This window comes from Ambystoma mexicanum, chromosome 3p, assembly GCF_040938575.1.
Source record: "Ambystoma mexicanum isolate Mex_15411 chromosome 3p, UKY_AmexF1_1, whole genome shotgun sequence".
In the NCBI taxonomy this organism is placed as follows: Eukaryota; Metazoa; Chordata; class Amphibia; order Caudata; family Ambystomatidae; genus Ambystoma; species Ambystoma mexicanum.
This window is the reverse complement of record NC_090925.1, coordinates 1,197,420,676-1,197,492,764: the sequence shown is the minus strand read 5'-3', so window position 1 is coordinate 1,197,492,764 and position 72,089 is coordinate 1,197,420,676.

Here is a 72,089-nt window from a genome sequence, read left to right as displayed (position 1 = left end):
TCTACTTCTGTAGTCCTATGTTATCTCTGGCTATCAATAACGGAATCACTCCTCTATCGCTATTACCAGTACTGCTGTCCCTGCTCTGCTCAGTGCTATCTTGAATCCTCCTTTGTCTGTCTGTCCTTTGGTTTACATTTTTAGATTGGTAATATTCCTGCCAGTTGTACACCATATTGTGCAGGTAAGTCAAGAGTGTCGCAACAAAATGTATGCACTTTTCGTTGTTCTATCTCATATTTATATTTATCAACTTTTTTGTTGATTAACCTCAGATTCCAAAAGTAATGCAAACAATTGTGTCAGTAATGTCAGTGTCAATATATGAGAGTGATTTCAAAAGCTCCTCTAAATGATATTAACAGGGTAATTCATAGAATTTCGCAGAAAAGTGTCGCAAGCGGCTGGCGCAGAGTGTCCGCGTGCGATTGTCTGCGCCAGGCACGTGCGCTAAAACCGATTTCCGCGCACAGCGTATTCATGGATTTTAGGCTCCCAAACCAGCCGTGGCGCAGAGTATCGCAGCGACCCTGCAGCAGCGCCAGTAACGCCCCCAAGAACGCCCTTGCGCAAGGAAAAGCCATCAAAATCGCTAAATCATCGCAAAGGGCTGCGCTAACCCTGGACCAGTTTACAGGGCTGCCAAACAAGGAACGCAAAGCGGGTAACGTGCATATCAGGGGTAGGCGTGAAGTAATACACGCGATTAGGCAGGGTACGTGTATTACAGGGGTACGCGGGAAGTTTAACACGCGATTGGCCAGGGTACGTGTATTACAGGGGTAGGCGTGAAGTTTTACACGCGATTAGCCAGGGCACGTGTATCACAGGGGTACGCGGGAATGATCACACGGGATTTGGCTGGGTACGTGTATTACAGGGGTACACGGGAAGTTTTACACGCGATTTGGCTGTGTACGTGTATTACAGGGGTGCGTGGGAATCATCACACGCGATTTGGCTGGGTACGTGTATTACAGGGGTGCGTGGGAATCATCACACGCGATTTGGCTGGGTACGTGTATTACAGGGGTGCGTGGGAATAATCACACGCGATTTGGCTGGGTACGTGTATTACAGGGGTGCGTGGGAAGTCACACACGCGATTAGGCTGGGTGGGTCCTGTACACCCTCCACGGCCCCTGCAGGCAGCCTACAAAACAGGGGACTACCCTGCACACCTGCTCATGTCCCCCTGCACCCCCACCCCCCAGCAGTGCAGGGGCAGCCTCCACCAGGCCCCCACTCATGTCCCCAATCACCCCCACCCCCCAGCAGTGCAGGGGCACCCTCCACCAGGCCCCCACCCATGTCTCCCACCACCCCCACCCTCCCGCCACCAGGGGTACCCTCCACCAGGCCCCCACCCATGTCTCCCACCACCCCCACCCCCCAGCAGTGCAGGGGCACCCACTACCAGGCCCCCACCCATGTCTCCCACCACCCCCACCCTCCCGCCACCAGGGGCAGCCTCCACCAGGCCCCCACTCATGTCCCCAATCACCCCCACCCCCCAGCAGTGCAGGGGCAGCCTCCACCAGGCCCCCACCCATGTCTCCCACCACCCCCACACCCCCGCCACCAGGGGCAGCCTCCACCAGGCCCCCACCCATGTCTCCCACCACCCCCACCCCCCAGCAGTGCAGGGGCACCCACTACCAGTCCCCCACCCATGTCTCCCACCACCCCCACCCTCCCGCCACCAGGGGCAGCCTCCACCAGGCCCCCACTCATGTCCCCTATCACCCCCACCCCCCAGCAGTGCAGGGGCACCCTCCACCAGGCCCCCACCCATGTCTCCCACCACCCCCACCCCCCCCGCCACCAGGGGCAGCCTCCACCAGGCCCCCACCCATGTCTCCCACCACCCCCACCCTCCCGCCACCAGGGGCAGCCTCCACCAGGCCCCCACTCATGTCCCCAATCACCCCCACCCCCCAGCAGTGCAGGGGCAGCCTCCACCAGGCCCCCACCCATGTCTCCCACCACCCCCCAGCAGTGCAGGGGCAGCCTCCACCAGGCCCCCACCCATGTCTCCCACCACCCCCACCCCCCCACCACCAGGGGCAGCCTCCACCAGGCCCCACCCATGTCTCCCACCACCCCCACCCTCCCGCCACCAGGGGCAGCCGCCACCAGGCCCCCACTCATGTCCCCTATCACCCCCACCCCCCAGCAGTGCAGGGGCACCCTCCACCAGGCCCCCACCCATGTCTCCCACCACCCCCACCCCCCCCGCCACCAGGGGCAGCCTCCACCAGGCCCCCACCCATGTCTCCCACCACCCCCACCCTCCCGCCACCAGGGGCAGCCTCCACCAGGCCCCCACTCATGTCCCCAATCACCCCCACCCCCCAGCAGTGCAGGGGCAGCCTCCACCAGGCCCCCACCCATGTCTCCCACCACCCCCACCCCCCAGCAGTGCAGGGGCAGCCTCCACCAGGCCCCCACCCATGTCTCCCACCACCCCCACCCCCCCACCACCAGGGGCAGCCTCCACCAGGCCCCCACCCATGTCTCCCACCACCCCCACCCTCCCGCCACCAGGGGCAGCCTCCACCAGGCCCCCACTCATGTCCCCAATCACCCCCACCCCCCAGCAGTGCAGGGGCAGCCTCCACCAGGCCCCCACCCATGTCTCCCACCACCCCCAACCCCCAGCACTGTGGGGAACCTGCCAGCAGGCCCCCACCCATGTCCAACCCATGTCTCCCACCACCCCCACCCCCCAGCAGTGCAGGGGCAGCCTCCACCAGGCCCCCACTCATGTCCCCAATCACCCCCACCCCCCAGCAGTGCAGGGGCAGCCTCCACCAGGCCCCAACTCATGTCCCCAATCACCCCCACCCCCCAGCAGTGCAGGGGCACCCTCCACCAGGCCCCCACCCATGTCTCCCACCACCCCCACCCCCCAGCAGTGCAGGGGCACCCACTACCAGGCCCCCACCCATGTCTTCCACCACCCCCACCCCCCCGCCACCAGGGGCAGCCTCCACCAGGCCCCCACCCATGTCTCCCACCACCCCCACCCCCCCACCACCAAGGGCAGCCTCCACCAGGCCCCCACCCATGTCTCCCACCACCCCCACCCTCCCGCCACCAGGGGCAGCCTCCACCAGGCCCCCACTCATGTCCCCAATCACCCCCACCCCCCAGCAGTGCAGAGGCAGCCTCCACCAGGCCCCCACCCATGTCTCCCACCACCCCCAACCCCCAGCACTGTGGGGAACCTGCCAGCAGGCCCCCACCCATGTCCAACCCATGTCTCCCACCACCCCCACCCCCCCACCACCAGGGGCAGCCTCCACCAGGCCCCCACCCATGTCTCCCACCACCCCCACCCTCCCGCCACCAGGGGAAGCCTCCACCAGGCCCCCACTCATGTCTCCCACCACCCCCACCCACCAGCACTGTGGGGCACGTGGCCAGCAGGCAGTCAGGCAGCCGCAGATGGCAGGTGGGAGCGTGCTCAGGGCTCTGGGGGGCAGTAATTTGGCCTCCTGTCCAGGAGCGTGGTCTTTCGTGTGTGAACGCGTGGACAGCCTGATAGGGAGTGATTCTGCACGTGAAAATCCCACACGTCAGCGTGTGAATCGAGGAAAGGCCCTTAGCGCGTAAACCCGTCACCAGCATATGCGCGCCTATAGTCACCTGCACGTGCAGGAAAATGTTGCGTGACACGTCCCAGTGTCAAAGCGTGTGATAAGTGAAAATGGATCTACACGCAGAAGTGACAAAGCGTGTGATTGGAGAAAATGGATCTACACGCAGAAGTGACAAAGCGTGTGATTGGAGAAAATGGATCTACACGCAGAAGTGACAAAGCGTGTGATTGGTGAACGTACACGCCGCGTAAGTGACGCTGTACGTGTGGGCCTGTATATAAGGTACGTGTAGAACACCATTTCCTTGTACGTGCTTTTCGTGGAGAGCGAGTGGGTGAATTCTGTACTTCTTGTCGTTTCACACGCGATTTACTTCACGGCGTTTCCAGTTCGTACTCCCTGTTACCTCTGACAGCTTTTTCTCTTGTACTGGTTTACCTGGGCCTGTTCCCTCAAACAGTGTCCCCTTCTACTGTTGTCCTGTCTTCTCAGACAGCGTACACATCTTCTTTTGGCGGGGGTATTGCCAACCAAACGCGCTCATTTTTCACGCTCTTTTACCTGGCAGACGGTGAGTCACGCACGTATCTAACTTCTGTGCTTGCCCCGTGTGTAGCCTACCCCTTCAGAGGTCATTCTAGGCTGCGTGTGACACGCATACGTTCATTCTTGTGTTACTGGGTGCCACAGCGTAGTGCAGGATTTTATTTCTGCACACGTGGTCTAGGAGGGGTTGCGTGCACGTCATCTCCCTTTTTTGGGCCTCCTGTGCGTTGCGTGACCCGTCATCTTTCCCCAGGGGTTACAATCAGCCGTGCTAGAGCACTAGGGTACAATTACCATCTGGTACCCAACCCCTTTGACCCCCAATTGCCCAGGACAATTGTCTACAGCCACTCCCATACGCACATTAATATCAGTGCCATGGCTGGGAGGCGAGGATTCCGTAAGGGTGGCAAAGGTGGAAGAGCCACAAGTGGTGGCCGTGGTGGATCCGGTAGGGGACGTGGTCGTAACTTGCAGGGTGAGCCTGTCCCCACATGTGTGGAGGACCAGTCAAGGGCACCCATCATCCTCCCCCTCCCCCCCCCCCCTCCCGTTGAGGCTGAAGTGGCTGACACCATCCATGCTCAGCCCTTGTTGGACCAGCCCATTGTGGCACCAGACCTGGCTGACTCCATGGCTGACTTCCAGGTCAGCAGGGCTACGACACGTGCGCTGGTGCACGTTGATGCTATCATGCCACGTGGATCTGGGGCAGCAAGGTCATCTGCTGCCCCAAGTAGGCAGGGCGGAGAGGCTGCAGGGGCAGCTGCGGCTCCATCCACCCCAGCTCTCACACACCCAGCCAGGACAGTGTCCGTCCTAGTCCATTCTGCTGACATTCCCCATGACACCATTACACTTGAGCCAATGCCTGCACCAACTCCCATGCTGAGTGTGCAATCCCACACACCTGATACAGAGTCCACCAGGGCTCCTGCCCCTAGTGTCCAGAGCGGCGCAGGACACTCAGGATCACCACCACCTTCCAAGCGGAAGAGGAAGAGTGCTTGTCCGGCACAGGCTGATGCCCCAGACACGGCTACACTGTCCGGCCCGTCCAGGAAGCCCAGCTTCACGGATGACGAACTGAATGCACTTGTCCAGTATGTGTCCGGACATGATAACGAGATGGTCATTGTTGCAGGATCCAAGACCACACCTGCACAACGCCAGGCACACTGGCAGACCGTTGCGGACATCGTAAGTGCCCTTGGAATCGTGAGGCGCACAGCCAATGATTGCTACAAGCGCTGGAATGACCTAAAGCGCAGGGCAAAGAAGAAGCTGGCCTCAAGTCATGCCGCAACTCTAGTGACTGGAGGTGGGTCTCCAGTAGAAGACATGGAACTCACTCCACATGAGTCAGTCGCTGGGACCTACGTCACGGAGGAACAGATCCAAGGCGTAGGAGATCTGCCTGATTACGAGGCATTGTCCGGTGAGTGCACATGCATGTGTGTGTCATCCATGTGCATGGTGTGTGTGTGAGGGCATCTGTTTGTGTGCCAGGTGAGAGTGTGTGCGCCTGAGTCGAATGGGTCAGCCATGTGCTTCATGCAATACATCCTGCGCAGCTGCATTTTGCCATTGCAGTATCCCTTCTGCCAACAGTAGACATCTAGGCCAACAGCACCCAAGTAGGCCTTGAAGTGTCACCTTGCCACAACATTGTTGCTTATTTTCCTATGTTCAATCAGACAGATTGTATGCATTCCACCACTTATACTAGGCATTCCTCAGTCCTCTAGTCACATGTATGGCATGGCCATGGTAAAGTGGAGTTACTTTGTTACCTGGATATCATATGTTCACACATGTCCCTGTGCAATTGGACCATATTGGACTGCCAGCTCCAGGTGATAAAGCAGACCTGTTTGAATTAGAAAAGCTATTGCATGTGGGAACTGGACAGAATGAATAAGTGCTGCCCTCCTCTCCATCTACACTCAATAGCAATTGCACATGCCATCTGTGTGATGGCATGTGTGTGTCACCTGGCAATCACAGGGCAATGTGTGATGCCACTGCCAGGCAGCATGCATGAAATGTGTTCAACTTCCATCTTTGTGTAATGAGTGTGTGCCATTTGCCTGCCCTTCATACGCAGTGAGGGTGCATGCATGGGAGGGTCTTAGTCATGTGGGACATGTGTCAATCAAGTACTGGTTCTCTTGCTTCTCAGCCCTCATTGTGTGCCATGGTGCTAATGCGGGTTTCCATTTCTTTGTCATTATGTCATTGCAGGGGAAGACGCACCTGATACTGCTGGGGTTGTGGAGATGGTGCAGACCCAGGAGGGTTCCGAGGGCCGACCAACCACCAGTGAGGGACGTGGTGTGCTGGTGGGTGAAAACCCACAAGTGCTGCAGGTCGTGCTCTCAAGGGGTGTCTCTGGCTGCACCTCCCCCGAGCTGTACTCAGCTGTTGACTCGGATGATGAGACCTACGTGCCGTCGCAGGTGAGTGTTCCAGGGAGGGAATCTGTTCTGTCCCACCCACCTGCACCAGGGTCAGAACCCTCAATGGGGATGTCAGTGTTGGCAGCTAGGCCTTTGGTGGTTACGGATGCAGGGTCACACTCCGCGACATCTGATCCTGTTCCTGGGCCAGCAGATCAGAGGGGGAATGCAGTCCTGCAGCCTCAGGCAGTGCCGGCACAGCAAGGCGCAGTCCGCCTTGCCCCAGACAGGTGTGGTACCCGCCGACGTGGTGGCCGTACGCCTCCTGGCAATACCGCATGGGAGCAATCCATTTACGGTATGGCTACCCAACAGGCAGCATCATCCGAGATGATGGCTCAGGCCATGGATAGGGTGGCCACTTCCATTGTCCCCCCTGAAAGGCTGATGGAGCGACTAGAGCAGGCAACCGACTCCATCTGCTAGTCACACAGGGAGGACATGTTGGCGTCCAACAGGGACAGGCGGGCGGCACTGGCGACTCTGCAGGAGGCCATCTCCATAGAGTCCCAGGGCCACAGGGAAGCCCTGAGGCAGGAGCTACATCAACTCAGGACGACTCTTGTTGAGCTAGAGGCTTCAACACACCAAAGGACAGAACAGCAGCTGGAGCGTCTCACCCGTACGCTCTCAGCTGAGATGCAAGCAACGAGGGCGGAGGTCCGGGCATCCCGTGAGTTGTTGCATGGGGACCTCCGCACACTCATCCTCCAGAACGAGACCTACCACACCCGCATGCTTGCAGCCATGGAGGAACAGAGTAGGGCCTTGCGTGGGCTGCCTCCCATAGTGCAACCACCTCCGGATGCAGCTGCACAGGGTGATAATAGCGACAGCAGTGATACTCCCACAATAGGGTAGCCGTGTGGGCCATGAGCCCATGGAGGTGTTTTTTTTCCCCAGGATCCAGACAGGTGGTTTCTGGTGTGCACCCTGACCTCGGACCTCCTGGGTGGCCTCCCCAACCCCCCCAGGGCCCTTTAATGGCCATTTTTGATTTTTTTTATTTTTTTTTTATTTTTATTTTTATATTTTTCCCAAATTTTTTTGGGACAATTTGTTGGCTTCCGTGGTTCCTGTGGGCATACGCTGCATTGTGGCTGGGCACATGCAGGCTTGTCATGTATTAGGTTCAGATGCCTGGGTTTGAGTCACACACACCCCTCCTGCTTCCCGTTTCCATGGGCTTGCAAAGGGTGTGCCCAAGTGACATTGAAGTACATGGTGACATTGGACTCCCACTACATGTGTGGGTAGTCTAGTCAATACTGTGTATACATTCCTAGTGCATATTGCTGTTGTGTTGTACACTGCATGTTGCATTGATGTGTAACTCATCATCTGTGTCTGCCTCCCAATTTGCAGGTCCCTTCCTCATGTCTACACAAGGCCCTCTAGTCTGGAGATGGGGTCCTTGTTGGCAGCAGTGCACCTACAACTCTACATGGCACCAACACTGTTCAGTTGGAAGTGGTGGGAGTGCAGGCATATCCAGGTGGTGAGACAACTGATCTATTACATTACTGAAGTCATGTTAATGGTAGTACGTGCTCAAGTTTGTTGTTTGTCCTGCATTACAGTGAGCATTTCAGGTGTAGGAAGTTTCAATTGGGGACACTGTACATCGCAACACTTGTCATGTTGTGGGGATTACTTTGTTTACCTGCACATAGCATGACATGGCACGGTGTGTTGTGTGGCGGTGCTGGGGATGGGTTGGGTGACATGGCACTGTCCTCTTGTTGCATTTAGCCAGTGGGTATTCATTTTGGCTGCTTGAATGTGTTTCTTCACAAAACTGCATTGGTGTTGTGTGTGGGTAGGGATGCACACATTGTAACACTTCCAGGTGAACAATCTCAGGCTGATATGCTTTTCACGGTTGAATCTCCAGACATCCAGGATCAGTGTCAGGTTGAGTCATCATTGATTGTCAGATGGAATGTGCCAGGCCAGTGTGCACTCCACAGGGGAGTGTATACTATGTGAAGTAATTAGCCACTAGCTGTGTACGGGTTGCCTCCCCTCGTGCCCTTTCCCCTCCCATGCGCAGCGGCTGTGCATGTGGTTGGGGATGTGGGGCCACCACCATGTCCACGGGCAGGCCCCGGCGTGTTGCAAAGTTGCAGGACACATGCTGCCACTATGATCCTGCACACTACTGGGGGAGCGTATAACAGCTGCCCGCCAGAACGGTCAAGGGAGCGAAAGCGTGACTTTAGCACTCCGAATGTGCGCTCCACTATGCCCCGGGTTGTAATGTGGGCTGTGTTATATCTTACCTCGGGTGGCGTGGTGGGGTTCCGAATTGGCGTCATCATGTGGGGGCTGAGAGGGTAGGCACTGTCCCCTGTGGAGGTGGTGATTGGTATCATTGGTGGGGTTGTGACCTTGCTCAGTATCCAACATGCATGCATGTGCAGTGGCATACATACTCACCAAGAAGCCATGTATCGCCATGCCGCCCAGCATCTATGTCCCGGCATAGGGTGGACATTCGGTAAATGAAGCTGTCGTGGGTGGACCCGGGATAGTTGGCATATACTGAGGTGATGATTCCCTTGGTATTACATACTACCTGCACGTTGATGGAATGCCAGTGCTTGCGGTTCCTATAGATGTGCTCAGATGCCCTGGGGGGACGTAGAGCCACATGGGTGCAGTCGATGGCACCTAGCACTTTGGGGAATCGTGCCACACCGTAAAAATCCAGGGCGGCAGCATGCCTTTCAGCAGGTGTTCTGGGCAGGTATATGTGCCTGCGGACTGATGGGCGTGCAGTGATGATGTCCAAGACCTGGTGTAGGCAGCGTGACTGGGTGGCCTGTGACACCCCACCCACTATGGCACTTGTCCGCTGAAATGATCCAGTGGCTAAGAAGTGCAGTACATTGAGGACCTTCTCCAGGGGGCTGAGTGCTTGGGAGCACAGGCTGGGTGATGTGAGGTCATCCTCCCACTCACTCACCAGGTCCAGTATTATGTGTGGTGGAAACCTGTACCTTCCATACACCTGGTCATCAGGCATCCCGAAAAGGCTGGTTCTGGGTGTGAATATTCTGGCCCTGACTCTCCTCCTCCTCCTCCTTTGGTAGCCCACTGCCACTGCTGCTAGGAACGGTATGTTCATCCTGGCATCTGGCTTGTTATTTGAAAAGTGCGCAAATTAATGCTTTGCGCGTGTTCTAGGCGAGCGTGTGACCCGCGCACCCCTGGAATCTAGTTCCCAGTCCAATAGCGTGTGGAAATTCCCACGCAGCACGGGATCAAGTGCGCTGACGTACTTGCGTGTGTAAGTGCCCGCGCAGCCCTGAAATACACGTACATAGGCCAATCGCGTGTATGCGCACTTTTGTCCAATTACACGCGATGACGCACCCCTGAAATACACGTACATAGGCCAATCGCGTGTACGCGCACTTTTGTCCAATTACACGAGATGACGCACCCCTGAAATACACGTACATAGGCCAATCGCGTGTACGCGCACTTTTGTCCAATTACACGCGATGACGCACCCCTGAAATACACGTACATAGGCCAATCGCGTGTACGCGCACTTTTGTCCAATTACACGAGATGACGCACCCCTGAAATACACGTACACAGGCCAATCGCGTGTACGCGCACTTTTGTCCAATTACACGCGATGACACTCTGACGTGCAGTATTTCCACGTGTGCTCCGTCATCACGTGCTGAGTGGGGAACACCCGTGCGGGTCACGTCAGACGCGCTTACGCGCTGAGGGACTCTGGTCCAATAGAATCGCGTATGCGTGCTGACGCGCTTACGCGCTAAGGGCCTTTCCTCGGATTTCACGCTGACGTGCAGGAATTTCACGTGCCAAATCACTCCGTATCAAGCTGGCCACCCGAAAACACACGGAAGACCACGCTCCTGCCCAGAAGGCCGAGTTACTGCCCCCCAGTGCCCCGAGCAGCCTCCCACGTGCCATCTGCTGCTGCCTGCCTGCCTGCCTGCCTGCTGCCACCGTGCCCTGCCATTTGGTGCCTGCACATCAGCCATCTGCAGGGGTCCAGTTGCTGTGTCCACCCCTGCTGGAACTGAAGACTCCCGACTGGGATTACATTGCTCCACAGCCCAGCCCCAGGACCCAGTTGCCCACCCACACCTGCCTCTGGGGTTGCCATGTCGGGCACTTCCACATCTGGCACCAGTGGCAACCCCAGGCCAGAGGGGCAGAGGGGCACCAGCTTCACTGCCACCGAAGTTGGTGTCCTGGTGGAGCATGTCCTGGGGCAGTATGATGCCCTCTTTGGATCGTCCCGCGCCAGCAAGGAAGGACGGGAGAGGATCTGGACCGACTGTGTGGTTGCCATCAACGCGGAGGGGGTGGCAACCCGCAACGTCCAGAAGATCAAGAAGCGCTGGGAGGACTTGAGGTCCAGGACCCTTGTGAAGGCCCGGCGCCTCGTGGAGGGGGGCCGGGGCCGCATGAGTTCCATCCAGAAGAGGGTCCTGGAACGCGTACGCCCAGCGCTCCACGCCCAGGTCCTTGAGAGGGAGGCCCGTCTGGAGTTGTGCGGTAAGTGTCCAAGCATTACTGTGTGAGACAGGGCATGTTGCGGTGTGCTGGTTCTATGATACTTGCCTGTATGTGTGCCATGGGCCATGTATGCATGTATGTGTGCAGGGACATCATGGTAATGCATGTGCGACCAGTGATGTGTTACCCACATGGTTGTTGCATGTGTTGAAATGCGGCATGGGGAGCCCTATGCAGATTTTGGACATGAGAGCATGCCAGTCTCTGTACCTGGACATGGATGGGGGTGTAGGATGGGTGCTGATGCCAGGTACATATATGGTAGCCATGTCTGTGTGCCTGACCTGTGTGTCTGTGACTTGTGCATGCCATGGATGCATGACACATGTGTGTGACAATGCACAGATTCAGTGACGCACCCAACTTACCCTTGTTTCCCCTGTGTTTGGTGTGTTTGGGGCCAGATGGATGTGACTGAGGTGAAGTGTGTGCATGTGATATGCATGAGCCATGATGCATGTGAGTTACATATCATTGAATGTTTCAATAGTCCATTGGACATGCATGGAAATGTCCATGGCATGCACCATGCCTGTTACTGTGTGTGTTTTGCCTGGACTGACCCATGTGTTGTGGAGGGACATGATGGAAGTGTACTTTGACAGTGGTGCTCATCTGCTATTGCTTCCTGTCTAGGGGACCATTGTACAGTAGCCTGATGCTTGTGTCCTTTGTCTCCCTCTACGCAGCGGCTAGTGAAGAAGAGGGCGGAGACGGCGCTGTGGAGCAAGGCGGCGGGGATGCCCTACGGCTGCAGCGGAAGGGGTGGGTGAGCCCCCACAGGGGCCTGCTACGGCGGGAGACGGTGAGGAGCCATCCAGGTTGGTGATTTGCACAGAGGAGGAGGAGGCCGACACTGGTGCACACATGGGGCCTGGTGGGAGCATCCCTGCTGGTGCAAGTGTTGCAGTCCAGGGCCAGGGCCAGGAGGCAGCACAGGTCACTGTGGAGGGGCCTGTGCATGTCGCTGTCCCTGACCCTGTGAGTGCACCACCATGCACCAGCAGGGATGCCCCGTCCCAGGCCCGTCCGCAGGTAGAGGGGATGTCCATGTCACCTGACTCCCCTCCACCTGCGGACGTGGGAACCCCTGGCCGCGTGGAGAAGGTCCTGATTGGGGTCGCGATGCGCACGGCTGTGATTCGTGATGCCGTGCGTGCTTCCCGGGAGGAGCACGCACGTCATCACGAAGTGCACCCTGCCGACGTGGCCCAATTGGGATCGGCCATGTTCGGGGGTTTCCTGCATGTGTTGGCCAATCTGACGGCCCTCTCCTCCTCTGTGCAGGCTATCCACCGGTCGTTCTCCTTGCCGTCTCCCGGCCCAGATGCCACCAGGGCCCCCTGTGGACCTGCCCCGACCAATGCAGCCAGCTCGGTGGGGATCCCATCCCTGCCACAGTTGGGAGTCGGAGGTCCAGCAGGGGTGGACAACACAGCAAGTGGACCCCAGCAGATGGAAGATGTGACGGCATCATCGGGCAGGGCACGTGCACGACGGCGTCGGTGGTTTCCATCAGCCTGGATGCCGTTGTGCTGGCAGAGGCAGTGGCGTCGGAGGCAGCAGCGGGCTCGACGTGGGAGGCATCATGGCTCGGGGCCATCAAGAGCAGAGGGGCAGGCATCGGCCGGAGGGCAGGGCAACCCTGGGATGGTGGTGTCTTCCGTGTGGGAGGAGTTTGGCCAGCGGATAGGTGCGGAGCGGCAGCGGGCAGAAGAGGAGCGGCTCGCCATGGTCAGGGCAGAGTTCTCCATGCGTCGGGCATTGAGGCGGGCTGAGTGCCTCGAGGAAGCTCGCAGGGAGTTTGAGGTGGACATGGGGTTGTCCCTGCGAGACCTCGGGGCCAGGACAGAGTCCCGCCTCCAGGACATCGACATGGAGTTCGATGATGCCCTGGCCAGCAACATCACCAAGTGAGCCGCAGGACTTGCCCGCTGCCTTTGTATATAGTTATTTAACTAGTTAGTGCTAGGTTTCCTTTATTTTTTTTGATTATTTTGGACCGCTCGGACAATGGCCACTTTTTTGTAGATACATATTTTTCATTAGTTAGTAGTAGGTTTCATTTATGGTGTTGGGCTCATGGACCCTGGTACATTCCTGTATATAGTTTGTTTTTTTGGGAGATACATTTTTTTAATTTCTTATTGTTTTCACCATGACGTAATGGTTTTTCATTAATTTCCTACTACATGATATTGCTTTGGACAATTATTTTTTTTTTTCATTCCTTTGTTTTCTTGTTTATCACTTTTGTTCTCGGACATGGACCATTTCTTTACTTAGCCACATAGTTGTATGTTTGAAAAGTTAACTTATTTTTGTTATTTAATACATTTTTTATATTTTCTTACACTTGCGTTATTTTCTCATTGGTTTCTTACATGTCATGATATGGGTTTTGACATTCACTTGCACCCTTTGTGTATGTGTGTGTGACGGACATGTGTTCTTTTGCATACTTGCCATTGGGGTTGTGTCATGTGATTGCATTCACTATGTGGGTGGATGCAATCCTTGCCTGGGTGTTTGTGCTGGGTATGCTGGCCATTACTGCCATGATTGTGTATCGTCAGGACCTGGGGCCAGGGGGACATGTGTGGGGGCCTTCTGGCCGGTTCCCCACAGTGCTGGGGGTTGGGGGTGGTGGGAGACATGGGTGGGGGCCTGGTGGAGGCTGCCCCTGCACTGCTGGGGGGTGGGGGTGATTGGGGACATGAGTGGGGGCCTGGTGGAGGGTGCCCCTGCACTGGTGGGGGTGGTGGGAGACATGGGTGGGGGCCTGGTGGAGGGTACCCCTGGTGGCGGGGGGTGGGGGTGGTGGGAGACATGGGTTGGACATGGGTGGGGGCCTGCTGGCAGGTTCCCCACAGTGCTGGGGGTTGGGGGTGGTGGGAGACATGGGTGGGGGCCTGGTGGAGGCTGCCCCTGGTGGCGGGAGGGTGGGGGTGGTGGGAGACATGGGTGGGGGCCTGGTGGAGGGTGCCCCTGCACTGCTGGGGGGGGTGGGGGTGATTGGGGACATGGGTGGGGGCCTGGTGGAGGCTGCCCCTGCACTGCTGGGGGGTGGGGGTGGTGGGAGACATGGGTGGGGGCCTGGTGGAGGGTGCCCCTGCACTGCTGGGGGGTGGGGGTGGTGGGAGACATGGGTGGGGGCCTGGTGGAGGCTGCCCCTGGTGGCGGGGGGGGTGGGGGTGGTGGGAGACATGGGTGGGGGCCTGGTGGAGGCTGCCCCTGGTGGCGGGGGGGTGGGGGTGGTGGGAGACATGGGTGGGGGCCTGGTGGAGGGTGCCCCTGCACTGCTGGGGGGTGGGGGTGGTGGGAGACATGGGTGTGGGCCTGGTAGTGGGTGCCCCTGGTGGCGGGAGGGTGGGGGTGGTGGGAGACATGGGTGGGGGCCTGGTGGAGGGTGCACCTGCACTTCTGGGGGGTGGGGGTGGTGGGAGACATGGGTGGGGGCCTGGTGGAGGGTACCCCTGGTGGCGGGAGGGTGGGGCATGGGTGGGGGCCTGGTAGTGGGTGCCCCTGCACTGCTGGGGGGTGGGGGTGGTGGGAGACATGGGTGGGGGCCTGGTGGAGGCTGCCCCTGGTGGGGGGGGGTGGGGGTGGTGGGAGACATGAGTGGGGGCCTGGTGGAGGGTGCCCCTGCACTGCTGGGGGGTGGGGGTGGTGGGAGACATGGGTGGGGGCCTGGTGGAGGGTACCCCTGGTGGCGGGAGGGTGGGGGTGGTGGGAGACATGGGTGGGGGCCTGGTGGAGGGTGCCCCTGCACTGCTGGGGGGTGGGGGTGATTGGGGACATGAGTGGGGGCCTGGTGGAGGGTGCCCCTGCACTGCTGGGGGGTGGGGGTGGTGGGAGACATGGGTGGGGGCCTGGTGGAGGGTACCCCTGGTGGCGGGAGGGTGGGGGTGGTGGGAGACATGGGTGGGGGCCTGGTGGAGGGTGCCCCTGCACTGCTGGGGGGTGGGGGTGGTGGGAGACATGGGTGGGGGCCTGGTGGAGGCTGCCCCTGGTGGCGGGGGGGTGGGGGTGGTGGGAGACATGAGTGGGGGCCTGGTGGAGGGTGCCCCTGCACTGCAAGGGGGTGGGGGTGGTGGGAGACATGGGTGGGGGCCTGGTGGAGGGTACCCCTGGTGGCGGGAGGGTGGGGGTGGTGGGAGAAATGGGTGGGGGCCTGGTGGAGGGTGCCCCTGCACTGCTGGGGGGTGGGGGAGGTGGGAGACATGAGTGGGGGCCTGGTGGAGGCTGCCCCTGCACTGCTGGGGGGGGTGGGGGTGATTGGGGACATGGGTGGGGGCCTGGTGGAGGCTGCCCCTGCACTGCTGGGGGGTGGGGGTGGTGGGAGACATGGGTGGGGGCCTGGTGGAGGGTACCCCTGGTGGCGGGAGGGTGGGGGTGGTGGGAGACATGGGTGGGGGCCTGGTGGAGGGTGCCCCTGCACTGCTGGGGGGTGGGGGTGGTGGGAGACATGGGTGGGGGCCTGGTGGAGGCTGCCCCTGGTGGTGGGGGGGTGGGGGTGGTGGGAGACATGGGTGGGGGCCTGGTGGAGGCTGCCCCTGGTGGCGGGGGGGGGTGGGGGTGGTGGGAGACATGGGTGGGGGCCTGGTGGAGGGTGCCCCTGAACTGCTGGGGGGTGGGGGTGGTGGGAGACATGGGTGTGGGCCTGGTAGTGGGTGCCCCTGCACTGCTGGGGGGTGGGGGTGGTGGGAGACATGGGTGGGGGCCTGGTGGAGGGTACCCCTGGTGGCGGGAGGGTGGGGGTGGTGGGAGACATGGGTGGGGGCCTGGTGGAGGGTGCACCTGCACTGCTGGGGGGTGGGGGTGGTGGGAGACATGGGTGGGGGCCTGGTGGAGGGTACCCCTGGTGGCGGAAGGGTGGGGGTGGTGGGAGACATGGGTGGGGGCCTGGTAGTGGGTTCCCCTGCACTGCTGGGGGGTGGGGTGCTGGGAGACATGAGTGGGGGCCTGGTGGAGGGTGCCCCTGCACTGCTGGGGGGTGGGGGTGGTGGGAGACATGGGTGGGGGCCTGGTGGAGGGTACCCCTGGTGGCGGGAGGGTGGGGGTGGTGGGAGACATGGGTGGGGGCCTGGTGGAGGGTGCCCCTGCACTGCTGGGGGGTGGGGGTGGTGGGAGACATGAGCAGGTGTGCAGGGTAGTCCCCTGTGGTGTGTGCTGCCTGCAGGGGCCGTGGAGGGTGTACAGGTAATGCCTGTGAGCACACAGCCAAATCGCGTGTGGAACTTCCCGCGCACCCCTGCAATCCACGTACCCTGACTAATCGCGTGTGGAACTTCCCGCGCACCCCTGATATCCACGTAGCCGGCCATATCGCGTGTGGAACTTCCCGCGCACCCCTGAAATCCACGTACCCGGCCATATCGCGTGTGGAACTTCCCGCGCACCCCTGCAATCCACGTACCCTGACTAATCGCGTGTGGAACTTCCCGCGCACCCCTGATATCCACGTACCCGGCCATATCGCGTGTGGAACTTCCCGCGCAACCCTGAAATCCACGTACCCGGCCATACCGCGTGTGGAACTTCCCGCGCAACCCTGAAATCCACGTACACGGCCATATCGCGTGTGGAACTTCCCGCGCACCCCTGAAATCCACGTACCCGGCCATATCGCGTGTGGAACTTCCCGCGCAACCCTGAAATCCACGTACCCTGCCTAATCGCGTGTGGAACTTCCCGCGCACCCCTGAAATCCACGTACCCTGCCTAATCGCGTGTGGAACTTCCCGCGCACCCCTGAAATCCACGTACCCTGCCTAATCGCGTGTGGAACTTCCCGCGCACCCCTGAAATCCACGTACCCTGCCTAATCGCGTGTGGAACTTCCTGCGCACCCCTGAAATCCACGTACACTGCCTAATCGCGTGTGGAACTTCCCGCGCACCCCTGAAATCCACGTACACGGCCATGTCGCGTGTGGAACTTCCCGCGCACCCCAGAAATCCACGTACACGGCCATATCGCGTGTGGAACTTCCCGCGCAACCCTGCAATCCACGTACCCTGCCTAATCGCGTGTGGGACTTCCCGCGCACCCCTGAAATCCACGTACCCTGACTAATCGCGGTTGGTACTTCCCGCGCACCCCTGAAATCCACGTACCCGGCCATATCGCGTGTGGAACTTCCCGCGCAACCCTGAAATCCACGTACCCTGCCTAATCGCGTGTGGAACTTCCCGCGCACCCCTGAAATCCACGTACCCTGCCTAATCGCGTGTGGAACTTCCCGCGCACCCCTGAAATCCACGTACCCTGCCTAATCGCGTGTGGAATTTCCCGCGCACCCCTGAAATCCACGTACCCTGCCTAATCGCGTGTGGAACTTCCCGCGCACCCCTGAAATCCACGTACACTGCCTAATCGCGTGTGGAACTTCCCACGCACCCCTGAAATCCACGTACACGGCCATGTCGCGTGTGGAACTTCCCGCGCACCCCAGAAATCCACGTACACGGCCATATCGCGTGTGGAACTTCCCGCGCAACCCTGCAATCCACGTACCCTGCCTAATCGCGTGTGGGACTTCCCGCGCACCCCTGAAATCCACGTACCCTGACTAATCGCGTGTGGTACTTCCCGCGCACCCCTGAAATCCACGTACCTGGCCATATCGCGTGTGGAACTTCCCGCGCAACCCTGCAATCCACGTACCCTGCCTAATCGCGTGTGGGACTTCCCACGCACCCCTGAAATCCACGTACCCTGACTAATCGCGTGTGGTACTTCCCGCGCACCCCTGAAATCCACGTACCCGGCCATATCGCGTGTGGAACTTCCCGCGCACCCCTGAAATCCACGTACCCGGCCATATCGCGTGTGCAACTTCCCGCGCACCCCGGTATACACGCACACGTTTATTTTTTCTCTCAGCGCGTGTCTGTGTTTGTGGGTACCCCTTTGTACGTCATTTATCCTGGAGGGCCACAGTATTGGACATTCATCATGGCTGTATATAGGTGCTATTTGTTGGCGCACCTTTTAGCGCACATTTCTTCCAGGCGCAGAGACGCTACCGCCTGCTTTCTTGTGGCGGTCGTGTTTGTGCCTGTGCGCTGGTTTGAGCGTGCGCTTTTTGCCCTATTGTATTCCATGAATACGTGTTGTAGGCGAGCGTGTGGGCGTTCCGCACACTTTTACCCTGTGCTTCCCCCGTGACGCCAACATTTTGGCAAGTTGTTCCCCATTCCGAGTGTTACGCCCCGTGTTCCGCCTACTTTTGTTGCGTGCGCCGCGCTATGTGCGATTTTCGCTGTGGACTGTGCGATTTTCGCTGTGGCCTGGCGCACGCCGTTAGATGGCCTGTGCGCCAACGTGCGCCGCGCACTTTCTTATCGCACGTCCGATGGTTTTCTCGCGCACAGCCTTCCATGAATCGATGTGCGCTGCTTTTCGTGCGATTTTCGCTATTCCACTGCGATTTTCGCTATTCCACTGCGATTCGCACGTTTTTGGCCACTTGCGCCGCGCTAATTATTCCATGAATCGGCTTGTTAATGTGTTCAATATCTGCTGCCACTTTTGAACAAAACCTGATCTTTCTTTACACAAGGTGGGTTTAAATAAATGCGTAAACCTCTTGGAATTCTTTGAGCCTTAAAATACTGCACTAATGTGGAGGTGTGGAGTTTCTGTGATATTTACCTCATTAGTAATCTTTCTAATTATGATACTAGTTTAGCTGGATCCTCTGTATTAGTTGTAGACATCTCTATGTGGGAAATTAAAGACAGAATACAGTGTGCTTCTTTCTCAGAAAAGGATAGTCATTTCATTGATTTTTGAAAACTACATATTCCTGAATGTGTTGCACTGAGTAGACTGTGTGCCACTACAGACACAGGACAGACATACTCCAGAAGATATACATATATACTCACATGGATATCCTTCAGTTTATCATCATATTAAATGTTGTTATATTAAAAGTATCCACTGTAACACTGAATTTAGTATTACTTTGGGCCTCATTACAAGTATGGCGGCCCGGAAATAAGGGTGCCGGTCGCACCGTACCAGCAGCCTTTCCAGACCGCCACACTACAACACTGCCTTCCTGGGCCATTACGCCAGGCAGGTCTGACTTGCCTGCTGCAATGGCCCCGGTAGGCAGAGTTGTCACAGAAGCACCGGCACCATTAGCAACGTTGCCTTTGCTTCCATTTCCTCATTCCCATAGAGGGACTCCATGGGAAAGGGGAATTACACTTTCTGCACCCTGCTACCCAGGACCACTGGGACTTGTAATGTCCCAGTGGTACCAGGATCTCAGGCGGTGGAAATGGTGTTAAAAGTCTGGTGGAAAGCCGCCGGAAGCACCGGTAAGTTACTGCTGGGCGCGTAATGAGGTCCTTTGTTTTGTACATATACAGTTTAGCGATATCCAAAATGATATATTATCTCTTTCGGTGTAGTGTGTTTTCGATGTTGAGTGCACAGCATGCTCGTTACACAATGTTATTTCTTATCTAATCAGGTGAATGCATTTCATAATGCATATAAGATCATGTGATCTGTTGAAATGCTATTTCACTCCATTCAGGCAGGTCGTAAGTGACATGGCATTACAGCATACTACCGACGCTGCAAGACAATCTGGAAGTACGTTTTGGCGCATGATTTTTCATTATATATTGGCAAGCACTTATAGTTCTGCGGGGTGTCCCTTTCATTCATTCACACATTTGCATTAGTTATGTACTTGGTAACATGCGTCTTTTTACTATTTTAGATTGCAGTTTCCTTATTGGTTTATCAGGTACCTTTTTGTACTGATTACGGACTCGGGTTAGGCATCGGGTAGTGGCTTCACATCTCTTCCCCCATGGAAGCAGTGACGACATCCTGGGATTCGTCAGAGCAGCAAGATTTGAGACAGTGTCAGGATTCAAATTACTGCTAGATTCAAAACAGGGACTACAGTCAGGAGCACAGCTAGATTGGAGACAGTGGCAGGGATCAGAATGCAGCTAGCTTTAAAATAGTGGCAGGGTTCAAAATACACCTTGTTAGGATTGTCTCAGTTGCACTGGTTACATCCATCTAAATACAGACATTCGCCTTCTTGCACTCCTAGTAGCATTTGGACTACAATTCCCACCTGTATTGTAGTCTGTGTGCCATATTTCTTTGTTATCAGGCGCATCAGTGTGTCTGACTGGTTTGTGCCGGTTCATGTCTACATGCACCCTCAATTATGTTTTTAACATGGTGTCTGATTGTCCCACACTACGACTGTGGTGTGGGCTACAGCTTGTAATACTACTAGTACAACGTTACCGAGCTTGTCCTGTGGAATCATGTCCCAAGCTGAGCTCCCTGCTGTTGCTCAGAAGAATCGCCATATAAGGTCACACATTGGGGGTCATAATGAGTTGGCCGGTAAGGGTTTACCGGCACCGGTAAGGATGCTGGTGCCAGTTAAACCCTTACCGCCCTATTCTGAGGTCCCTTAGCGGGTCCCAGCAGGAACCTTGGAGCTAATAACGGGCCCACAATTTGCAGGCCCGTTATTAGTGCCTTCCCCATTCCCATTGAGTCCTATGGGGGCTCAAATGGGAATGGGGAATGGTTTACTAATGGGGTCCGCATAGGTCGGAATGTCCCGGTAAGTCCCCATTCAGTGAGACCGGACCCGGACCCAGGTTTGGAGGCAGCCATGGTGCTAATAGCGCCATGGCTACCTCCAAACTTGTAATGACCCCCATTGTCTCACGCTACTTACCTGTTGGCTTAGAAACATATCTACATAATGACCTTAAAACTGTCTCTACACCCGGCAGCCATGACCAAGTTACTAACATGAGTGGCCCGCACCTTCTTTTATCCACACTTAATGATTCTCCTGGTATAATACCAATCCCAAGGTTCTCTGTTTCTCCCTTTGCCACCTCACATCTACACTTGGTCACCTTTCCATTATGTAGTGCAGTGGGAGGACAGGTTGCTGAATGTGTAATAAGGACCCTCCTGCAATGTATAGTGAGCACAATACTAAGCTAATTGCAACATCAACTCTGAAAGTTGTTTTGCTAAATACCTGGTCACTTGTGTGTCATGCTGCAGAATTGGCCAATTACATCCAGGAATCACAAGTGAATCTTATTGCCATCACTGAGACATGGCTCCAGAACTCATCACTGCATGCTATCTTGATTGCTAACCAAAGGGCAAAAATATCCTACATACTGATCAAACCACTTCAAGGGTAGGAGGAGTTGCTCTATTCTATAAAGAACACTTAAAAGATTTTTAGTACTGAGGTATCAGAGCTGGACCATTGTGAATCCATGTAGATTAAATTGACTTTTAATCCCACTACTCCTCTTAGTATTTTATTGCTATATAGACCCGCTATCAAAACTCCTGATTTTGAGGAACAATTGCTGGCCCTTCTTAATGCCTCCTTTAAAACTTCCTCCCATTTCCTTATAACAGGAGATTTTATCTATGGGCAACCAATCCCCTGGATCAGGCTGCCTCATCACTGTTGAATGTACTTGACACCCTTGGCTTCCAACAACATGTGAATACTGCCACGCATAGTGGGGGAAATATTTTGGACTGGATAGTGACCAGAAACCTATCTCACCAATTTTGGTGGAAAATTACATATGGTCTGACAACTCCTTTATCCCTTTTGACCTTCTCTCTCCCTGCTATTGCCTCAATATGCCCTACAGAGAAAAAGTATGTCATGTCCAGGAATGTTCGGAAAGTCACACAGGAGGCTTTTAACTCTTTTGTAAAACCTCAGTTAACCACTCTTATTGATATTTCCCTAATCAACCTGACTAAGCACTTTAGAACAATTACTAATAATACCTTTGACACCCTGGGACATTGGAGGTTCATGAAACACTGTAGTGGGGTAAAACTCATGAAGAATTCGTTGAAGAATCACAGTCATTTTTTGGTGAAGTAGAGCTGAAACTACAGTGGTGCCAATATAAGCTGACAAAGATAATTGTGTTGAAGACAATGAAGTTCTGAAATATTCTTTACTGATGACAAGAAACAGTTTCAAGGTCTTTATTGAACTATAGATTGCTGATGACAAAAATTGTCTCCAGACCTTGGCTGCAATTGGATAGAGAAAAGCTTTGTTTAACATTTGTGAATCATCTTTTGGAATCCAAGTTAGAACCTTGTGTTGTCAATTTGGATTAAAAGACAACTGAAGTCAACCTTTTCTAAGATACAGAATGTCCTTTCCTCTTTGAACAGTTAAAGAAAAACCTGCTTGAATCTGGGCAAGGAGAGTTCTCCCAGGTTATCAGAAGAAGCAGCTATTGTGGTGTGTATTATTATGTTAATTTTGTTGTTGTTAATCTGTCATATATTTCTTTGGCGCGGACCGGCGAAGTCCTGGAAAGTCCCGCTTTGCCCGTTGCTCTCTACTTTTGCTGTTCAGAAGACGTGCTGCAGATCGTGAAATATGGACAGTTTTTCATCTGAAAAAAGGACTTGAACATCCACAAGGCTGTGTGCTACTTGCCTGTGGGCGTGCGTATAAAATCTGGCTCCCGGGCGCACCGATGAAGTCCCGGAAAGTCCCGCTTTGCCCGTTGCTCTCTACTTTTGCTGTTCAGAAGACGTGCTGCAGATTGTTAAATACTAAATGTTTTTCATCTGAATAAAGGACTTGAACATCCACAAGGCTGTGTACTACTTGCCTGTGGGCGTGCCTATAAAATCAGGCTCCCACGCGCACAGCGCGCGCGCACCAGTGAAGTCCCGGAAAGTCCCGCTTTGCCCGTTGCTCTCTACTTTTGCTGTTCAGAAGATGTGCTGCAGATCTTGAAATACGGACTGTTTTTCATCTGAATAAAGGACTTGAACATCCACAAGGTGAAGGACTTTACAAGACCACTTAACATTATATATAATATAATATTCAACTGCTCTAATCTCTAACTTTTCTTTACCTAGTCTGTGTGCTACTTGCCTGTGGGCGTGCCTATAAAATCAGGCTCCCGCTGTTAGGACGGATTTCTAAACTCTGTCCTGGCGGCGCAGAGGTTCAGAAGGCCAACCTAATTACTTGGAACAGGGTAACCTCTGGACAAGCCAGACCAATCAGGGTAGCGATCGCGGCGGTCAAGACTAGGTCTCAAGAGGGGTGAGGGTGAATGAAAGCCTGCAATGAGCACACAAAGCAAGGACACTTACAATTTACTCCAAACAGGTGTTATATTAAAAATATATACACATTTATTCCAAGGCCTTTGCAACAATGACCGTAGCGAGAAATCACAATAAAACTCTAGTAAACCAACACATACCAAACCAATACAATATATATACAAATACAAAACAAGTCTAAAGCGTTAGATGCAAGAAATATGTAGTCCACCTAGAAGGGGAGGAAAACAGGCAGTGCGAAATAATGATTAGACCCAGTCCGCCTTCAGAGGCACCTAACTAAAAGGAAGTCCAAGCCCTACGAAGAGTGGAGCCTTGTGCTCAAAAGTACCTGCACACGCTGGTACCAACGGGCAAAAAGGGGAGTCTCTTCGAGGGAATCAGGCAGTTCAGTTTGGTGCACAAATGAAGAAGAACAGAGTTCCGCGACTCAAGCGCAGCCTCCACTGTGGGCAGAAGCAGAGCGCGAGTACGGAAAGGCGTGCTGTTTGACACAGCGGGGAAAAGCTATGGGCTCCTGCAGGAGGGCGACCAGTTCCTAGCTATGCTACTCACCGGTCCCCAATGCAAGCAGACCCAGGCTTCTCCGCGTCAGTTTCAGTGCTGGCAGGTTCAGGGGAGCAGGGGACGTCTCGTCGTCGTGTAGATTCTGCAGCAGCAGAGTTGAGTTAAAGATGTCCCAAACGAAATGAACCCGCACAGTTTGTTACCACAGGAGGGCAACAGAGCGGCCGTGTGTATCTCAGCCAAATGTACACTACTCACTTCAGACCTGGGGATGCCAAGTGTACGAATTGTGTGAGAGTGACAAGGACTCGAAATACAACACCACCTGGCGGCGGTTACAGAGCAAGACTCCTGGGTAGGCTGGTCAGTCTGCTGGATGGCCCAGAGACACTTCTGAAGGCTTACGTGCAGGAGATGGTGAAGATGCCGAGAAAAGCTGTTCCCACTATTCCAAGGGTCGAAGTACCAGTACAGGCCTTCAGGTTCGATCAGAGGTAGAAAGGGTTTCACAAAGCGACAGCAGTGCAGAGGAGCAGTCCTTCAGCGGGTCACCAGCGATTCCTCGGTTCAGCCTCGTGGTTGCAGGATACTTGGCTCCTGTATTCCTTTGTTCGTGAGAACTCAGGAGATCGACATGGTAGTGGCGTTTCCAGCCCCCTCTTATCCACGGTTCCCTCCGCGCCAAAATGGAGGGGACCCAATGGGAGATCTGCTCATAAAACACTCACACCATACGTGGACCTATTACGGACCATGGTGGTCCCAGGCATTCACACCACACTAGACTCTCTGGCACCCAGGATGTGTATTGGGACCAGACATCCCAGCCCACATCCTGGAGGCACACACAAGGCCTGTAGAAGCCCGCGAAAGCATCTGTGTTTCGCGGGAAAGTACATGCCCAAATAAGGAAGGCCCCGGGTCGGCTCGACCTGGGGAAGGTGAAGGGGGCAAGAAGGTCAGCAGACAGGACAAAGGAGCCTCGTGGTCTGGCCATTTTGGGAGCCAGGCCACCATTTTGGGCTAAGCGCGAGAAACACGCTTAAAACTCCATAAGGAGCTCAAAACACAAGAAACGATCGCTGCCACCATTCCCATCCGTGATTCCCTTGCACTGATCAGTTACAATCCAAAAAGAGTATCTAGGGCCTGTAGAAGGCTAGAGACCCAAGAGAGCAGTAACTTAGCTTACAGTGTCCTCTTGTGTCATGTTGCACGAAAGCCACAACATTATAAAGAAACTACGGAAAACAGCGTTTCCCGGTACTGACTGTTTTAAGGGCATGTCAGTTTCCCCGTAAGAATGGAGCGAAAGCCCAGAGGAGTGCGGCAGAAGGCTGCACTTCTCTGGCAAAGTCTAGATCATGGTGAAAACAACAGCAAAAATTTTAGGGGTTGCCACATGGAAGGAAAATTACCCACAGTTAAGAAATCTTTCCTAACACTCGCCCCGCCCAGACGATGGACAGGGGGAACTAATCCACCCCTGGATGAGTCTCTTGTTCAGGTCGGTTAAACATTCTGGATAACCCATCAGCATTGCTATGTTGGACACCTGGCCTATGCTCAATAGTGAAGTCGAAGCCTTGTAGACTTATGGACCACCTAAGCAACTTTGGATTCTCTCCCTTCATGTTCATTAGCCACTTTAAGGGCTTATGGTCAGTTTGCACAGTGAAGTGAGTCCGAAAGAGGTAGGGCCTCAACTTCCGTAGGGCCCACACAACGGAGAAACATTCTTTCTCCACTGTGGACCATCTGAGCCCTCTGTCCTTAAGCTGGCGACTAATAAAACCAATAGGGTGTTCCTTACCCTTCTCATCTACTTGCGATAGTAAAGCTCCTATCCCAGTGTCAGAGGCGTCCCTCTGCACAATAAAAGGTCTTTGATAATCAGGGGCCCTGAGGACAGGGGCCTGGCACAAGGAGTCTTTTAAGCCGTTGAAGGCCTTCTCACACTCGTCGGTCCAAGTTACCTTCTTGGGTTTCTTCGGAGTGGTGAGGGCAGTCAGAGAGGCAGCTATGGTGCCATAGTCTGCCACGAAGTTGCGGTAATACCCCGTGAGTCCTAAGAAGGCTCTCACTTGGGTCTGTGTAGTGGGGGTAGGCCAGTCTTGTACTGCTTGTACTTTACTGGGAAGAGGCTGTATCCTCCCTCCACCTACTTTATGTCCAAGGTAAACCACTGAGCCTTGTCCAATCTGGCTTTTACTAGCCTTTATGGTCAAGTGTGCTTTCTGAAGAGCCTGGAGCACGATCCCGAGGTGTTTCACATGGTCTTCCCAGGTGGCACTGAAAACTGCTATATCGTCCAAATATGCAAGACAGAATTCGTCCAACCCATTCAACACATGATTCACAAGCCTCTGGAAAGTGGCAGGTGCATTTTTCAACCCGAACGGCATTACCCTGAATTGGTAAAGGCCGTCTGGAGTAGAAAACGCTGTCTTCTCCTTGGCATGTTCTGCTAAAGCTATTTGCCAATAGCCAGCAGTGAGGTCAAACGTGCTGAGGTACTTGGAGGCACCCAAAGTATCCACCAGCTCATCTGTCCGAGGCAAGGGGTGTGCATCTGTCTTGGTGGCAGCATTCAGAGCCCTGTAATCCACGCAGAACCTCAATTCAGAAGTGCCTGCCTTTGGAATCAAAACCACAGGGCTGGACCAATGACTACTAGAGGGTTCAATCACCCCAAGGTCTAACATCTTGTTGACCTTGGTCTTAATATAAGACCGTACTTTGTCTGACATCCTGTATCCCCTACTTTTGGTACGTACACTGTCTCCTGTGTCTATGTTCTGTTTGCACCAAGGTGTCAAACCAGGCGACTGTGAAAACAGGGGGGAAAACTGCCTAAGCAAACTTTTCACCTCAACCTGCTGATCAGAAGTCAGGTGAGGGGCCACTCGGACACCCTCAAAGGAGCTATCTGAAGGACCGCTTTGGAACAGGTCGGGGAGAGGTTCAGACTCCTCTTCCTCAACATCTGAAGCCAGTAGCAGTGCTGCGATTTCGACTCTTGGGACGAAAGCCTTCAGCCTATTTATGTGAAACACTTTTGGAGCCTGTCCAGGCCTTCCAAGGTCCACTACATAGTTTACCTCACCCAGGGGCTCCACAACTGTGTAAGGGCCTGACCATTTGTCCTGTAAAGCTCGAGGCCTTATGGGATTCATGATCAGGACTTGCTGACCAGGTGTAAAGTTGATGAGGGAAGCTTTCTGATCGTACCAATGTTTCACCAGCGCTTGTCCTGCCTTCATTTCATCACTAGCCAAGCCCATCAGAAGTACCATCCGTTTCCTGAGCCCCAGCACATAATCTACTACGTTGGTAGTAACAGGGGGAGTGGGCATCTCCCATCCCGCTTTGACTATGGCTAAGGGTCCCCGTACAGGATGACCGAACAGAAGTTCGAAGGGGCTGAAGCCAACACCCTCCTGTGGTACCTCTCGGTAGGCAAACAGTAAGCATGGTAAAAGAAGATCCCATTTTCTTCTCTGAGGTTCTTCCAGAGCCCCAATCATGCTCTTTAACGTTCTGTTGAAACGTTCCACCAGACCATTGGTCTGGGGGTGGTATGCAGAAGAGAACTTGTAGGTGACCCCACATTCTTTCCACATAGCCTGCATATACTTTGACATAAAGTTGCTGCCACGATCCGACACAACTTCTTTAGGGAAGCCAACCCTAGTAAATATGTCAAGTAAAGCTTTTGCAACTGACTTGGCAGTTACAGTTTCCAATGGGATGGCCTCAGGATATCTGGTTGCATGGTCGACCAGCACCAGGATAAACCTATTGCCCGAGGATGTTTGCGGGTCAAGGGGATCAACGATGTCGATCCCTACCCTTTCGAATGGTATTCCCACAACTGGGAGTGGTACCAATGGAGCTTGGATTGTCGAGCCAACCTTCCCAGATAACTGGCAGGAGGTACAACTCCTGCAGTGACTTTCTACTTGCACCCCCATCTTGGGCCAGTAGAAGTGCATGGATAACCTTTGCTTGGTCCTCTTAATACCAAGGTGACCAGCAAGGGGCACTTCATGCGCCAACTGCAGGAGGAAGGGTCTTACAGCAAGGGGAACCACCAACCTCCTATGGTCTCCTTCTGTAGACTCTGTGGGCTCACTTTACAGGAGTCCACCTTCCCAATAAATCCGATGCGTCCCAGGAGGTTCACCCTCAAGCTGGGAGCAGGCCTGTCTCCTTAGGCCTTCCAGAGATGGGCACTCACGTTGGCCTTTACTGAATTCTTCCCTGTCAGGACCACCTTCTACTAACAAGTCTTTTAGTTCAGGATGGTCGTTGGGGTCAAATACTTCAGGCATCACCACCTCCTCGTCAGGCCCGGGCGATTGACCAACTTCCTCCACCGCAGTGGTAGGCGAGCTCGGGGGAATGTTCTCTTTCCCTCGTCTTGACTTGTTTACTCCTTTCGCCTTGGGTTTCCCCTTCGGCTGGGGCGGCTTATTGGTCTTGGCCAATGCTGCCCGTGTTTGAGACCGTGCGCAGGGTCTGTCGGCAGTGTCTCCTACGAGCCCTAAAGCTCTGAGATCATTGCCTAACAGGACCTTTCCTGGGACGTTTCTCTGAATGCTCACTGGAATCCTGACTGCTGTACCATTTAAAGTAAGATTTACAGGTATTACTGGGAACATGCGAGGTGGGCCGTCAGCCAACTTAGTGGGCATCAGAGTAGCTCTGGCAACTTCCTCTGAGTCTACTAAGGTAGAATCCATTACAGTTCGACTGCACCCACTATCCCTAAGAGCTGGAGTGTCTACTCCATTGATCAGCACACTGTCTTTAAAGTAGTGCTTGGTATTATCTGTAATCCTAGCATAAGCCTCTCCGACTTTAGGCTCCCAGGAACCCAGGGAAACTAAAACTACCTCAGCTTCTATCCCGCTGGGGAAGGAGTATGAGGAGAAGGATGCTCCTGTAATCTCTTCTTCCTCGTAATAGGAGAAGGCCAGATTAGCGAAGTGGACCCCCAAAGGTTTAACCTTACACCGGGGATCCCTCTTCACGTGGTCAGTTGCTCCACAAGCAAAATAAGATCCATTGGGTCTGTTTACATAGGGAGGCTTATTGTAACCAGAGTTCTGTTTCGGAGGCTGACCTCCACTACCCTGTGAGTTCTCTTGTGTCTTACCCTTATTTTTCTTTTTGCGGCCCTTTTGAGAAGAAGATTTATCAGATTCTCCACCCTCCTTATCTTTGGACTTTTTCCCTTCCTCCTGCTTACCAGGATGAGTTTTGTCCTTATGGGACACTCGATGTAACACCAATAAGTCTGCTGCAATGGCCAGCTTCTTAGGATCTATCTCCTTCGAATCGGCCAAATGCTGCTTAAGCTCCGGGGAAGAAGATGCAAAAATGTGTTTCAGCATGACAAGATTTATCTTGCCTTCAAAGGTAGAAACCTTTTAACCTTCCACCCAGCCAGTCAAGTTTTTTAAGGATTCGGTTACATAAGATACCCAAGTACCACCTTCTTTTTTCTTGTACTCTCGGAATCGTTTTAAATATTGGGCAGGAGTCTTTCCAAACTTTAAAATGAGAGTTTGCTTTAACATTGCGAAATCAGCTCGCTCAGCCTTCGACATTTCCATAATGGCACTACAGCCAGAATGGGGCAGTCTGCTGAGTAACCAGGCATTCTTATCAGCATTGTCAACTTCTTGAACTTCACATGCATACTCAAACGTATTCAGCCAGTCCATAATGTCATTCCTTTCCTCATTCACACTGAGCAGATCTTTCGGAAGCCGTGGATGAGAGGAGGCCCCAGACCCATGTCCAGGACCCTTGGACCCATTTGCAACCTGAAGCTTGGCCAGTTCCAACTGGTGATCCCTGTCTTTCTGTTTTTCTGCCTGTTCGATTTGTAGTTTGGCTATGCTGAACTCAAGCTCCTTCTGCCTAAACCGCAGCTCTTGCTTCTTGAATTCAAGCATAGCCTCCCCGTCAACACTGGCAGAGGAAACATTAGACATCTCATCCTCCCTGTCCTTGTGGTCGCGGTGGATCAGTGCAGCGGCAGAACCGTCGGTTCTACCAGTGAGAGCAGCCCCACCTTCTTCCGCACTGTCCTCAGAAGTTATAGCGTCAAGCTGCGCTTCTTGCCACGCCACGATTCTTTGGATCATATCCAATTTGGTGCCTTGAGAGGAAACTCCTCTCTCCGCACACATATTTTTCAATGTTTCGGATTTGGAAGCATTTAAAGTTAACAAGGTATTTGTTTCCATACTGTTAGATAGGACTATGGCCTTTTTAAAGTTATACTATAACAATTCACTACGTGTCCTGGTAGAAATAACTTGAAATGCCTTAGTTTGGGCGCAACACTGGATACCTTCAGTCGTATCCCACCGCTGTACACCAATTTGTTAAGATGGATTTCTGAACTCTGTCCTGGCGGCGCAGATGTTCAGAAGGCCAACCTAATTACTTGGAACAGGGTAACCTCTGGACAAGCCAGACCAATCAGGGTAGCGATCGTGGCGGTTAAGACTAGGTCTCAAGAGGGGTGAGGGTGACTGAAAGCCCGCAATGAGCACACAAAGCAAGGACACTTACAAATTACTCCAAACAGGTGTTATATTAAAAATATATACACATTTATTCCAAGGCCTTTGCAACAATGACCGTAGCGAGAAATCACAATAAAACTCTAGTAAACCAACACATACCAAACCAATACAATATATATACAAATACAAAACAGTCTAAAGCGTTAGATGCATGAAATGTGTAGTCCACCTAGAAGGGAGGAAAACAGGCAGTGCGAAATAATGATTACACCCAGTCCACCTTCAGAGGCACCTAACTGAAAGGAAGTCCAAGCCCTACGAAGAGTGGAGGCTTGTGCTCAAAAGTACCTGCACACACTGGTGCCAACGGGCAAAAAGGGGAATCAGGCAGTTCAGTTTGGTGCACAAATGAAGAAGAACAGAGTTCCGCGACTCAAGCGCAGCCTCCACTGTGGGCAGAAGCAGAGCGCGAGTATGGAAAGGGGTGCTGTTTGACCGAGCGGGGAAAAGCTATGGGCTCCTGCAGGAGGGCGACCAGTTCTTAGCTATGCTACTCACCAGTCCCCGATGCAAGCAGACCCAGGCTTCTCCGCGTCAGTTTCAGTGCTGGCAGGTTCAGGGGAGCAGGGAACGTCTCGTCGTCATGTAGATTCTGTAGCAGCAGAGTTGAGTTAAAGATGTCCCAAACAAAGTGAACTTGCACAGTTTGTTACCACAGCAGGACAACGGAGCGGCCGTGTGTATCTCAGCCAAATGTACACTACTCACTTCAGACCTGGGAATGACAAGTGTACGAATTGTGTGAGAGTGACAAGGACTCGAAATACAACACAACCTGGCGGCGGTTACAGAGCAAGACTCCTGGGTAGGCTGGTCAGTCTGCTGGATGGCCCAGAGACACTTCCGAAGGCTTACGTGCAGGAGATGGTGAAGATGCCGAGAATAGCTTTTCCCGCTATTCCAAGGGTCGAAGTACCAGTACAGGCCTTCTGGTTCTATCAGAGGTAGAAAGGGTTTCACAAAGCGACAGCAGTGCAGAGGAGCAGTCCTTCAGCGGGTCACCAGCGATTCCTCGGTTCAGCCTCGTGGTTGGAGGATACTTGGCTCCTGTATTCCTTTGTTCGTGAGATATGGTAGTGGCGTTTCCAGCCCCCTCTTATCCACGGTTCCCTCCGCGCCAAAACGGAGTGGACCCAATGGGAGATCCGCTCATAAAAAACTCACACCATACGTGGACCTATCACGGACCACGGTGGTCCCAGGCATTCACACCACACTAGACTCTCTGGCACCCAGGATGTGTATTGGGACCAGACATCCCAGCCCACATCCTGGAGGCATACACAGGGCCTGTAGAAGCCCGCGAAAGCATCTGTGTTTCGCGGGAAAGTACATGCCCAAATAAGGAAGGCCCCAGGTCGGCTCGACCTGGGGAAGGTGAAGGGGGCAAGACGGTCAGCGAACAGGACAAAGGAGCCTCGTGGTCTGGCCATTTTGGGAGCCAGGCCACCATTTTGGGCTAAGCGCGAGAAACGCGCTTAAAACGCCAAAAGGAGCTCAGAACACAAGAAACGTTCGCTGCCACCATTCCCGTCCGTGATTCACTTGCACCGATCAGTTACAATCCAGAAAGAGTATCTAGGGCCTGTAGAAGGCTAGAGACCCAAGGGAGCAGTAACTTAGCTTACAGCGCCCTCTTGTGTCATGCTGTAACGAAAGCCAGAACATGATAAAGAAACTACGGAAAACAGCGTTTCCCGGTACTGACTGTCTTAAGGGCATGTCAGTTTCCCCGTAAGAATGGAGCGAAAGCCCAGAGGAGTGCGGCAGAAGGTTGCACTTCTCTGGCAAAGTCTAGATCATGGTGAAACCAACAGCAAAAAGTTTAGGGGTTGCCACATGGAAGGAAAATTACCCACTATTAAGAAATCTTTCCTAACACCCGCGCGCACTGCACGCGCGCTCCGGCGAAGTCCCGGAAAGTCCTGCTTTTCCGCTTTGCCGCAGCACAGCGGGCTGGGGCTGCGAGTTTCACTATTATTGTTGCTCCCTGTGTACGGTGTTTATACCGTCTGGTAACCCTCCCAAGAACGAAAATAATCTCGTAAGTTACGGGGGCGGTGAGGGGCCGTGCAGTAAACGTGAGGTGCAGCATTTCGTTACACACTGCTGCGTTGTGCGATGGCTTTATATGTTTTTTCACCCATACATGTTAAGAACAAACATGCTGGACCATATTAGCGTGGTTTGTAACATGCCAACTATAATGTCTAAATCAAAGAAGCAATGACGTGTTTCTAAAAAATCAATCATTCTCACTCCGATTTTGAGAACTCCCCTGTCCAAAGACATTCGCGCGTTCTGTGCGAAGCGTAAGGAATGCATGATGGATGATTTGACATTGGTGATAGGGTCATCGGGAATGGCACCCCAAACAGTGCCCACTAGTGTACCATTAAACTCCATTAATGTCCCAAGCATACCTGTGTTCGACACAACCATATCAGCCAATGCTACTAGCTTACTAGTAAACTCTGTTAATGTTCCAAGCATACCTCCTGTGTCTGATACAACTATTCTAGCCAATGCATATGTAGATCTCTCTCATATCTCTGCGCTTGTACAGCCACCCATTGTAAACCATTTACCCACGGTTGATGAGATTTCTATGTCTGACTCGGACATATCTGACATATCAAATATATCTATTCATGCGAGTGAAAGAAATCTAAACTTATTGCAGGAGGACTTTACAGGTGAACAAACTAGACAAAATCAGATGGGGTCTACCATTAACTCTATTCATGACTCCTTTTTGTTACCCACCCCACAGAGTTGTTTATCAACTAATATCTCGGTCAACCCGCTAGAAAACTTTGCTTTGATCGAGATTACGTTAGCTGCAGTAAACACAACTGTAGCTAGTCTATTTAAATTGTTTGAATCACTAGATACAAAAATTTCAAATCAAGCTGAAAAGATTCGGCAAATTGTAGACTGGATAGCCAAACCACCAACAGGGAATGAATCTGCAAAACCTGCTGTCCATAACCCAAGGCAACCCAAACGCGCCAGGGCAGATGTGTGTACAGAGTCGGTCTTACCCACCTTCTCTAACATTATTTGCCCAGACACGTCATTGCGAGCAAATATTGTAAACTTGAATAATTCATGGATCAGTCTTGATAGAAGTCCAAAAAAGACGCATCCAAAAAAAACCCCAAGCATTCCGATAACCATAGGTACAAAAACAAATGCCTCTAAAATAGGAACAGTGGCAAAGAAGTGATTACGTGTGGCTGGACAGATTCATGTGACCCCACCACCTGCAGTTCTTTCCATGGTGTCTTTCCCGGTGCTAGCTCCCATTTTTGGGTCTGCAGTAACTCCTCACGTTGACTCCACAGTGTCTGTAAATGGTGAGCGCGATTAACAATCCAACTTGCAACACATCGGACTATGCCCCCCTGTTAGAAATTGTTGATCTAATCAGTGCACCAATTCCTGTGGTTTCTTCGCCTTTGCCGGTGGTCGGATTACCCATGGTAAACGTAAATGAAGGTAAACCTTTTTGCCCAAAACCAAAACCTATTGACTCCAACGATAGATCTGAGAAACTAGGGACGCGAGAGCAAATGACCACCTTTAAGGCTGCTGTTGACGCATACCTAAAAGAACGAGTGACACTTGCTACCTTTCCCTGTCCCTCCGTGGCCACTGGAATCGATTTGTGCAACACAAAATCCCCACTTAACCCTCTATGTCACAATTTGGGGGCTACATGTAACTCTCCCCTGGAGACTCATAGTCATTGGAAAGTTCAGAGTTTACCTTCCTTAATAAAAGGTGGTAATTTCCCACCATCACGGACTGGCAGGAAGGAGTCCCAGCGCACGAGTAACCTAGTACCTAAGAACACTTTTGCAAATTGCCATTCCCTTATTTTGAAATGTAGAGATGCCCCCTATGAACTATGATCTAAGTAGAACAAGTATCCTAAATAGTTTTGGTGATGTGAATAACTTACATGATATCACGTCGAGCGATATCGATCAAGTGGAATTTGTGTGTGATAATAACTTAGCAATAGTTCGTCTGTGGATTAGATCAGGGTTAGTAGTTAACTCCATATGGAAAGAAAAGATTTAACTTTTCAAAATGGGGTTCTTGATTGCCCAGGACCAAGAACGCTTCATAGCTAATGCTCAAAAGGGTGAACAATCCCAGACACATAAGGCACATGTCCAAAGTCCCTCAGTATGTGCATGTGCCTACTGTGGCCCCAGTCTCGGCGTAATCCAAAAAAGATCCAAACCTACACAAGCATAACCACTAAAAGATTGCTCCAAAAGAAATTATTCACTAGCCTGTTGGAATACTAGAGGGCATTCTCATCTTCAATAGCCTGCCGCTAAGGACATCAACGAATATGATATTGTTGCCCTCCAGGAAACGTGGCTTGTAAAGCCCCCGCTGTGGGATGACCACGATGTCCTATTGATTTCCGCTTTGTCGGCAGCAAGAGGCAGACTGACTTCTGGTTTGCTGGTGGCAGTTAAGACGAGCAAGGGGTTTACCATTAGTAAGTGGCATTCCCCTAATAACTTTTTGCAACTGGTGAAAATAACGTATGCCACCCAAACGCTAGCCCTAATTAACTTTTATCGTAATCCAGTGGGGATAGCAGATGACACATTTTATAGGGATTTATCCTTGATTTTCGAAACGGTCGCCGCTGACCAGACCATAACCTCAACTATGCTAGTTGGAGACTTAAATCTCGATTGCATAAGTGAGTAGAAAATCTCTCAAAAGATTGCGAGCTCGCAATGGCTCACCTTCATTACAAATCATAATTTACACATGGCTAATGGTGCGATTCTTGGTTACATTCCTGCTAAATTCACATGGGAAAGAGGTGTTTCTAACTCTATTATTGATTATGTCTTTATCTCAGAAAACCTCCTTCATAGAGCTACCAAATTTCAAATTCTGGCCCAATGAGCCAGTGACCATCACATATTGTCCTTTACCTGGCAAGAAGAGCAAGACCAGAGTGGGCCAAAACAACAGTGGATTAACCAAACTTTGCACACAAATTTTGCGTGTACACGTTTTAGATGGTCCAATGCCTCCCTTGATGCTCTAACTGTGGCAACACATAAGCCAAATTCGAAGCAAGACATTTATGCAGATATATTACCGATGTTTGGTGTCTCGTATTTGGGGAAATATCCTTATATCCCAAACCATAAGCATCAAAGCGATCACACCATTCAACTGGCGAAAAGATCACATAGGAAAGCATTAAGAGCTGCACGAAAGTTGCCGATTAATGAAAGAGAGGTTATCTGTAAAAAACTTAAATGTCAATATAGAAATTGGTCCAGGGCAAGAAAGGCGACACTCTATCAGCGAGATAGTGAAGCTTTTCTGAGCTCTGCCAATAATAAAAACTCGCACAAATATGGACCTTACTTAATAATGTGGCTAGCTCTTCCCAACCCAGTCTCCAACTATGTGGAGTTACAGAAGCGCAAAGGTTAGCACACTATTCACATCTATATGCAGATACGAAATATGCAAATTATACTTATGATAAATCTACCATACCGCACTGGAACTTAGAATGCTCCTCAGATATACTAGAAGTCCTCATAAAGAAATCATCGTCCTCATGAGCCAGAGGCCCCGATGGTTTAAGCAACTATATATTTAAACAAAACCCAACGAGATGGGCCAATATTTTGAATAATGTCTTTAAACAAATGATCTCGTCAAAAACCATACCAACGTCTTGGACATCTTCCCGTTTAGTGCATATTTATAAAAAAGGAGACAGGGCGGCCCCAGCAAGCTATCGTCCGATAGCTTTGCTTGATGCGCCAGGAAAGTTGTTTGCACGTTTGGCCTTGAGAAATTTCACATCAAGGACACAAGAGTGTAACCAACGAGACCCGTGTCAAACGGAATATGTGGCGGGTTTGGGAATGACAGTAAATTTGTTGACCCTTAATGCTTTAAAAGCCCAGGCACAAGCAACAAAGCAACCAATGTATTTTGGCTTTGTCGATCTCCATTCAGCCTTTGACTCGGCTTCACGCATAAAACTCATGAAAAAGCTAAAATTGGCTAAAAGTCCGGAGACCCTGTGTGACATCATCTACGCTCTCCACTCGACAACTTCCATCAAAGTACGTCTGTCCTTATTGGGTCTTTTTTCGTCGACTATTGCGACTTTTAGGGGGTTGAAGCAGAGATGCATCCTTGCCTCAGCCCTCTTTAACTTTTTTATCCATGATGTGTTATTGGCCTTTGATCTAGTTGAGGCGGACGCACCAAAAATCAATGGCTTAAACATAAAAGCTCTATGGTATGCGGACGACCTGGTTTTGGTCTCAAAAACCCCAATAGGTCTGCAAAAACTGTTATCAGCACTGAGTTTATACATGGACGAAAATGAATTGATAATTAATCTAAATAAGACTCAAATCGTCATCTATGCACCTAGGCTCTCACAAAGATCTCTATTTGAATGGAAAATTAATGGAAAGTCCGTGGAAGAGGTACCCACATATATCTATCTGGGCATTCCATTTGATGGTAATCCTTCAGTGAAATCGCACTCTAGGGCATTAGAACATAAAACCATGACTGCAATTTCGCAAACTGAAATCATATTGAATAAATTTGGAAAATTTACCATCAGACCCGCCATTATTTTTCTGGCAGCAAAAAGTTTTGCCTACCTTACTATATGGCCTAGAAACAATAACCATAGTAGAACCCTCCGTCCTACACAAATTAGAGGCCAAATTTTGGAGGAGCGTGCTACATCTGCCCCACTTTGTACCCGGACCGTGGTTGCGGCATGAGTTGGGTCTGACGTCCTTGTGTGCAGAATATCACTGGAGGTTGTGCGCCTTATTTCGCAAGTGTCTAACTTATGTCAGATCTAACAATGTACTAGCCACACTCTCAGTCTACATGTTGTCTTCGGAACATGTATTTGTTAAAAAGTGGGTGGTTTACACCTATAGAATTATGGCCAGAGCAGACATTAGTTTAGACACCTTACTTGGAAATCCTGAACGAGCGAAAATTAAATTATTCAGGTGTGATTGGATTGACACGAAAAGGGACTGCCTTGGGTACAAAGACTTCCAAGCTCAGATTTTTGAGCACAAGAAACTCAATACACTTTCACCATACCTAAATCAAGCCCCATGCCCTCAATTAAGAATGGGCATTATGCGCTTACGATTCAATTCATTTCTAACACGCGATATTCTGACTAGAAGAAAGCTACTGAATCCAAAAGAGAATGTGTGTAGATTCTGTGGAGTATGTGAATTTAAAGAAACTTTAGAACACATTATAACAGAATGTCCAGCACTAAATGAGTTAAGAAATAAACACTTTTGGAAACATATGCCCTATTTTAGTGCTATACCTCCGGAAAGTCGATGGTCGATCATTTTGTCAACTAATTCCATAAGCCTTCGTATAGCAACATTCAATTTCATTTCCGCTTTGGATTTAGAAAATGGTGCTGCTTAGCGAGAGGGTTAAGTTAAAAGAAAATTGATGTAGTAGAGCACGATTTCATCGGGACAACCTAACTGTCAAATTAAGTTTTCGTATGACTTAGAAATGCAAAGCTGTTGGGGTGAGATCTATATAAGACTGCACCGTGCTGTTTAGAACTCATAAAAATTGTTATGATTCACAACAAGTGATATGTTTTGTATCTACACTTGTTATTTTATTGTCTGCTAGATATCTAGCTTTTATCTAGGTCATGTGTATGAATTGATCGTATTACTGTGCTGTATTTCGATGCCTGCAAGTGTCTTTCTCCCCCTTATCACTTAATTTCATCTTTTATCTGTTTGTGTATGTTATGTATTGTTAAACATGTGTAAATTGTTATATCTTGCAAAATAATGTATTGATTTATAAATTAAATTTTTTGTTTATATTGAAAAAGTTAATTTTTCAGCTATATTCAATAAAACAAATATATATATATATATTTCTTTCTTGATTTATTGTGAATATAAGTGTGAAGAAAAAACCCTGTTTTGTTAGAGTGTTTCCTTTAGTTATTTCAGGGAGGGAAATCCTCGTTAAGATTTCATCTTTCGAAAAACGTTCACAAAGTTGTCCGCCTCACATTTGGGGCCCCTTACTGACAGTGAACTGCGAAATGGCAGGTGAATGGCCATCATTTAATGGAAAAATTAATTTTCACAGACAAGTACAACGTACCTCTGGCAAATGCCAACTTTGCATCTGGGGACAAGGAAAGGGAAGGCACAGTCACAACCCAATATGGACTGTGAGACCCCATTCCTTCCCACAGCTTCCAGCAACACACATACACGGATTATGCTAGTAAAGAAGTGTGCTTACATCAGATGTAGAGGTCCCGAAGCATAGACTCATGTGGAATTCCATGCCATGTGCACACGCCGTGCCTGGAACACACATGCTCTGCACACAGTTGTTCATTGTGGTACACACAGGTACATGCAAATTCTCAACGTTCCCAACTGTAGTCTGATAGTATCCTGAAGAGGGGCTGCCGGATGCCCAAGGAACTCATTCCAGACCCCTTCTATACAAAATACAGGCAGAACGGAATATATTGCACATATTCATAGTCATACGCCAAAGAACTCATGCCCCCACACATTTTTCAGGGCTCACACTGTCCACTCCCTCTCCACTAGTCAGTTGAGGTAGGCCACAGTTAACGGTGTGTCCTTCACTGTTGCTGAGGAGCCTTTTAACCTACAACCCACAAAGTTGCAGAAAACAAGGCCCCATTCACCTTATCGACATAGCCAGAATGTCCAGGGTCAGTGAGTTGTTTCAGGATGTGGGCGGGCCATGGCAGATGTGTACAGAAATTCATGCACTTAACAACCTCCTGCCCAACCACTCTCACCCACTCTCCAGGAATACCATGTGCAGTACCCATCCACATGGAAATGTCTCGGTGCAGCGCATGATGTCTCGTTCATGTTTAGATGCAATGCGAGATGATATGCACACAAGGTATCGACCTATTCATTGGCAGAAGAGCAGCATGCCTGCAAATTACACTTCCAGCAGCTGCATGACCTAATGTGCACATCACTGATGGAATGGATACACTGCATTCATCACAGCACTACACACCTAATATATATGTGGTTGCACATGTGCATCATGACACAATCACACAGAAAAGTCATTTGATTGGGCACACATGGGGACATTAGTATACATGGCACAAGTGTGAAGGCTGTACAATGCCATGGCAAGGACACACATACTTTAACCATCTTTAAGGTCAGCTTTGACATCGCCCCACCCACCCCAAGCTACATAGGTACAAAAGTACACACATGTTATGAATTTCACACAAGTCATGGATGGCTCATAATATTCTGCATCATAAAAAGGTGCACAGGAATATGGCCTGGGAATACATAAATGAAAGATTGAGTGCATGTAAATGAAACATAGTGAAATAAGGTGGCATTCACACAGAGAGTGAGAGGGCCAAATGGGCAAATGTAATGTGAAACAACTAAACAATATACAGTGCATGCTTTGGAGGGAGAGTAAAAGGGGATGGACACAATAGGGTAAATGAAAATAAATCACAGGTCACCCTCTGACCCCTCGGAATTACTGTTCCCCACAACTACAACCCCAACCTCCTCTTCCTTCAACTTGCCCTGCAGGGGCCAATGGCTTGGTGAGGTGGACGAAAAGGAGAACTGCCTGTGTCAGTGACAGAAGTTGTTGGATGACACAGACAGCATCCTGAATCGCCCTCTATTCTCCTCCATCCTTCCCGCCATTCTGCTGTGAGCCCTGCAACCTCCTCCCTCAAAGCCCTGTGTTCCTGAACTGCCTCTCCCCTGCTTCTCTCACCTCCCTTGTAAACCTCCTACAGGACCCTCAGCAACTGTTTTTGGAAATCCACAATGGAATCTCCGGGTGTAGGGCCCTGAAACATGGCGACATCCATCTGAACCCCAGAAGGTGCTGTGGATGCATCGATGGGGCAGCCACAATTGCCTCCATCGGTGGCGAAGCTGCAGCCAGCGCAGATGGTCCAGGTAGCGCAATGGGCAATATGGGCTTCTCTTCTGTAGGTGTTGCAGGACACTGTGAGACAAGCATGGTATCAACAGAGACAACACAGATAACAGAACTCATGTTTCAACAAGCTTTATTAAAATGTCAGGATGGGGTAAGGCCTAAATTGCTCTATAACTAATATGTGGATTTCAATACCCTAAAGAAAACTACGGAAAGTCCGAGTTTGTAAGTCCAAATCAAAAGTTCTGTCCGTGTCCCAAAACCTATGCTTGACCTCACATCTATAAATCAAACAAAGTGTAGGATTTCTCTTAACTAAAATAGTCTTCAAAAATAAAGGCTTAACTGTCACGAGCCGCCGTCCCTGGAAACTATGGTGGAAATGGAAGAAGGGCTACTGAGTGGAAACTAATGCAGCGCTCTAGTTGATTACGGCGCGTCACGTACGCGGCGCGCCGTAATCGACGATGCGTTGTAACCCTCCTTCTTTGGCTATACACGCTTGTTCTCCGTTCACTGTTCTGGTGGTTCCCGCTGCCTTCCCGCCTTCCTTGCTTTGTCTTCTCCTTACCTCCTTCCTCACTTTCTCCTAGCGTTCGTTCTGTTCTACCAACCGCCATTCTGCCCCTCCTCTGCGCTCGGCTTTCCTTCGAAGTGTTCTTCCACTCCGAGCCTTCTCAGAGTTTTCTCCCTTACTCTTACCTTGTGTTCCTACAACGCATCTGTTAACACGCATTTGCGTATCCTCTTCAATACCTTCTGGAAAGACTGGATACGCCATTTTCGTCTCACGAAGTCGACTGCATTCAAGAACCGCAGTTTAACATCGTCCCAGGGTTTTTCAGCTTTGCTTTTCCCTGGTCGTGGGGCGGTCCCCCTGGAGGCCCCCACTGCCGGGCTGGCTGCTAATGGGCAGGGTGGCCTCCAGCGGGGCTCTTCCTAAGACTCGTCCAAAAAAGCCAGAGCACGCCTGGAGAAGCCGGAGGGAGATATCTTCAGAAGACTCATCCGAGGAATCACGGACAGGTGAGGAGGAAGGGGAATCTGGGTCAGAAGAATTGTTCTTGGATAGTTTACCCCACATTCCTGAGAGTTTGCAACGCCAAGAGGTGGCCAGTTTAGAACAATACAAAGAGCTTGATAAAGCCATACAAGGTATTACAGTCGAACTACAGACTTTGAAAACAGAGAACAATGCATTGAAGGCAGACAATGCTGCATTAAGACAACAGTTCTTACGTAGAGAAGAAGATCGGGGAGATCTCCCACCAGTATCTTTACCATGCGGCAAATACGATGGGAATCCCAAAAGACTTAAAGAATTTCTGGACGCCTGTCAAATTTACTTTACTTTTCACCCCAAGATGTTTGAATTAGACCGGGCCAAAGTCGGATTTGTTGTCTCAAACTTAAGGGGTAATGCCCTGGCCTGGGCAACCCCGCTGGTCACCGATGCCGATCCAGCCCTCACTGTTTATGGAACTTTTATCCAACAGTTCCGGACCAGGTACGAAAGACCAGAGGTGTTGTTTACGTCTTATGAAAACATCTTAGACACCAAACATGGCACATCTGATGTTCAGACATACGTGACCAATTTCCAGAGTATAGCCCAGGAGACTGGATGGCCAGACTCTGCAAGACAGACTTTATTAAGAAGTGGGTTTACAAGAGGAGATAAAGGATGAAATGTCAAGAATTGCTAGACCTGCATCATTTCAGGAACTGATTTCCCTAGCTCTACAAATTGAATTCCGACTGTCGGAGCGCTGGGCAGAAAGAAGACGACCCAGGTTGCCTGCTCCTCACCTTCCTTCTCCCAGTGTGCAGACCACCCCAGAAAGGAATAAACCTTCAACGGAAGAACCCATGCAAATCGGGACTACCAGAGGACCCCTAACGGCTGCAGAGAGAAAACGGTGAAAAGACTTGAGCCTGTGCCTGTATTGCGGATCTGACAAGCAACCTCTGAGGGATTGTCCTGAGGTCCCTCCTAGGAGGTCGGGAAACGAACAACCCTGTCCATGACCAAGGACACTTAAGGGGTCTATCGGGCCAATCCATGTGTTTCAAAAAACCCCATAGTAGAGGAAGTCTCACACCAGCTCATGATCCTCAAAGTGGTATTAGAATGGAAGAAGAACTGTAAGGTGGAATGCCTGGCCATGCTAGACTGCAGAACAGCTGGCAATTTCATGGACGATGAATGGGCAACAAAGCATGCCACACCTAGAAGAAGTAAGCATCTACCAATACCTGTGGAAGGGGTAGATGGCTCTCCCCTTTCCTCGAGTCCCATCAAACAAGAGACTCATGAATTAATAGAGTCAGGATGAACACCCATCTAGAAAGAATTGCATTTGACTTGATAAAGGCGGCCCACTTCCCAGTGATCCTGGGAATCCCTTGGCTAAGGAGACACAATCCCGGTATTGACTGGAGTGCAAATACGCTGGAATTCTGCTCTGACCTCTATTTACACAACTGTTTGTCTCAAGAGACTGAGCCGATTCAAGCTAATAACACGATGCCCATCAAGAGCATGATTGGTAACCAGGAAGAATACCAGGAGTATTCAGATGTTTTTTCCGACATCCAACCCGAGCCTCTCCCACCTCACAGAACAGAAGACTGTAGAATTGAATTAAAACCAGAGGCAGAGGTTCCGTTCGGAAGAATGTTCCCGTTGTCCCTACCAGAGAAAGATGCCCTGAGGGAATATCTAGCCACCAATCTACAGAATGGTCTCATCACAGAATCGACCTTTTCTGCAGGGGCTTCTCTGTTCTTTATTCCTAAGAAGGGTACCACGGAGCTCAGGCCCTGTATCGACTATCGAGGTCTGAACAGTCAGACAATCGAAGACCTCTACCCGATGCCTCTTATCAAGGACATTCTGGAGGCTGTGCAAGGAGCAAAATGGTTTACAAAATTGGATCTCAGGGGTGCTTATCATTTACTAAGAATACATAAAGGAGACGAATGGAAGACAGCTTTTCGTACACCCCTGGGTCACTTTGAGTACACGGTAATGCCTTTTGGCTTAGTTAATGCTCCCGCTCAATTCCAAAGATTTATGGACAAGATTTTCTCTGATTTGTTGTTCAGCAAGGTGGTAGTGTATCTGGACGATATATTGGTCTTCTGAAAGACTCTTGAGCAGCATTGTCTGGATGTAAAGGAAGTCTTGGAACGGCTAAGACATAATCATCTCTTCGCTATACCTGAAAAGAGCCAGTTTGAAGCCTCTTCTGTTCCTTATCTGGGATTTTTACTTTCGGAAGACCAACTGACTATGGATCCGAACAAAGTCAAGGCAATATCCCAGTGGCCCACTCCCGCTTCGGTCAAGGATGTTCAACGATTTTTAGGCTTAGCCAATTTTTACCGGAAATTCATCACCGGGTTTTCCAACATTGTCCTACCAATAACCGCCCTGTTAAAAAAAGGTGTAAAGTTCACATGGTCAATCGAAGCCGATCAAGCCTTCCATCAATTAAAAGAAGCTTTTACCACCGCTCCAATACTTAGCCAACAAGACCAGACACAGCCTTTTATCATTGTCACTGACGCTTCATATGGGGCCCTCGGAGCCGCTCTTTTACAGAAAAAGGAAGACCAGTTGGAACACCCAATTGCTTACTATTCAAGAACCCTCAATTCTAGTGAGAAGAATTACTCGGTGATCGAAAAGGAACTCCTTGCCATTCGACAAGCTTGCGAGGAGTGGAGACATCTTCTCCAGGGAGCACGGTTTCCTTTTCAAGTCCTCACGGATCATAGAAACCTTAGCATCCTACAACAAATGGAATGCAGGAATTCCTGTCATGCCAGATGGGCATATTACTTTTGCCAATTTGACTTCGAACTGACCTATCTACCAGGGAAGGAAAATCATTGAGCCGATGCTCTTTCTAGAAGTCATGGGGAAGAATCTGGAAAGTACTCAGGTCACGAATACTTACTGCAGGGTAAAACCTTTATCAAATCCATAAACACTTTCTTACAAGATGTTCTTGAAGCCCAGAAAGACCCATCCACCACCCATATTCCTCTCTTGACTCAAAGAGGGAACCTTTGGTTTCGAGAGGAAGGATTGTATCTTCCAACTCAGGAGCTCAGGACCAAGGCACTTACATGGTGCCATGATATACCTACCGCAGGCCACAAGGGTCAGTCTGCCACTCTGGAACTATTACGTCGACATTTCTGGTGGCCGAGGATGGCTAAAGATACCAAGGAGTACGTCTCCTCATGTCCCACCTGTGCAAGAAACAAATATAATACAGCAAAGCCCTTGGGACTTATTCAACAAGACGGTCCTCCTTCGGGACTCTCGCAACACCTCTCGATGGATTTCATTGTAGAATTACCAGACTCGGCAGGATACACGGCAATCTGGTTGTAGTCGATTCCTTTAGCAAATTGGCTCATTTCACTCCTATGAGGGGCACTCCGTCAGCTTCAGAGATGGCCCTTGCCTTTCTCAGAGACATTGTGCGTCTACATGGAATTCCGTTTACCATTGTTTCTGACAGAGGTACCCAATTCACCTCGAAATTCTGAACTGCTCTTTGCAAACAACTTCAGCTCCAAAGAGCTTTATTTTCAGGTTTCCATCCTGAGTCCAATGGACAAACGGAGCATCTTAACGCTACTCTAGAGCAATACATAAGATGTTTTTGTCACCAAACACAGGATGATTGGCATCAGCTATTACCGGTGGCTGAGTTTTCTTATAACAACACAGTACACTCAGCAATCGGAACGAGTCCATTCAAGTGCACCTATGGATACCATCCCCGTCACACACCTTTTTCTACCATGCAACCCACCGCGTTACCTACCATTGATCAGCTGGCGCACACACCCAGAGACACGCACAAGGAGCTTCAAGAGAATCTGTCGGACAGCCTCCAGAACAAAAGATGGGCCGACAAGGGTAGAAGACCCAATCCTAAATGGAAAGTCTGTGATAAAGTGTGGTTGTCAACCAAGCATCTTCCAAGATGGGTCCATCCTGGGAAGTTTGCCCCAAGATACATTGGTCCTTACTGATTTGAAAAGTGTGTCAATCCAGTAGCCTTCCGACTCTCTTTGCCATCTTCCTTATGAAGAGTTCACCCTGTATTTCACACATCCCTGCTCAAGGAATACAAATTTGACCCATATAAAAGGCGACTGAGAAAGAAGACACCGACTCCAGAAGACAAACTGGAATATGAGGTCTCCGAAATATTGGACTCCAGGTACAAACAAGGCAGAGTCCAATACCTCATACTCTGGAAAGGGTATCCCTGGTCCGAAAGATCATGGGAACCTGAAAGGAATGTGAAGGCTCCCAGGCTCCTACGTCAGTTTCATAGAAATCATCCAGGCAAACCAGGAGGGGTGCCCATAAGAAGGGGTCATACTGTCACGATCCGCCATCCCTGGAAACTATGGTGGAAATGGAAGAAGGGCTACTGAGTGGAAACTAATGCAGCGCTCTAGTTGTTTACGGCGTGTCACGTACTAATACACGTCACGCCTAAGCGACGATGCGTTGAAACCCTCCTTCTTTGGGTATACACGCTTGTTCTCCGTCCACTGTTCTGGTGGTTCCCGCTGCCTTCCCGCCTTCCTTGCTTTGTCTTCTCCATACCTCCTTCCTCACTTTCTCCTAGCGGTTCGTTCTGTTCTACCGACCGCCATTCTGCACCTCCTCTGCGCTCCGCTTTCCTTCGGAGCATTCTTCCACTCCGAGCCTTCTCAGAGTTTTCTCCCTTACTCTTACCTTGTGTTCCTACAATGCATCTGTTCACACGCATTTGCGTATCCTCTTCAATACCTTCTGGAAAGACTGGATACGCCATTTTCGTCTCACGAAGTCGACTGCATTCAAGAACCGCAGTTTAACATCGTCCCAGGGTTTTTCAATTTGCTTTTCCCTGGTCGTGGGGTGGTCTCCCTGGAGGCCCCCACTGCCGAGCTGGCTGCTAATAGGCAGGGTGGCCTCTTGTGGGGCTCTTCCTAAGACTCGTCCAAAAAAGCCGGAGCACGTCTGGAGAAGCCGGAGGGAGATATCTTTAGAAGACTCATCCGAGGAATCATGGACTGGTGAGGAGGAAGGGGAATTTGGGTCAGAAGAATTGTTCTTGGATAGTTTACCCCACATTCCTGAGATTAGCAGCTTTTAGCTGAAGTTCTTCTTCAGCCTTATACTTCAGTATTAATAGCTGTTGGTCTAACCAATGTTCTGCCAAATCTTGAGTTTCCTTCCACAAGTTAGATGTAGCACTGTTCATAAAAAGGAGATATTGAGGTCTCAGGAGGATAGCTCAGGAGCAACATGCTTGCCTTGAAAGCAAGAGGACACGGAGCACCACAGGTTCGATCCCCTGGTCTGCGCTTAGAAACCTCTGGGTATTAAGCGTGTTATAAATAACCTATCATATCATATCCCTTCTCTAAGACAGTGTTTCTCAGTTCTTTAAGTTCTCAGGAATCCCTTCCTTAAGATTACACTCTAGTCCTCAATTGACTTACCACAAAGTCTCAGGCTTCTCACCGTCTATGGTCCCCTGGTCTCAGCACAGTTGTCAGACAACACAGTCCACCCATAACAGGCCATGCAACTAGGAGCCCTGTGTTTCTCCTTGACTTGATTTGCACTGTAGGTGAACTTCACAGTGGGGAACTTCCAGGTCTAGGCACAGTTGTCCGGGTCCACCCATCACAGGTTGTGCAACCATAAGTTCGCCCCCTTTGGCTTCGGTTGTTAAGCTCTTGTACATCAGTCTTTTGCAAGCCTTTTCCACATTGGCTTTTTTAACCTCTTTGCTTTAGGTCTGTGTGCAATACTTCTTTCACTGAGATTTGACACTCCTTGTCAGTTTATTTGCCAATGTTCATTCAATGTTTAATGTGCCAGAGTTCAACATGCCTTAGTTTTACTTCGAACAGCAGTTTTTCTCCTGCTCAGCATTTAATGTTGTATATTTTCATTCGAATTGCACTATTCAGTCAGTTCTGTATTTAAGTCCGTGCAAGTGCATTCAAACAGTATTGTTCATTCAGTTCGGGATTCAAGATTAAGCAATTGCATTTAAATAGTGCTTTTCGTTCAGTTTTAGTAGTCAAGATTAAGCAATTGCATTGAAATAGTGCTTTTTGTTCAGTTTCGGTAGTCAAGATTGAGTAATTATCTTCAAGTAGTTCTTTTTGTTCAGTTCAATTTTCAAGATCAGGTAATTGCATTCAAATCTGTGAACCGTCACTTGCCTGCATTTCCCTAGGAGCGCTCTGGCACTACTGAGTCCTCTGACCCTCAGCGGCTCTTCCTGCTCCAACACTACTGTCCCTGTTGCTCCTTCTAACCCCCTGGCCAGCCAGGAAGTGGATTGCTTTCACTTCTCCTCCTCGCCAGGCACTTCTCTGCACAAGCCGGCATCCCGAGCGGCAGCGGTTTGCAGCTGTTCTGCTTTTCTTTGGTTTGACAGCTCTTGCTGATCTCTTTCACTGCAATAGGTTCCCAGTCCTGCACACTCCATGCAACTCACTCGCTTTTGGTCTTGTGGGTCCTCTGGGATAATGGCAAGTCTTCCGACCTCCAGGTCTCCTGCCACCAACATTTTTTCTCAGGCAGCTCTCTCTTCCTGCACCACAGCAGCTCGCGCCTCATGGCCCCAGGCAGTTTGCTCTTTCTTGAACACAGCAGCTCTCTCCTTCTGGCCCCGGGCAACTCTCTCTCACACTGATTTGAGTTCCACCTCTATTACACCTGAGCATCATTAACAGGTTTCAGGTCTATGTTGTTAGTTGCCATTTCCTGACCATAATAAGTCCAATTATTGGGACATGCCTGAACTTCAGCTATAGATGGATGCATACCCCTCTTCTTCATCCCAGTACTATAGTGATTTTTTACATAGGAAGTGTGCATCACTGCTAGTACCTTCTTCTTCGTCTCAGTACCAGATAGGAGTGAATGGGAAGTTTTGGGTTGGGAATGCATTTGACACATAATGGCTGAGGTGGGGTCAGCTATATCAGTGTTAGGAAAGGGGGGATAGCATGCGTCACCCTTAGGTATTCTCTCCCACAATCCCAAGGACCTTCCACCCAGGTGATTCTCCCTTGCTTGTCAACCCCACTAGATTCGGGGTCCAAAAGCGATGGGTCTTTGCTGGACACCTGAAGAAAGGATGCCTATGGAGAAGACATGAAAATACCCTTAGGCTTCTCACAACACAGAAATGCCCCATGCAGGGCAGAAGAACGGGTACACTGCCTGCACACTCGTGCTGGCTCATTCTCAGGAAGGGGGCAGGTGTCATAGGGCAATAAGGCTGTGAGACAGTCCAGAAGAGAAACCTGCCTCATGCAGCTTGCTGGGGGGACACAGACAAGGGTTGGGGGGACAGGTGTAGCAGGAGGGGGAACATGAGCCCTGCACACCCTGTCTGCTGCCACTCCTGTACCTCCTCAGGCCTCACCTGGGCCTTCCTCCTCTGACAACTATGTGGGCATGTCACAGCTCTGGCACACTGCAATCATCTTGGGCCATGGGCTCACTGCCTACGGAGGCTGCAAGAGAGAAGAAAGGGACACATGAGTTAATGCACACACCAAGGGATGTATAGCACAGACATGTGGTGCACACATTACATCTACACAGGCAACAGACACCAGAGACATTAGCACATGTGGATACCAAGCCAAAGCTATCCTGCATTAGGGGTGCAGTGACCATGCATGGGGCACACACATCCAGGCAATGATTGGCAAGAAAGAGCGCCATCTACATGCTGATGATGCCGATAATGTGGAGAACACCATATGCAGGGGGTTGATAATGTGCTCGACTCTCCATTAGTCCTCTGGGCAAATCCACTTTATGCCCCAGGCTTGGATGCTTTGGCCCTGCCTACAGCAACTTCTGTGACTTCCTGCCAGTGACCCACCTGAGGTCATCCCAGTACTTCTTGGCTTCCTTCAGGTTGTGCTGGTAGACCACAAAAACGCTGATGTGGCATGCAATCTTGACCCAGGACTTGGCCCTTGCTGCCACCTCGGTGTGCAGTGAGCTGCGACTGGGGAGGTGCCCTTACTTCATGAGCACCTCTTGCTCCCAGGACCTTTATATCCGTTTGGGTGAAGTTGGGTTTTTGCAATTCGTGAGGTGGAAACAGGAGTCATCCCAGGAGAGTCGTCCTGTGGTGTGGTGGGTACAGTGGAAGGGGTGGTCATGCTGGTAAGTGCTCACTGCATGGTATGAGCAGTCATGAGTGGCAGTGAGGTAGGGCAACCCTCCCCACAGGGTTTGTTCACAGGTCCCACATGGGTGGAGGCTCCCCTCTTCCCCCTCTTCCTTGTCCAGAGGCAGGGAGGTCATGTTTAGGAGTGCCCATGATGTCTTCAACAGGCGCAGTGGGGACGTTGTGCTCTGTAGGGTGCACCAGTGTGTGTGGGTCTGCCGGTATTTTGCTAGCCCATGGTGAATTTTCCTCAACAACGCCTCTGGTGGCTAAGGACTCTGAGGTGGCCTGACCATCCCTGCTCTTCGTGGTCCTCTTGCACAGACCTGAGGGCCCCTCCTGTGGATCGGTCTCATCCCTGCCTCCATGGCATTTCCTACTTCCTTCGTTGTCAGTTGTTGGCCACGTGTACTGGCATGGTTGGCCTTTATATGATGGGGAGGCCTCTGGTTGCTAGGCAGACTCACTATTGTCATGGTGCCAGAGCGAGCTGGAAGTTATGCCATGGGGCGGGTGGCTATCCACGTTGGCCTGTGGGAGTCCACATATTCCCCACATGTACCAAGAGTGGTGCATACAGGGAGGTTGGACTCTTACATGCTCAGATGGTGGCATTCACACACATGCACATGCTGTTTCCCATGTGTACGCGTAACAGCATTGGCAAGAGATGGAAAACAGTACCCGAACGGGAAGATAACGAAGGGGAGTTGGACATGTGGTACGATGTGTCGGAAGGGGGGCACACAGTATGTAGACTCTATGAATAGCTCCTGGATAGCAACGAAGGGAGGGAGCTGCAAGCAAGAGCCAGATGGGAGGAGGAACGCCAAAGAATCTTCACGGATGAGGAATGGCACAGGACGCTCCGGCATGCAAAGAAAGTCTCCAGGAATGCAAGATTTAAGCAAATGTAGCTATACCTCATACCTAGGGCATACCTCACACCCAAGAGAATGTCCACCATGGGAAACAAGCAAACCCCTAGCTGCCTGAGCTGTGCGGCAGAGAAGGCGGATATGCTACACATGTTCTGGTCCTGCCCGGTGATAACTAACTTCTGGGTCATTGTTAAAGACAAGGTGGCGGCAGGAGGGATCCAAGTGCAGGCGTGGTCGCTGGAGTCTTATCCACTTGGGCTGTTCCGGAGGGGTGACAGAGGACACATACGGCAAAGATGAAAGACTTAATGTGTATACTGGTGAGGTGCTGCATAGTAATGGCATGGAACACAAGTACAGGGCTGTCAATAGAAATGTGGTGGGCGGATCTGAAGAAGTGGATGATAGCTGAAATGTCAGTATGGAGCAAAGCGCTGCACAGGGCTGAGGGAGAAAGTGGGGCCAAGATACTTGCATGGAACTCCCTCGTACAAGATCTGTTCGAAGCACTGAAGGGCACGGCACAAAAGACCCTAGTGGGCCGGAGGAAGACTGAATAGCCAGTGTTAAAGTGGGAAAGGGACAATCAGCGGGGAGGGAAGCCAGAGGCAGTGGGCAAGTCGGATAAAGCCTGATCCGAGGGATATGGACAATAAGAGGTAGACAACACTGAGGACAGACACAGAGGAAGCCAAGACAGTGCGCTGAGAAGATGAATGACACAGTGCAGAATCCAACATGTAGTGCCAGTTGTAGTGTGATGTTTGTTGGTGTTTTTGGTTGTTATGTGTTGAAAAACAATAGAGTTAAAAAAATATATGTGCAACAAATAGAGTATATTTGGGCCATATATTACACGGCCTGCGGTCGCGGCCTTGTAGTTATGGTTAAGTTGCTCAATTCATATGAAGAGCACTTATTGGACAGCTTATAAATCCATCCTCACCAAACTTTGCAAAGTATATGGCCCCTCAGATTGATTCTGCGAAGTGTGGTGAGGTTTCGTCCAGGGGGAGTAAAGTTGTAAGGGGGTCCTAAAATTTGTGGTTTTCCTCATAGATGCAATGGAAACTAACTTTTTCTCACTCCTACAGCCCAAACTGCTGGACGGATTTTCACTAAATTTGCATCAGGAGCGGCAGCTTGGTCCCAAAAGTGGGCTTTTGTAAATCCATCCAGTAGTTTTTAAGAGTATGGCCAAAAAGTAGGTCATAAAAAATGTGTGATATCTGGGTTCGGTACGCAGACACACTTGCCTATTCACTCTGCAGACAGGCCTCCGTGCCAATCAGGGGCAACGTGATGTCCAGGGGCAACGTGATGTCCACGGACACCGGAAGCACCCACTGATTGGATGGTGGAAAGTGTGGGGTGTGTCATATTTTTTTAAATGGCCACCATGTTGGATCCGCAGATAGCTTGGTGGGGGAAAAGTCTGGAAAACACATTTTTGATTATTTGGTGGCTGAAGGAGGGACTAAAAGGGTGGTGGGGTGGAATAAAGATGATATGGGGCTGTTTTTATAGGTGTAAAAAGGGCATGCAGGTTCTGCCAGGTCCGAAGTCAATTTAGGTTTTTCTGCGGACACAAATTCAGGGCAAGTTTTGTTATTTGAAGGTTTATTGTTTGCATTTGTTATATAGTTTAATTATATTGTGGTGTTTGCGGCCAGTGGCCATATTCTGGCCATTGACAACACATAATATAGTAATACGTGTATACTGTAGGGGTGTAGAAAGTAGAAAGTATGTGGTGTTTATGATTGTAGTACTATTGAGGATAGTGCTTATGGAATATGTACTTGTTTAGACTTAGTATGGTTACTTAGTTGTATACAGTAGTAAAGCTGGAATCTCTTGTTCGTTTTCTGTGAGAAAAAATCAGTATAATTTGTTAATCAGAATAGTTAAAACACTTTAATTGCATATAATTGTACATATGCATTTACTTTTTTTGACCCTCATAAACAGTACATTCTATGTACTATGTTTGGTGCAACATTAGTGTGTGCTGCACTGTTGGTGTATTAACTTCAATAATCAATGGGTCACTGGAAAAAATCCATACAGGATGAAAAATAACCTACTACAATCATGTCCGTGTAAGTGTGACAGTATCTTTGTTTAAAGTATGTTGTTATTAAGGGAATGTTTAAAGTAGTTAGATACCTGTTAGCATATTTTACCTATCTTGACTTTTAAAAGTACTATTGTAGTATTATGGATGTAGTTAGATACATGTTGGCACATTCTAACTGTTTATTAGGCTACATTTTAGTGAGCAATGTTGGATTGGAGCAATATTAAATAGGCATTTGTTAGCTTTGCTGGTAGCCTACGCTTTGGAGTAACAGAGGTGTTGTTACATTCAAACCAACCACTTACTTTTTGACATATGCAGTATAGTGCCCTGTAGTGGTTGTGGCACCAGTGAGGTATATTATACCTACATTTGTGAAGGATTTCTTCCCAAGAGATACTTGGCCGTGTCTGAAGCCAGTAAGCATACAAACTGCATTGTACCTTAGAAGCATTAGTATGACATATTGGCTATGTGAGTTGATTTGCATGCTGGAACGATTGTCTGAATTGAAAACATGGCATAGTATGCCATGATTTGCACTCTGCAGAAGCTGCTGAAATGGAATGGATTCACAATTTGGTATGGATAGATATACAAATCATTCATTAGGGATGTGCTTGTGTGAAACAAGGTTGCAGAGAGTTCATGTGTGTTTCCATGTGTATGAAATTTGGAAGATTTCATTTATAGGGATGTTATTCCTTTCCAGTACTTGTAAGTACATTAGTAATTCTTGTAGATCTACCTCTCTGTTTATGGTAAATTTCAGCATTCCTGCACAATAGTCCAATTATTGTCTTATACCTGAGACACTGTAAGTGTTGTCAGGATTATTTGTGGCATTTCTATGAAGAACGAGAATTTGCAAACAGAACTGGTCTGAACCATTTAAGTAAATGTTGTGAACAATCCATGGCAATTCGAAGAGAAGATGGATTGCTACATTTGCATAGCATTTTACTCCAGTTATGTTGTTGAATTTAAATGGACCAGAGAGTTCTATCTGTGCATCGTTTGCTGGGCTTGCAGATTCTATTTGAGAGGAGACATTTGTGTCTTTGTTTTCTGATGGACATGCAGTTCAGTTTGTACTAGCTATTTTTTGTGGCTGCATTATTTGATGGAGAAGGAGTTGGGTGCTGTTTCTTTAGCTGTATTGTTGGGAGACCTATTGTAGATTCTGTTTGCATTAGTTTTCTTTTTAAAGGTTTTACTTTTGGAGGTGCAGGGTACATATTTAGATGGGGATGTACAGTGCACATAGTCTGTTGTATTCTAGACTGCAAGCAATGTCCGCCTTGACTTTGTTTGCATCAAATGTAACTAGGAATAGCCCATTAAGTGTATGCAGATGTGAAAGTGCTATGTAACTCATACCTTCCTTAAAGACTGTGCTGACAATGTCAATCAATGCATAGTTTAGGGTTAGACCTTGCGATTTTTGAGTAGTGACAGCATATGCAAGAGATTGTTCTCTGTGTATGTACAAGTGTTTGTAAAGAAGGAAATGTGCTATTGTGTGACCAATTTTTTTTTTAACTCCTGCAAGTTTGGCAAAGTGGAAGTAGACAAACCGAATGTTGTTGGCATGTGGATATGTTTGGAAGCCAACAACAGTACCAATTTCTCCATTGACGAAATCTTTTTCTACATCAAGGTTATGTTTTAGAATGAATCTGCAGTTTAGGCACAAAGTTATTATTTTCTCCAATCCAGCTGTGTTGGAAATAGATTTTTCTAAGCTATTTAGTCGTGCTGTTGCTTGTTGATAAATAGGGAGTGTCATGCTTTGCACTGTGGAGCTGATATACAGTGTGGGTTGCATTTCTTGTTTTAATATTGTCTCATTGAATTGAATTGACTACAGCTTGCAGGTTGACATTAAGGACATGCATTTTATATTTTGTTGAGTTAATTGTTCTATTACATCAGGAACAGATGTGTTTCGTCCATATAGCTCATGGACTAGTCTACTATTTAAGATGGATTGTGCCTCTTTAGTAAGCAGGCCAGTGCTAATGCTTTTTAAAATATTAGCATAGGGGAGGTCTACAGACTGACACATGTTTTTAGTTAGTTCTCTGTACTGAACATTTTGACAGAGATATACATTTCCAATGCTGCCGAGTGCGTTACAGCATTGTTTGTGTCCTAATGTTTGGAAAATAGATTGACCTTTTACTTGGTTTAACTGTAGGAGGTCTCCGAAAACAATAACATGTTTTCTGCCAAACAGTTCTTCTTAGTCGATTTTTAGGACTTCTTGCATTCTGGGGTGAATTAAAGCCAACATGAGTTTGGAAACCATGCGTACTTCATTGATTAGGAGCACTTTCCTTTGTTTCAGAATTTTGTATACCCCAGTAGCAGCTTCTGCTGATAATCTGTAGTATTCAAATTTGTTTTGGTATTCTACTGGAAGAAACAATAGTCGGTGTAATGTTACACCTCCTATGTTGTACGCAGCTAAACCTGTGGGGGCTGTTACAACAGCAGAAATGTTGTTTTTTAAGTTTTGTAAAAATGTGTTGATTATTTTAATTAAGAATGTTTTACCAGAATCAGCTTCACCACTTACATACAGGAACAGAGGTTTTTAATCTGTACAGCTACACAATTTAAGTTTCATGTTTAAAACCATGTTCAATTTCTTTAGTGACTTCTAGATACATGGTGAGCTGTTCATCATTTAGCTGTGATTTGAGCACTAACAAGTCTTCTTCAATTTATACTGACAAATGTTATTCCCCCCCAGTCATGGCTATTTCAGCTTTGCTTAGACTGAGTGGTTGGCTTCTTGTAAGGGAAGGTTGACTGCCCTCAGGAGTGTATTTATCTAGTTGATCTTCAATGTCTTCCTCCTGTTGGCATTCATTGTCCAATATTTCTTTGTATTATTTTAAATTGACATTTGTTATACTGCTTTAATTTGCTTTGTATACAGCTTCAAATTAGTCATAGTCACCTAATAATTCTTCTTCTTTTGTCTGAGGTTTAAAAAGTTGCAGTAGGGCCATGTAATATAGTTCTCTATGTTGCTGGGATTTAAATGCTAACTTTACATGATTAATTAGGCTGGGTTTGATAACTTTTACAAGGCTTCCTTCCGGGGTTGGATTGGCACCTCGCCCATGGCCGGGCCGAATTCGTACCTCGGTAGTGGAGGCCGTTTCTGGCCATGCCTGGGCCAGTTTGGAAGAAAAAAAAAATGGGAAAAAATATATTTTTTTAATTTTTTTTTAAAAAAAATCCTTTCATCGTTATTAGGTCAATAAATGAGTACCAACACAAGTTGGGTGGTATTGTATGCATATTTGTTCTATAAAAAAAGAGCTTAAGCGTCAGTGCTATACAATAACGTATTATCATTTGACCTTGGACGTCTGCTTGGATTCACAGTAATTTAGTGTACTTAGGAACAATGCTATTTGATGCCACTTCCTGTTTTGTCAAGGGGTGAAATGTCATGTTTCATCGCTTCCCGGGATGTCACTTTGGGGTGGGGTCAAATTACATCACTTCTGTTGATGTCATCAGAGGCCAAGGGTTGTGAGGGGAGGGGTGGGCCATTTTTTTGAGGCGAGGGGTGGGCCACTTTTTTTTGGGTGACCAGGCCTATTTCTTGCCCCAGTCCGACCCTGCTTCCTTCACAAGTTGGGACTGAATATTTGCCACTTGTCTCATCTGGTGTGACGTTGTTTTTAGGAGTAGTTTTGGGCTATGTCATGCAAGCATATGTTTTCCAAATCAGTACTTCTATTTGGGTAGTATGTGTCAATTAAATAGTTTTTTTAAATGTCCTGGCTGTTGGGATCATTTGTCGCTATTTTTTCCATCTCTTTGTAGGTTTTCAGTATTTGTTTTTAGGATGAAGTTGGACTAAGGTTTATCCAGACAGTATTTTCAGATTTGAAATATAAGGCTGTACCTGTTAAACGGTCTGCAGCTCCGTAGCACCCGCATTCTCTATGGGAGAGCATTTTTACACCGAAGGTGTACAGTTTTTGTGACAGTGTTTTGTCAGATGATATGTCATCCTAGAGGTCTGTTTTCTCAGCTTTGGTTGGTGTGACATGCAACGGCAGTGGAATTCTCTGCAATGTGTTTTATGTCTATGTTTGCATTCGATAAGAGGGCAACAATTACATTGTAATAATTGAGGTACTGGGATGCTTCATCCCGTTTAATGTTGTATGTCTTTTTAGGGGATTTGCCTTTTACACTGTGTCTACCAGAAGATATCAAGCTATTTACTTATCCTTTTTTAGAAACTGATCTAGGGAAACCAAACCGACATTTGGTATAGTATTTACCTTTGTTTTTATAACAATTATATCAGTATTTGCCACACTTATGTTTTTGGAAGCGTATGATTTGTGTGCGTTGGTCACTATCAGTGGTTTCTGAGGGGATGTTTCCAGTTATGTTTTTTCCAATAAAATGTAAAACAGTGGCATTACTGTCATGGGAAAATTTGGGAGCCTCACTTATCCACAAAAGCTAGTGGATGTGTGGTGCTCCGCTGGATTGATATTCTTTTCTCCAAAAGAAATGATGCACTTTTAAGAGCGGAGGGGTAGTTTTATTTCAGATGAAGTAAAGCATGGCAATGAAGCGATGGGGAAAGTACCTTGATTCATTGACAGGGTCAAGAGAACAGAGTTATCCTGGTGTTTTTATATCCATTCCATCTGTATTATGTTTTGCATTGGATAAGAAGTTGTGCAAGTAACCCCATGCATGCTCTGCACAGCTTGTGGATGGGCCAAGGTTCCTTAGCATACAAAATATATAAGAGTGACATCAGAACCAGTATTCTTTTGTACCACGCATGTTTGCCAACAGATTTGTGATACTTGACTGCAAAACATCATCTTTGTCTTTAAAAAATTCAGAGCCTGTTTTTGATGTGTGTGCATCTCCATAACATAGAGTTGCTAGTTCACTTTCGAACAGGAGCTGGAAACTGTATTCTACATTTTGTCTGAATCTAGGGTGTTCAGAATACATTTGTAAAGAGTGATACTCTGATGCACTAATTTGTGTGGACTGTTTGTCATATCTTCCTCCTTTTCCTGTAGAAAAGAATAGAAGAAAAGGATGTGCTTCTACACTTTTTCCCCATATGCTCATTTGGGATCCTTTGGCTTGATGCATTTGACATGTTTCTAATGTATATTCAATGATGTCTTTTTACTGGGGGAATGTTTTTTTCAATGGGGACTTACCAGTCCCGCAAAGGTCGGACTACACCTGTAAGTCCCCATTGAACGAGACCGGTGCCGGTACCGTTATTGGAGGCAGTCATGGCGCAAATAGCACCATGACTACCTCCAATCTCGCAATGAGGCCCAGTGTTTTTAAAGAATAGTGCAAGTGTCGCCTAGTGGTAATGCAATGGCAGATTGTTGTTTGGTTTCTTATAGTATAGGTTGGAAAAGAAGAGTACTTCATATGTAAGGTGAAGTGTTGCATAATGATAGTATGGCGGTATACACATATGTGTGAGTAAGCCGATAACGGTGGCAGTGTAAGAGATGTAATGAGTGAGGTTGGAAAGTGTGACATGTTTATGGAATGGAAAATGGAAAATGCTGAATGTTTACAAATGTTTCTTTTTAGGAGCATTTTTCATGAAAGTAAAAAAATGCATATGTGCATTTATAGGAGCTCTATGTGCAACTATTTTGTAAAAGAAAATAAGAGCAGATGGAAAAGATTTGTAGCACTTGGTGTGGGTAAGTTTAATATGTTGGCAGTACATGCATACGTGCCAACATAATCTATTCCAATCTGTGGGTGCTTATGTAGTCCTAGTTTTTTGTTTGCATTTTGGGACTTGTAGTTCCACTTTTCCCACGATTAAACTTGTACTAATAGTTCCAGATTGTAGAGAAAAAACAGGACTGGAAAAGCACCTAAATATTGGAATGGGTTATGTTACTAAGTATGCATGTACTGCCAACATATTACACCTCCACATTTCAAGTGCCACTGAAGAATGCTGTAGAAATGTGTTGCATCTGATTTTTCTTTCTTTTAGGAACATGTTACACACAGTGCTCCTATACATGCAGGTATGCATTTTTGTACTTGCATGAAAATGCTGTTTAAAATAAACATTTTTAAACGCATAGCATTTTACATTTGTCATTCGATATAAATGTCACACTTTTGAATATTCCATTCCAGTCCTGTTTTTTCTTGGCATTGTGGGACTTGTAGTCTGCGTTTTAAAATGGGAGAAATGCAATTACAAGTCACAGAATGCAAAGACTAAATTAAGTATTGTTAAGCACCTATAGATTTAATGGGTCATTTTGGCAGGTATGCATGTACTGCCAACATATTAAACTTGCACACATCTAGCTCCACTTAAGAATGTTCTACACATGTTTTGTATCTGGTTTTTCTTTCTGTTAGAAATAAGGTACACACAGTGCTGCTGTAAATGGACATATGATTTCTTTTTCTTTTACTTGTATCAAATTGGTCCTAAAAAGATTTTTTTTAAATGCAAGCAATTAGACATCAATGCTGTTCATTGTGGAGGGAACAGTTTGAGGTAAATTACAGGAATTTCATTGCAGTTTGCAATGAAGGATACATTTTGTAAGTTGACAGAAATGATTCCAAATGAGCGGTGCATGCATGGGCTCCATTTTTGTCTTCCTTGGACATCAAATACTACGTTTTCAAATGTGAAATACATCCAGCGGTCAAAGTGGGCAGGAACTAAAGAATCTAAACACAATATTGTGTCATCCTACTCTGCACAATGTAAGAAGCATAGGCACCGAAAGAACATTATGTGGAGAGCACAGGAATTACTGCAGCTTTAAAACTTCCCATTTAGCACAGAGCAACGTCGAATGACTGGCTGTTTGCTGATTATTGAAGAGCTGCATTAGTAGAGCAGCTCCTATTCAAGAACGCCACTCCGATAATGCAGATGCCATACTCCATTGACAATGGCGACATTGACAGAGAGCGTCAGTGAAACCTGCATTAGGATCATAGGTGAACATAAATGTTGAATTGTGGGTTGCCTGAATAGGAATCAAGTCAGCCCTCAAGTTGTGAATGTTTTGGAGCGGCTTTATACTGCATAAAGACTTGTGGCAAAGGTTCATCTACTCGCCCTGATGAAGGACCATTATGTTCGGTCCGAAATGCATTGGCAATTGTTTGGAATCTGCTTCCTCAACTAAAATGAACTTTTGAAAATTAAAAAAAGCCACAACTAAAACCATAAAGCATCATTGCCTATCTTTTTAGATGAAAGTCTAACAATTATGAGTTGTTCCATTAAGCATCATATGAAAGAGTGAAATACGTTTCAGTAGTTTTTACTACAGCATTGTTGACCCATGGTCTGATGAAAGCTTTTCATCAGACACATTTTTCTGTTCCAAATGATGTTTTCTCACATGGCTCAGAGACAAATGTGGATGCATTTGAATTTATTTTGTCCGCAAATGGAAAAAGCAAGGCGCAATGTGAATAAAGCTGTGTGTGCTTTTTAGCGAGATGTTGGCATGACATCTTTTCATGATGAGAATATTAAATTTGATATTGTCAATATTTTTTAAAGAGATAGGAGGTCATTACAACCTTGGTGCTAAGTGCACCAACTTTACCACCATGGTGTAAACTATGTTTACACCATGGTGGATGGCGGATTTACCGCCCCATTCCAAGGTGAGTGGGGCGGTAAATCCCCATTTCCCATTTTCCCTTCCCCATTTCCATTTTTGCCCCATAGGGCATAATGGGAGTGGGGAAGGCGCTAATTACGCCGCCGTAAATTACGGCGGCGTAATTAGCACCATGGCGGGTTAGCGCCATGGACTTTAACGCCTGCCAAAAGCAGGCGTTAAAGTGGGAATCCGGCGTTAAGGGTTAACGCCGTTGTTAACCCTTAACGCCGGGGTTGTAATGACCTCCATGGAGTCCATCTGACTTATGTGTCAGGTGATGTCATCTTTGATGACCTGGGTGTTAGTCTAAGCAGTGTACGGTGGTGGCGCACATTATGGTTGCTTAGCTTGCCGTAACCGCACATTTCTGGGGGTTTCGGTTTTACTTGTCCCTTTAACAACATTTTTGCATTGCATATCTTAGGTTTTTATTATTGCAACTTAACCATAACGTACCTTTAACAAAGTCTTTTCATTGAATATTGAAAAAATAATAATTTTAAATATATATAAATCCTGGTTTTATCATATTCTATATTGTATACTGATTGTCAGTATCAATGTATGTTTACAGCACTATGCACTTTAGGAATCTATTTTCTGTCTGTATCACCAATGAGATTGCTGACAATTAATCAATTGTCCGCATGTGAGGAACAATGATGAGTACTATGCACTTTAGGAGTTATTGGTTTTATTGTGGAATTATTGATGACTAATGTTTACAGCACTATGCACTTTAACCACGATCTTGAGAATGATCGAGGGGTCTGAATATCATGTTTCCTCCCTTACATCTAGGTGACAATTTTCCAAAAAAGATTTCTCATTGAATCTGATACAGCTGAATACCATTTTTACGGCTCACCTAGATTGGGAAATCCAGGCTGTTTTTTGGAAGTTAGCTAAAAAGCACACACTGATGCCGGCTATACTATATTGTATTTTCATATCACTAAAGCGACAATACTTAGAAACTGCTGTTTTAACAAAATGTGCTATTGTGCATAACATCCTAAATGGGAGTGACTAGTATAGTGAGAATGATATTAAATCCATTCCAAAATGGCCGCTAGCAGTTTTACAAAAGAGAGTCCAGTCGGATTGGGAAAAAAGGTGAAAGAGAAAAGAGACCAACTATGATGGGCAAAACCATAGAGTTCAAACCCTTTTGGCTGTATTTAAAAACACTGTGCAATATACTCACTTGTACATGTGATCAAGCAATGGGAGCATTGCAAAATGCGTCGTAGTTCTGTCATGCCTTTAATAAAGCTGGATATGGCATAAGCATTTCGTGGCGAATGGTGGATTTATTTACTTTGGGAGACCATTGCTGATGTCCTGACGGCTTTGAGTGCCGTCCTTGTATGGAAAAGTGGAATCACGTTTCCTTTTGTGTAAAATATATATATATATTTTACAGGGCCTGCGGTAGCAGACCTGTATTTATGATTAAGTTGCTCAACTCATACAAAGATAATTTTTTGGGTGGCTTATAACTTTGGCACCAAACTTTGCAGAAAAAGTATATGGCCACCTTCCAACGATTTAGCAAAGTTTGATGTGGTTTCGTCCTGGGGGCGTGGGAAGTTATAGGGAGGGTTCCAACATTTTTTAAATCTTCCTAGACACAATTGAACATTTTTTGCTCGTGCCTACAGCCCAAACCACTGTATGGATTTTCACCAAACCTGCCCGAGGAGCATCGGCTTGGTCCAGAAAGTGTAATTTTGCAAATTTGGTGTAAATCTGTCCAGTCATTTTTTTTAAATGGCCAAAATGTAGGTAAAAATATTGTGAAATCTAGGTCTGGTCTGCAGAGCCATTTCCTGTTTCAGAGTCCGCGGTTTCCCCTGGACCAATCAGAGAGTGCCTCGCTGGCCATGAACATCAAAAGCAAACGCTGATTGGATGTTCAAAAATGGGAGGTACGTCATCATTTTTTAAACGGCCGCCATATTGGATCCGTGGACAGGTGCCGTTGTCGGCAAACAGCTCTAGAAAATGCATTTGGGGTTATTTTGTGGCCAAAATATGGCCTGGAAAGGGTGGGGGGTAAACCCGGAAGTTGAGGAAAGAATCTACAGGGGTTGCAAAACAGGGTTGGCCGGGAGAGGGAGGAGTAAATACTCCGGCGGCAGGGCGTTGAGAACAACTAGAACGGCAACTAGAGCCGTGAATAGAGAGGAAGGACTACCAACCTCTAAACCTCCGCTGCCACCGATAACGCAGAAGTATCCGCCAGTCACAGCGGTGGCCGATGACACTACGGCCCAGAAACCTCTGCTCACGTTCCGCTGTCTCATGAAATTTTGACAGTTCTGTTTTCAGGTCAGCTTGGATCTGCGAGTCCGGAGATGCTGACTGTTTAGTTTCGAGTTCTTTCAGGCATTGTTCACTGTCTGCCAGCTCTCGCCATATCAATTTTAGAATACCATTCTCTTTGGCCATGCACACCCCACGTACATAGCATTTCAGCGTTTCCCATAAGGTGCCGGCTGAGGTCACTGATTCTTGATTGATTTCAAGGAAGGTAGTGATCTCTTGTTGGAGCTCGGAGGCGAAGACAGGGTCGAGAGCGAGCCTGATTTAAATCTCCAGTTGGGTGAGGTCTTCCGGGTGTCTGGTAGCGTAAACTCGTGAGTGACCATGGAATGGTCTGAGAGGGACCGAGGCAGGATTTGGCAGTGTCCCCAGTTGTATGGGCTGTGAGTTGTGGCTAGTATGTAATCAATGCGTGAGCTGGTGTTATGGACTGCCGAATGAAATGTGTATTCGTGTGAGGTCGGGTGGGTGTACATCCAGATATCGGACTGCTCGAAAGTCTGGCAGATCTCAGCACCCTGGCGACTATTGATGTGCTGCGAGATTTGTCCATTTGGGGATTCAAGTGGGTGTTGAGGTCCGCGCCCCAGATGATTGTCGCTGAGGCGTATGCAACCAGATGGGACATGACCCAATTAAAGTTGCTCGGGCCATCGGTGTTGGGGGCATATGTGTTCACCAATACTAATTCCTTGCCGGTGAGTATTCCCCTCACCAAGAGGGTCCTGCCCTCCTCGTCTTTCTTAGATTCGATCAAGCTAAAGTTGGCTCTTCTGTCGATTAGAATTGCAACGCCTCTCGCATATGAAGAGTGTGAGGAGAAGTACCGATGACAACCCCACAAACGGGCCCAGTGGTGTTCTGCCGCTCGTAGGAGGTGGGTCTCTTGTAGCATGGCGATATTGATCTTGTGCCTCCACAGGTATTGGAGGACCCTCCTGAGTTTGGCAGGTTGGTTGCCACCTCTTATGTTCCAGGTGGCGACCTTAATAGTACCCAGTCTGAAGAAGTGAAGGGAAGGGGGCGAGCGCCGCCCCATCTGTGCGGAACAGGTAATGCTTGAGCGTGTCAGAGGAGCTGCTTAGATTTACAGGTCCCGAAACGATGTACTGTGGTAGTTGTGTGTTTGAACGTAGCTGAGCAAGTGAAGGTAACTTAAAAACTTTAACATCCCTCCCTTGCATGAGCAACCCCCAACACGCCCACGGTGCACCCACCCATAACATTATAACTACAGACATTGCTGTGCTTAGGGCGTTAGCTGCCAAACCAGAGGCAGTTTGGCTCTGAGGTCGTTAAATATAAGATTCTGTGGTGAGTAACATGTGTCGTGGTGACTGCAAAAATGGTTGCTCCGCTGCTCAATGCCGAGGTTGGAGGCTTATGGTGGGTCTCTCCGCCTCCGCTCTTCATGCCGTGGATTCGGGATATTGGAGGCAGGTCTACATCCGGTCCGATCTAGGTATTCAGAAGCCTCCTCTGGTGTAGTAAAGAAATGGGCTCTCCCGTTGTGTTGGATCCAAAGTTTAGCGGGGAACAACATGGAGCATAGTATGTGGTTTTCTTGTAGTCTCTGCTTAATTGTCGTGAAGGAGCGCCTCTGAGCTTGGACTGATGGTGAGAAATCGGGGAAGAATTGGATAGGGTCGCCGTCAAATTGTAGTTTCCCCTTTTCTCTGGCTGCTTTCAGTATTGCATCCCGGTCCTTATAATTAAGGATCCTAGCTATGATCGGGCCTGGGTTTGCTCCTGGGATGGGCCTGGTAGTGGGAATTCTGTGCGCTCTTTCCACTATAAAAAGCTGGGAGAGAACTTCAGAACCGGACAGTTCGGTACAGATACGTTCAACGTGGTCCTACATCTTGGTCTCGATTTGTTGCTCCCTGACTCCGACGATTCTGATATTGTTCCTACGGGAACGGCCCTCTAAATCTTCGTTCTTAGCAGAGACGGCTTTCATTTGGGATTCTAACGTGGAGACTCTAGTGGTTAGGGCTGTCGTGCCATCATCAAGGTCTGATACACGCTGCTCCACGTTGTCTAGCCTCTCAGCATGTTGGTCAAGGCGGTGTTGAATACAGTCCACTTTGGATGATAGGTTGTCCAGTTTGCTCCCGAGGTCCCCAATCCCAGCCTTCAGGTCCAGGAGAATTTCTCCGATGTCAAGGCCTGGGTCTGGTCCTCGGTAGATTCTGTGTCTTTTGCAGGGGACACAGGTCTGCTGATGGTGTTTGTCGTCTTGGTGGAGGAGCTGGCCTCAAAATGCAGTTTTTTTTGCAACTTGTCGGTCTTCCCCATGGTCTGCACCAGTCCGGCCCACCCGCTCTTGGCTGTAGACGATGCTTGAACTCAAATATATCAGATCACAGTCTGTTAGATGGTGTTGGTGACGGTTTACGGAGTGTGGCTGTTGACCTACTGGATCTGGTGAGAATAGGCAGAGTGCACCTCAACTATGGTGGGCGTGGGGGTCCCCTGCAGCTGGAGTGGCTGGTCGCCAGTGTTCAAGGGGAGCTCCGAAGCGCCGTGGGATTAGCAAGGGTGTAGTTGACTGCGCCAGGCGTCCAGCCGGGGTCCATGGGGTGCGTTCCAGTGGTCACCCCGGAGAATGACACAGGCTCTGCCAGCAATCGTCTCACCGGCTGCCTTTTGGTGTAGTTTGAGGCTTTGGGCGTCTTATGGCAGTTGATATGTGCCCACTTACAATGGTTGATTTTTCACTATGAGGCGCTGGTCCCAGGGGCATGGGACTAGGATGTAGCGGTAGAGCGTGCGTTATTGCGCCCCCCCAGTCCAGACTCATATGGGGCCTTACGGGTGTCGTGGTGATTCTGGGGTGCAGGTATACTCTGGCGGGCACGCCGCTGCAAGCTCCGCAAGCAGAGTGTCACCGGGAAGGTACGTTTATGGCCAGTCTTCAGTGTGTGGTGAGCATCCAGGCTTTTCTACATGCCGTTATGTCTTAGCACCGCCCAATGGTCCAGCGGATTATGCTCCAGTGGCCAGGGACCCCGCCCATTTCCACATGGGGGAGATGGTCTTTGGGGTGTCGCGAAGCTCCGCAGCTTACTCAGCAGGGATAGCCGCCAGTCGGGAAAGGCGTGCTTTGGTGTCTGCGGGAGGGCAGGTGGTTTCTTTGAAGAGCGCCGCGTTGGGTGCCGGCTCTTGCTGCCCCCCTGCCAGCACAGGCCGCGTGAGGACGGAGGGTTCTCAGGTACGCTGGGGCGCAGGACCAGCATTGCGCATGCCCAGCTGGGCTCCTACCTTCTCCTTTCAGCGAGGCCGCACAGCAAGACGGGCCATGAGACGCCACGGGGACGGAGACCGCTGAGTCTGTACACGCACAGAGGGTGCGCACGTCTACCCGCCTCCTCTGGGCGGCTTGCTCCGGGCAGATGATGCGGCCGCAGGCCTGTGTCTTCTGTTGTTGTAGCGATCAGGCACCGCGGGGTGTTCCCTTCACAGCCCGCGGCCCTGCTCCCCCCACGGGAGGTCAGCTCACTCGAGTCGGCAGGCCGTGAAGAACCGCCTGTATCTCTGCCAATATCAGGAAACCTGGAATCAAAGTAGTACCAAAATGTGCTGCTCGGTTTCAGGAATCGGTGCAGCTTGAACTGCTGTGGAATCGGGCACCACAAAAGGATGGATGCAGCAGGATTAATTCACAGCCATACAGAGCTCCCTAGGAAGCCGCCATCTTGCTCGGCACGTTAGCGCCCCCGATGGATTATAATGCTCTCATAAAAGTTAAGTTGTTGGAGACCCTTTGGAAGTGGGAATATTTCTAAATCATTAGTGATAGCAGGTGATGGCATTTGGTTATTGTCAAGCTTTATATTGCAGTATGTGAGAGGTCAGGGTTTTTGTATGTGTTTTCTGCTGTTAGATGTGTTCTTTTTATAGAAAGTTCTGTGACAACAGACACATATTTGGTCTGCAATTTGAGCAGCTGTGTTTTGAAACTTAGCTATTTCTTTTTTGTATTTGTTTGTAAGGAGGTTGGCGTTTGTGAGATTTTTGCTAATGTTTTCTAAAGTTACTGCATTTTCTAAGTCAACTTCAGTTCCAAAATATTTACTTTGTATGTGCTTTATTTCTTGAAGGAGTTCTTTGGCTGTTCCATTTAGGAGAATGTTATTTACATTTTCCAGTTCTGGAGCAGGAGTTTTTGCATAGCACAGTCTATGCACAAGTTTTCATATAGCGGAATGGTGTGTTGCTAACATTTTGATGTGGTGGAACGCACTTTTGCAAGCAGTTCCTGAAATGCAGGCTAATGAATGTCCTCGCAGTCCAGTGTGGATGCGAACTGGGCAGGAGTCCATGGTTTGTAATGTTTTTATTCTACTTTTGTCTTTTAGTTTCACATAGTGATTGAGGAATTGTCATAAAGATTGGAAGGATTGTTGGCGTCCATTACATATTGAGCTGTATGACCATTTGTACACTGGACGCTTTGTATGGGCAAAAGTAACATTTGGTTGAAAGTTTGTTACAGAAGTTTTTTCTATAAAGGTTTCTTTTGCCATAATGGTGTCTCTTACTATTTCATAGCCTCTGCCATTATTGTCTATGACAATTGTTTTTTTCTTTTGTTCTTGTTTATAAGCCTCTTCATTGAAATATGATTTGGTGCTGCTTGCATGAATTCTTTCACCTTCACAGAAGTTTCAAAAGGTATCTATATTGACATTGTGCATGTTTAGAAGTCATTTTTTAAATGTATTGATTCATTTAGTTAGTGGTTTCATTCTGTTTAAAATTAATATTAACAACTTTCTATTTAGTAGAAATGCACTGTCAATTAGAGCTTTGAGGATTTGTTTTCTGCGCTAGTTTTTAATGGTACATTGTGACTTTGTTGATATTTTTATAAGATTGTTAAGAATTCGGCTCTGGAAAACGTTTTTGTAAAATAATTGTTTTGGATTGCTTTGATGTGGCTACGTTAACATTGGTAGATATAGTGTTAGGTTCATTAGTAGGTCGGCTTTTATTTGTACATCTTTTTTTACTTTTAGATTTTGCAAGAGGGGCCTTACTTTTGTTAGTGGTGGATGGATTAGTTTTGTTGAGTGAGGTTACTAGCTGTTTTGTTTTAAAGTTTTCTATACCTTGTTTTAGAGGTGGATGACTATATGGATTGTTTTTATTTGAATTTGCTCTATTTTTTCTTTGTTTTCTACCGAGTTGGTTTTTAGCAGGCGTTCTGTTCTGTCTGTTGGGAAAAAACAAGTTTGTGTTTGAAAGTTGTAGACTGTTTATGCATGTATTCATGGGTGTGTGGGTATAATTGTACAGATGAATAGAGTGTTGTATGATTGTGCAGTGGGATGATAGGTGTGGTTGGGAAGGTTGTAAGAGTAAGAGGCTGTGCAGGTTTGATGGGTTTGGGTTAGTGAATAAGGGATTGGTGGTGTGATTGAATAGGTAGGGACATTATGATGATTTTATGAAAACAGTGGTTGTTATAATGGTGTGATTTAGTGCATAGGTATGAGGGTTGTGTTGGTGTAATGGAAAAGCGGTGAAGAAATGTGTGTATGTGTGTTAATTCGGGTTCGTGATTTGTAATGCAATGAGTTTGAAAGTTGTTGGGTTGGAATTAGGAGTTCAGGTCAGGTGGATAGGGTTCGGAATAGTGAGAACGTGCAATTGCAGTATAAATGTTGATGAGAGATTAATGTGTTGTTAGGCAGGAAGGAATAGGTGGTGTATTGAAGAAAGAGCAATGTTTAGATGGGAATAGAAAGAGTGTGAATGTTCAAATACAATAAGTCTGAGTGAAATACAAAATTGTTGAGTAGAAACAAATACACTAGGCTAATATATAGTGAAAGTACATTGTTAAAATTAGAGAGATATACATGCTAATTAATGTGCTTACTTTGTAGGATGTGAAGAGTATTCTTTCTTCAGTAGATGTCTTTGTCAATCTTCTTTTTTCCTGTAAATGTAGAAGAAAGTTAGTGGGTATATGTGGTAATGATGAAGTACTTTTAGTAAGAGAGGTTATTTACTAAGATAGGATGAGTTGTTGGGAAAAATAGTTAATAAAGTTGTGTGGTGGGTGGTGCAGTAAAGTATGTTGTTAGGAGAATTGGACTATGACTAGTGCTGTTTGGGACATTATGAGGAAGAGGGCAAAAATGGGTGTGTGAAAAAGATGCATATCTAAGTTAGTTTTATACTGGTGATTTTAATAGGAGAAGTGCTGGGTTTGTGCTGCAAAGTATTTATAATGTGTTGCAGTGAAAGAATAGGGAAACTGTGGCCTAGCGGTAATGTAATGGGAGATTGTAGATGAGCAGTGTTTGGTGTCTTATAGCAGTGGCTGGAAAAGAACATTACTTTATATGCAAGGTGAAGTGCTGTATATAGATACGTTGGCAGTATACACATAAGTGTGAGCAGGTGGAGAATGGTCGTGCTATAAGGGATGTAATGGAAAAGCTTGGAAAAGTATGACGTTCATATGGAATGAAAAATTGAAAATGCTGTGCATTTAAAAATGTTTATTTTTAGGAGCATTGTGTTGAAAAGTAAAAAATGCATATGTGCATTTACAGCAGCACTGTCTCTAATGTTTTTTGCAAAAAGCAGATGTAAAAGATTTGTAGAATATTTGTAAGTGGCACTTGGTAGTTTTTTTTTAATTTGATTTAGTTGCAATGCAACTTTCCAAATATTTATTATCATTATTATATTATTAATATTATTTTTCATACATAACTCTTTGAAGGTAATTATAAAAATGTCCATACATTTTGAATCATAACAATGCCGAATTTCATTCGTCATATACCAACAGATTTTAAATAGGCAAAATTAAAACTATATTTAACAAATGTACACATCACTCTCTTTTTATTGGTGAAACCTCTCGAATAATAACTCCTTCAAGAGAAGCAAAAATAAAACAATAACTAATAATTATACATATCACTGTTTAAAATTTCAATTCAAAATCAATTTCACAAACTGGCTTGATAACGGTGAAACATCTCTAATAGTGACTCCTTAAAGAGACATGTCTCCACGTATGCAAAGGGATCTCGAAGTAAAAACCCAGAAACTACTTCATCTTGGAACAATTGACAGCGATTTCAGGGGTGCAACCTTTTTAATTCATTTTCCCTGCATCAGAAAGAGTAATCATTTTTATCATGTAACTCGTTGCTGTATCTATTCTGTAAATGTATAGAGATTATCATATATCTTTATTCTTGCCAGGTATCTAATAACTGCTAGGTTTAGTGATAAGTGTTGAGCACAACACATCATCCTCCACATAGTGCATGTATTAAATAATCTATATTTTACAAAAATCTCAGCGAAATAGTCTTTTCTAAGGTTTAGTAGAGCCTCGCATAGAATCATGATATGTTTTAAGGTCTCAGGTGCAGTGTCATTTTCACAGTATCTGCATGTAACGATGAATTCCTTATTAGTATCCCACCTGATTTCATCACTTTGGTCGGCACTAAATCAAATCGGAATCTCATAACCTTTGTTCAATACTGTATATCTGGATGTTATATGGTGGAATGTCATTCGGTTTTTTGATTGAGAAATGGCCTGCTTTAAAAATCTTGTACTTCTCACACTCAGCCCTCATATTTATCAATTCTGTTTCACACGTGCACAATTAGTTTTTTTATATAGGATCACTAATAGCTGCTTCGATGGTGATTCATTTACAACTAGTTTTCCAGCAATTAATCATATCTGCGCCATTATTGACAAATGTCTGGGATATTGTATCAATCACTGTGGATGCATACCGTTCTTTGACTTGGCACTTTTGGTACATTATAAACTAATTCCAATTTACAACTGTTTTTAACGAAGTAAGGCCCAGCTCATACTGTAGAAACGGCATAGGAACACTTTTCGGGAGCCTCAAAATGGATTTCCAAAAAAGGCCCTCCAAATAAGTCTAATTTGGTTGATTGGCAGTTTACTGGAGGCTCCATATCTAACAGTAGGCACCACCTTTTGTCTCTAATACATGATGAGTGGATTGCAAGAGAATTTCCCGTCCTTATGCTGTATAAGTTTGGCTTGCGAACATAACATCAACTTGTTATGTTTTATTTCATCTTTGTATGGTAGGTAGTTCTTCCTGTTGTTGATATTAGTTCCCAGATATTTATAATGTTTGATGATTTGAATTTGATTTTGACCAACATTCAAGCGCTTGGACAGTTTATTCACTGTATTTTCACTGTATTTTGACTACTTCCAACTATAACAATATTAGTTTTAGCTACATTCTATTTGCAAATTATTGTCTCTCGCATGCATTTCCAATGAGCATGATGATCTGTGCACGTCTATAGGTGTTTGATCTATTATAATAAGATCATCTGCATGAATCAGATGTACCACAACACTTTTATTGATCTTAGCTGGAAAATCTCGCTTTTTCAAGATAGATGCTAATATTATGCATATTAAAATTAAATAGAGTGGACGCCAATAAATATCCTTGTTTTAAACCATTTTTTTTTTAAACTGATCTGGTTTGAAGGCCTTCTCTGTTCAATTTCACTTTGACTCTCGTTCCCCTGTAGAATTGCTGGATCAAGTTAAGCAAATATGGGGGGCATTCGGCTGTCCTCAACTTTGTCCAAAGCATAGATCGTGACACATAGTTTATAAAGGCTATATACAAGGGAATCTTTTTCCTTATTGCTTGACAATTTAAAGCTTGACCCAATAAGAGGTTTGGGGCTGTACCAACGCCAGCTATACCCACGCCAGCTATAAATCCTGATTGGTTGGGATCTAATAGATGGTTTTCTTTGAGCCATTCATTTAAGGGATGCAAAATAATGTTAGCCTAGATCTTTCCTTCGGAGTCTAGCAGTGCCAAAGGGCGATAATTGACAGGATTCAGTCTGTGTCCTTTTTTTAAAGGCTGGGAAGATAATGGACTGCTTCCACGAATCTGGCTGAGCCCAGTCAGATTTATTTTTTTGAAAATCTCTTGTAATATTATGGCCCAATTTTCTGGATGTAATTTAATGGCAAAATATAACAACAGGGTAAATTCAAAGATAGTATAATGAGAATGGCTACATTCCCTACCCGTTAAATTAACATTACCAGGGCACAACATAAACAGTTCTTTAGGAGAAATAATATTGTAACCAATCAGGAGGGATACATAAGGAAATTTGATATCAGTGCTTAGCTCACACTATGTGAGCATTTTATGGTGTCCCAGTTAGATGAGGACGTTTTAGATACTACAATCACAACTTCTGCATGTGGCCATTAAATGCCCTCAGGTGCATAAAAAACAGAGAGAAATCCCATGGCTTTTATGAAGTCTATGCAAGTGATATATCTGCTCTGACAA